Source organism: Nicotiana sylvestris, chromosome 10 (assembly GCF_000393655.2).
Source record: "Nicotiana sylvestris chromosome 10, ASM39365v2, whole genome shotgun sequence".
In the NCBI taxonomy this organism is placed as follows: domain Eukaryota; kingdom Viridiplantae; phylum Streptophyta; class Magnoliopsida; order Solanales; family Solanaceae; genus Nicotiana; species Nicotiana sylvestris.
The window spans coordinates 8,047,864-8,119,952 of record NC_091066.1 but is presented as its reverse complement, the minus strand read 5'-3'; the positions used below and the strand labels follow the sequence as shown (position 1 = coordinate 8,119,952).

Here is a 72,089-nt window from a genome sequence, read left to right as displayed (position 1 = left end):
TGTAATTTTCGAAATTATATAAAGTACAAAAATAAAGTGCAATTTTTTTTGTATTTTTCAAGTTTATGAGAAATACATAAACTAAAATTTATATATATATTTTTTGAAATCTTCTTTTTGCAACGAAATAAAGTAAAATAGTTAAAATAGCTATACTAGACCCAATTTCACATATTCACGCTAAAAATGTAAAAATTCTCGGGGAGGGTAAAAAATCACGTGCTTACACACCCTGGTTAAAGTTTGTTTGGCCTCAAATGGTCAAAGTTGAGTCAGATTTGGGTCAGTTAGGTTTAAACATTTTTCGGTAAGTTTTCTTTTCCTTTTTGTTTTATTCAACTGCTAGTTAAGTTGTTAGCATGTTTCGTTGTGTATGTTTGTTATTTTTTGTTATTTTCCATTCGGATTTCTTCCATCTATGTCAAAGACCTTTTATTTGGTCAGTTGATTTTCTGTGTGTTCTGAATGTATTCTGTGGTATACATGATCGTCAATTAAATTAGTCGTCAAATGAGTTAATTCATATAGGTTCCCAGTGATTGAACAAAGTTGTCTGAAGTCATTCGGGACTCTGTACGTGTTGTTTATATGAACGATTGATTGTTATGTGTTACGATTAATATAGTCGAGTCGATATATGTCGTCAATTAGTTTCAGTCATTAATGGTAACAACTTGATTCGTGTTGTTTATTTCTGCTGTGATCGTATTTGAATCCCATTAGGAACTGAATTGTATTGCCTATTGATTTTGTTCAATTTGAATTAAAGAACATCTAGGGGGAAGGTTATAATGGCAGTTCAGACTTTGATTTTAAATATGATGCCATGTTTATATGGTTCAGACCGTGGGCAGCATGTGTATGGTTAGCTTTAAGGAATTAAAATAATTGGACAGCACATGCTGTCAGATTATATTCCTGCTGCCCATACTTTGGTTAAATAAACAAGAGATTAGGACACTTTAACAACAAAAAGAGAGAGGGGCTGTCAGGGATTTCATGGGAGTTTTGTTATTTAAAATGAGTGAGTGGAAAAACAACAGGGAGGGGGAATTTTGAGTGGTCAAACAGACTGTAAAGTGTTAAGGTTAGGCTATAAAAGAGGCAGACTTTCCATTAGAAGGGGGATTCTTTTGGAGCCTAAAAGAGAAGGTTCTTCTGGAAAAAAAAACCTTAGTCTTGAGAGAGGTCTTGTGAGTTAAAGGAAACTGAAAAAAATATAAGGAAATTTCCAGAAACACTGTAACCAAACACTGTCTGAAAACTACAGAAGAATTCATATTGGTCAAGCTGTCTTGGCCAAGTTCTGTTGTTTGCCCTGATTGAGCTGCTTGTGATTGTTGAACTGCTGGTGTTGCTGCATCGAATACTCTGTTATTTCTGTTGTTTCACTACTCTTTTCTGGGATTACTTGTTTGGTGCTCGACCATCTGTTGGTTTTCTTTGTTCTGGAAACTGTTGCTGGTTGTCTGTGGACTGTGGAAAACACTTGTGGTTGTTGGTTTGTTGCTGTGTTGTTGCTGTGTATCTGCTGTTGCTGTGTTTATTGCATACTGCCCAGCTGATCATTCCTTTCTTCTTTTGTCCTCTATACCAGGTACACAACCAATACACTGTCAAATGTAATTGGAAAATTGAGCATGAATACAAAAAGAAAAGACCTGAAGTTGACTTTCATACATAGATTGTTACATTAGATATCATGTACTGTATAATAATTTTCATTCCTGTGTTGACAATAGAAGTAGCCTGTATGCCCAGTGTATATCAATATAGATTAGCTGAATGATAGTTTATATATGTATGCTGATAGGTGAAAATATTCCCAATGAAATAGGTTGTATCTTAGACTTAGTTTAACTTTGTAGTATGTCCTTTAATGTAGGCCAAGCATGAAAATCGTACTCTACTAGTTAAGTTCTTTCCTTTCTGATAAACTGCTTCATATAACTGGTAAACCATGTTTTAAGACAAAGAACACGGAGTCTACAATCTAAACCTCACAAAGGTCGAGCCCAGGTCGAAACAGACCAAGCAGGCCTGCATCGAACAAACAATGGCCCAGGTCTGGTCCATCACGCATGGGCTGAAATTGGGCCCTTAATTTTGCTCGGCTAACTGTGTACGTGGCCGTGCTTCTGATTTTGTGCAAACACTCGGAATTCTGTATAGATAACTTGCAAGCATGTAATTAACTAGGGCTATCTACTGTTTTCAATTAGTAGAGACAAACGCGACAAGAAACGTAGTTGCTATAGGATATCCTTTTAAAATAAGGACGAGATGAGCCTCGACAAAAAATGAAGAAAAACGCACAAATTGCGGGGCCCTCGTTAAATGTATATATTGAAGCATTCAGTCCCTAAGGTGGGTCGTTTAGCAAATCTCACGACCCTCCCGGAATAATAACGCAATAGCCTCTTTAAGCGCGTATTTAATAATTTTACCTTCTTAAATTCGGGTGCGCATTTATGTGACCCAAATCCAAATCTCGACGGATTCGAGATGTGTTTATAATCACGGGTACATTGATTGTGACGTGGTTCGAGATGCATGTCCATGACGTCGCAAGTTCCTTTTTAAAAGTAAGAATGAGACGAGCCTCGACAAACAAAAATGTGCAAAGCTGCGGGGCCCTCTAAATGTATATATATATTAAAAATACTTAGAATCCGGGACATGCCGTTTAGCAAATTTTACGGCCTTTCCCAAAAATAACAATACGTTAGTTGCTTTAGGTGCGCCTTTAACAATTTATTTTCCTTAATTCGGGTGCACATTTATGTGACCCAAATCCAAATCTCAACGGAGTCAAAGTGTGTCGACGACCACGGGTACATTGATTGTAACGTGGTTCGAGATACATTTTTATAACGTTGCAATTCTTGTAAAAACTTTAATAATAACGATAAAAGCGGTTGAAAGATAAAATTTGCACATAAGTTCATATGCGTATAAAATCAGATAATCAAGCCAAATATAGCAGTTGAGCGACCGTGCTAGAACCACGGAACTCGGGAATGCCTAACACCTTCTCCCGGGTTAACAGAATTCCTTATCCGGATCTCTGGTACGCAGACTATAATACAGAGTCATTCTTTTCCTCGATTCGGGATTAAAATTGGTGACTTGGGACACCCTAAATCTCCCAAGTGGCGACTCTGAAATAATTAAACCAATCTCGTTTCGATTGTCCTTTAATTGGAAAAAACTCCCTTGTACCCCCTCGGGTGCGTAAAAAGGAGGTGTGACAGCTGCTGCGTCGACCAACTCCCCATATCCGTCGGACCTTCCTTTTTCTTCAACATAAAAACCTAACACAAACCTTAACCTTCTTCCTCATGAATCAAACAACAATGGAACAAGTTGAAACCTAACTAATTTACACCATCGCTGCTGTTTTTTCTTCTTCATCCCCGCTGCGTCGACGTCAAGTTCAACCAGTCCGTCGACTCCCTTTCTTCATTTTCGTCTTCTGCGTCGTCCAGTTCGTCACGTCCAAACGACCCCAAGAACCATAGCTACTACTGTTTCGTCGAGCTCGAACTTGAGCTAACATGGCTACCATGGCTAAGCTGCCACTGCTTCATCTTCTTCATCGAGCTTGAGCTCGACGAGCTGTTGCTTCATCCTCCAGTTCCTCCGTAATGCCGCTGCTGCTCACGCAGTTGCTGCTTCTGCTTCACGCTACTTCTGCCTTCTTCGTCAAGCTTTAACCAATGTTGTTGTTGCTTCTTCTTCATCTTCTTTTCCGCCATGAATGCTTCGTCAAAGTCCAGTTTGAATTCATCGAGTTTAAAGGGAATATGGGGTTTTCGCTGTTCGTCAAGATCTGAAATGACGTGGTTGTTTGTTCGAGTTGTCCGTTTCCGTTCGAGTTCATCGTTGCTCATTTCCGGTTAGTTGTAAGTTTCATTTCTGTCCGTTAATTTGTTTGATATTTTTCGGATTTGAAATCAAATATGTTTGATATTAATTTCATGTTCATCGTTTTTTTTTATTTTTCAGTTTGTTTTGTTTCATTTTTCTTATTTATTTTTAATATAGAAATTGTTAGTTTAATTATAATATTGTTAGATTCAAATTGAAGTTTAATTAATTATTTTCAGTTTGTTTCATGTGTTATGTATTTTTTCAGAAATTGTAAATGTTTGTTAGATTCAAGTTTAAATTCATAATTGTTTCTTTTTCGATCTTGTTATTTGTCTAAAAGAATTTAGTTGTAATAGGGAAATATGTTGGTTTAATCATGTGAATTCGTCATATTTTGTTGTTTAAAATGGATTTAATTCATGTTCATCTTGGTTTGAAGTTCATTTTAATCCAGTGATTTAATGTGAGTTTATGTTTTGGTTTTAGATTCGTTGATGAATCATGTATTGTGTTGTTAATATTGTTGTTTCATTGCTCATCCATTTTTGGTCTAAGTTAACGAGGATTGGTTCTCAATATGGTTGATTTATTCACATTAATTTGATGTTGTTCATCTGTGTTCATATGAGTTGTTGTTGAATTTGTTTAGAAATTAGTCATATTGGCTATATTTTGGTTAAGTTTGATTAATTGATTGGTTATAGCTGATGGGGTAGTTTGGTAAATCGCAGTACGTTCAGGGGTAAAATGGTAATTGCAATAAGGTCGGAGGGGTAGTTTGGTAATTGAACATTTTGTAATTCTTTATGTTAAGCATGGGGGACAAAATGTAATGGGGTATGGGTGATATAATTGTTTAATATAAATGGGGGACAAGACATAATGTAGTGGAGGGGAATATGGTAATTGTTTATGTTAGGCATGGGGGACAAGATGTAATGGGGTGGAGTTGATATATTTGTTTAATGTAGTGGGGGATGAGTGGGAAGATAGTGGGTTTGGTAGGAGAAAGTGGTTGTTATTAATTGACTAAAGGGTTTGGAATGTGATATAAATAAGAGAACTTGATCAGATTTTTAAGCACAGATAATAGAGGGAGGACAGAAGACAGATAGAGAGAGAGAAAAAAAAAAGCTGAATATTGAAGAGAGAAAGAAATTCCGAAAAATATTAAAATTTTCAAAAAAAAATACAAATAAAAAAGGAGCTGGAAATTAGAAGAGAGAGTAGTACACACCTGATAAATATTCTGATACACGGGTTTAGAAAAGAAGGGTTAAACATTAATTAGCCTTTCAAAATCTAAAAATTCCCTTGGTTTCTGTCCTTTGTTTGTTGTTGGTGTTTCTGGATTTTATTTTGATTTTCAAATCTGTCACTGGGATTTCTGTTGACTGGATTGCTGGTTATTATTGTTGTTGATGTGTTACGTACTACGTGGCTGACTTTCTTCTTCTTATATTGACAATATCAGGTACACAACTGTAATTTTGGCCTTTTGTAAGCTGAAAATGAAGAATGGAAGTTTAAATTTTTAATTTAGTTTTTTTTTATTAATTGCATTTAGGTTATTTCATGTATTATTATTCTGTAAATCGCCGTTGTTTTGCATAATTAGGCATATTGTAGCGATGTATTAAATAATGCTTTGCTTTAACCTGATTATTAGGTAGTATATATTTAAGCATGTTCATTACTGATTAAACTGTCAAATAATTAAAATAGAAGAAAATAACGTAAAAATGGCTTTATTAAATCAGTTTGGCAAAATTGATTAAGTTCCTTATTCATAAGGGTTTTAGTATCGCCAACGTTAAGTTAATCAGAATCATGTAGCTAAATTCAGTTAAAACATGAATTAATTTTGCGAATCAAGTATTTGGACAGGATTTGAATTAAAACAAGGTTAGTTAAAGTTAAATTATTTAATTTTTAGAAATACGGTTTAGTAATCAAGATTATTTCTAATTTTCAGTATTTGTAAATAATTAATTTCAATAGCTCAAGTCATCTAACAATATGATATTTAATCCGACTATGGGATATTTAGTTTTTTTTTAAAAAAAAAATTATTATTTAACAATTCCATGTTGTATTTATAATTATAATTTTTATTACTTTTCGTTATTATTTGTTTTTCTCTTCTATTTAATATGTTATTTTTAAGTATGTAGAGATTGATTTTATATTTATAGACAAACTTAGTAATAATAAAAATGTAGTCATTAAAGGATATTCATAAAATAAGGAAGGATTTCGCTAAAAATAAATAGATGTAAACAATACAAAAATTTGCAGGATTCTCCAATCTCATTTATTTTTTTTTTTTACTTAGATCCCGGGATGGGCCGTTTAGTAAATTTCACGGTCCTACCTAAAAGTATAATAACGCGTAGTCTTTTGGCGCATATTTAATAAGGTTATTTTCTTAAATATAGGTGTGCATTTATGTAACTCAAATCCCGATCTTGACGGAGTCAAAATGCGTCAACAAATCACGTGTACACTGGTTGTGACGTGGTTCGAGATGCGTTTTCACGACGTTGCAATTCTTGTATAAAATAATAATAAGAATAATGATAAAAGCGGTTAAAAGTTAAATTTTGCACATAGGTTCAACATGTATTAAATCAGATAATCAAGCCAAATATGACAGTTGAGCGACCGTGCTAGAACCACGGAACTCGGGAATGCCTAACACCTTCTCCCGGGTTAACAGAATTCCTTATCCGGATTTCTGGTACGCAGACTGTAATATGGAGTCATTCTTTTCCTCGATTCGGGATTAAAATTGGTGACTTGGGACACCCTAAATCTCCCAAGTGGCGACTCTGAAATAAATAAACAAATCCCGTTTTGATTGTCCTTTAATTGAAAAAAAACTCCTTGTACCCTCGCGTGGCGGAAAAAGGAGGTGTGACAGCTCTGGCGACTCCGCTGGGGATGATACTAACCCAGAACCACTGGTTCAGGGTTAGAAATTCGAGCTTAGATAAATTGTTATATTTGGCTTTATCTGATTTTTACAGTTTGAGCCTAATGTGCTAAATATTGCCTTTACCGCTTTGATATTATGTGAATTGTATATAAACTGTGCCGAAACCCTTCTCTTCTTACCTCCGGGGAGAAGATCGCTGGTCGAGACTCCCTATTCTGTTAGTGTCAATACCTGAAATAAGAAAGAGGCTCGGATAAGTTACAAAGCCGGATGACCCCGCGAGTCCCCGGTACGTAGCCCCCTCCTCGATTCGAGTTGTCCGCTCGGGTAAGCCAGGTCTAGAACAAAGCCCAGTTTGAAACTTAGTAAAACATGACTTCATGCCGGATCCCTAGTAGGAAAATGCGTATTTGCATCACGTTGCATCTGACTTAGGGGACTCAACACAGGGGTTGAGTCCGTCTAGTACTAGCAACCTGAAATGTAAAGACCATCCTGCTGCATCTTGTTTGCTTTATGCATTTATTTGCTTTAGACTTGCATGCTGACCTGCTTTGGAAAATCAGAAATTTTGAAATTAAAAGGGACGAAGTAACAGTGTAGAGAATTAATTGCCTATATTTTTTTTAAAAAAAAAAATAGTTTGTATTACCATGAAAAAAAAAGTTTTATTTTTTTTAAATGATTTTTTTTATTTGTCTACAAAAATGCCAAAAATAAATAATAAGGAGTCAGGCTATGCCATGTTGCAAAAATAGCCGAACATTCCCTAAAGGGGCGCTGAAAGGCTGACTCTGCATAAGCAGCCACCTTTGGGTTTTTTTACCTTTCGGATGGCAAAATCCCTACAGCCTTAAAATCTTCATCCCTGAAGAGTCAAAAGGCCGTATTTAAAGAATCAATTTTTCTTTTCCTCAAAATTAGGAAAAAAATAGGAAAATTAGTTTTTGAGTCAAATAAAGATTTTGCTTTTTGTCTAAATCCCTTAATAAATGTGCAGCATGAGCACGAGTAGGAATTCATCTGAGGTCATTGTAAATGGGATCCCTCTAGGCTTACGCATCTGGTGGAACGACTTAGAAGAATCAGGGCGAGATACAGTCAAGATATACTTAGGAAACTTAGTTGGGCTACTGGACATTATTCCGAGAGGGGACATTATAAGGGCGCTAATCTCATTCTGGGACCCAGCACACAATGTTTCATTTCTCAGACTTTGAGCTCACACCGACACTGGAAGAGCTGGCAGGGTACATCGGGAGTCCCAAAGTCCCTATGAGAGAGCAGTATCTTATTGCACCAAGGACCGTGACCATACACAAATTTTTAGACACCGTGAAGATCCGCAGAGTTATACACAACCCAGAATTATCTGAAGGTTTTTGTAGTTTTTCATTCTTGTACGACAGATACGGTCATTTTAGAGGGTTCAACAATCCCGAGGGAAAGATATGCAGCGGGGAAAACCAGCTGAAATGGGAAGGACATAGGTGTATTGCTTTCATGGTAGCCTTTCTGGGCCTTCTGATATTCCCCAGAAAAGACGTGAAAATTAACATACAAGTCGTTGGGGTCGTCAGCACTTTGCTCAAGCAGAACAACAGCACTCTGGCGCCAATGATTATAGCAGACATCTTCCGCGCTCTCACTGTTTGCAAAACCGGAGGAGGATTCTTTGAGGGTTGCAATATACTACTGCAAATGTGGATGATAGAACACCTATGTCATCGCCCACGGTTCCTGAAATATGAGTCGTCACAAAAGACTTGTATAGAAGAGTTTTCCACAAGGATCAATGCGTTTAGCCTGCCAGAAGGGGTCACCGAGTGGGTCACTTTGTTGCGTTCAGTCTCAACAAACCAGATAGAATGGGCATTTGGGTGGCTACCCATAGATGAAATCATACATATGTCAGCCACCAAATCTCATTTGTTGTTGATGGGCCTCCAAAGTATCCAGCCTTACGCACCATACAAAGTTTTGAGACAGTTCGGGCGATACCAAATAGTCCCAAAGGAAGAGGATCTCAGTGGCCAGGTAATCGAAATCGGGCCTGGTGGGCAGTTCCCTGAAGCAGTCATTCGGAGAATCTGGAATGAATGCCAAACCCTGAAAGTAGATACTCGTGTACAAGACCGGGCCAAAGGTGAAGTATCGCCAAAATACCTCACATGGTACAGAAGAGAGCTTGAGAACCAGAGACCAACTAAGAGAGCTCATGTCCAAGACTTCGCAGAATCATCGCGAGCACAATGGGGTTGGCTAGCAAAAGAGAAGGAATATCGGGACGAGATTGGCCAGTTAAAACAACAAATTGAGGGGCTAAAATACCAAAGCAGCTTGCAAATTGATGTTGATACAGGAGAGAAAAGCAAGTTGATTCAAGAGAACAAGGCCTTCAGAGCCCGAATCCGCCAAAACAGAAAAATGCCGGTGACCAACAGAAAATTCGGTCCAGTGAAAGGTTGATAGCAGAGTTGAGGAGTTAGGTCAACAAAAGTCGTGAAGACTTGGAGAGATCCAAGGCTTGTATAACAAGAATGCGGGTCAGGTGGGCCAAAGTTACAGCAGCACGGAGAGAGCACATATGGCAAGTAAAAAGAGACTACGAAATGAGTGTTGCGACATTGAGAGAGATAAACTCCATTCTCAATAATCGAGTCCTTAAACAAACCCGGGATGCTAGAATAGATAGAGAACACTGCTATGAGTCAATAGCACGGATGGAAGAACAAATGGAGATGTTCCAAGATCAGCTCATTGACAATACTCGAATATTGGGACTAAAGAATCAACGGATAGAATAGCTGTGCATAGAGAGGGATAGAATCAGGGGTAGGATCAATGAGATAGGGCATTATATCACCACGAAGTGCCTAACATGTGAAGAGATGCCCCGTGATATCCTTTTTTCCTCAGTCATGGATTATGTCCACCGGATCATGGAGGAACTAAAAAGCTTGCAAAGAAGCCTGGCCCCCAAGCCCGCGGAAAGGCCGAACGATGCCTCGCGGGCACCAAAATTCAAAGTTTTAATGTATCCCTAGTTCAATCTTGCACTTGTTTGTTTTTCGAGTCTGTTGTCTACCCATATGTTCTTTTCAAACTTTCTCAAAAAAAATATGAAGTCTGTATTTTCGTTTGTTTTTTTGTGATGGCTTGTAATAGCATTATTTTGAGTAATAAAAAAAATATTGGGTCTTTATTTTACTTATGGCACGAACTACGCTTGGTCTGATTCGTGTGGGGTCACGATACGTAGGCAATATCCATAGGATTCGACCGTAATTATGAAAAAAGAAAAAAGAAAAAAAATGGAATAAATATATATATATCTATCAGAACAAAATAAGTCGGGATGATGCATGCGGTCAGAGCAAAAGCATGTTAGAAATGATTAACTGTCTAAGAGCATTGCATCCCCCCACCGTGCAATTACAATATCTGTTAAGACTCTAACACTGACAAGTTTGTTGTTTTTTCAATCAATACCAGTTAGTTGTTAGAGCGTACTGGCACCGTACCATTATCAAACAAGATCGAAAGGTCCTATACTAGAAAGCATGACTGGATCAGACAACAGTGTTGAGTCAGAAAAGACGGCAAATCAGATGCTGAAGGAAGCCATGGAAAAAATGGAAAAAATGAGGCTGGAAATGAATGAAATGTAGCCTTGGCTAGAGCCCAAAAAGGGCAGGAACTACCTGTTACTCCTACTCTCCAACCAGGACACACGTCAGAATATCCCTCTCCCGGTCCTTCAACAAGTTTCCCATGCCACCACTATTATCAGGGAAGAGAGGCTTATGATCCCCAAGCTCTACCACCCACTCAAAACCCTCCTCCACCAAATGTTCCCGTCTTTGTAGCACCTCCCCCAGCCCCATTGAACAGATCATCCAGTGAGCCACTATTTTAGGCTCACGACACACAATATTACCCCCCTGAACTCACATTCAAAGCACCCGAGCCACATACCTATAATCCCCACTTTGAGGTCCCGGCGGAGATTGAAAAGCCGGCTAAGAGCCCAGAGCAGGACGAGGTGATGCAGAAATTTAAAAGCCTGGAGCAGTCCTTCAGGAACATACAACGGGTTAGGCAACCAGGTCAGCGTGGCCTACAAGGATCTATGCCCTTTCCCTGACGTTCAATTACCAGCAGGGTTCAAAATGCCCAAGTTCGATTTGTACGAAGGGCATGGCGATCCTATGGCACATCTACGGGGCTTTTGTAGCAAAATGAGGGGAGCAGGGGGGAAAGATGAGCTACTGATAGCTTACTTTGGCCAGAGTTTGAGCGGGTCGGCACTGGAGTGGTATACAAGACAAGATCCGAGCAGGTGGTACACTTGGGATGACTTGGCACAGGCTTTCGCAGGACACTTCCAATACAATCTTGAGATAGTCCCAGACCGTCTCACATTACTAAAGTTTGAGAAGAAACCCGGAGAGAGCTTCAGGGAATTTGGGTTCCGATGGAGAGAGCAGGCAGCCAGAGTTGATCCTCCAATGAGAGAAGGAGAAATGGTAGATTACTTTCTACAAACTCTAGAGCCGACTTACTTCGGTCACTTGGTGACGTCAGTTGGAAAATCCTTCAATGAAGTGGTGAAAATGGGAAGCATGATAGAAGAGGGACTTAAGTCCAATAAGATCCTGAGTTACTCGGCGATTAAGGCAACAACTCAGGCCATTCAGAGCGGCACGGGAGGTGCGCTCGGAAAGAAAAGGAGAGAGGAGGTCACAACAGTAGAGGTGGGCAATTGGTCCATATCTAAAGGCCCTTCCCTTCATTACCAACCCAAACCCCATCATCTAAACTACCCACACAATCCATACAACCCTCCACAACCCTACTACCCACCACAAGAACAACATTTTTCCATACATCACGCCCAAACTTATACCCAGCCTCCGGTTTATCCGCAATGGCGTGTACCGGCTCCCCAACATACATATCCACCTCCACAAAGCACATATCCACCACCGAGGGCCTACAGGAATCCTTCAGGGCCAGGCTTCCGCGGGAATCAGGCTTTCCGAAACGAAAGGAAACAGAAGCCAAGAACATTCACTCCGTTGGGAGATAGGCCTACTAAGTCCTGTTGAAACCAAATTGCCAAATCCCCTTCCCAGAAATCTGGACCATTCAGTGAGCTATGAATATTATTTGGGTGCTCCCGGGCACAATACTGAGAAATGTTGGAAGCTAAAGACTGCTATACAAGATCTTATTGACACAAATAGGATCGAGGTTCAGGCACCAGGGGCCCCCAACATCAATGAAAATCCGTTACCGGTGCACCATGAAGCCCACATGATCGAGTTAGTGCACGAGGGAGGGAAACCAAAAACACCCTCACAAACGGTAATGATGATTCGCGCCAGTACTAGTGAAGAGTCAACCAGTGGAAAGGCGGTGGTACAGTCGGAAAAAGTATATGACAAGCCCTTTGTGATAGCAGGGAAAGGGCCATCCATTGATGTGAAGAGGCCGGAGTCAGTCAAAGCAGTGTTGCAGGGAGTAGCAAACAAACCAAGGTTGGTAGTAAAAGGGGTCCATTTGGGACCAGTTGTTATCAAGCCGGTCATACAGTTGCCGATAACAAGTGAGAAGGCTGTGTCGTGGAGCTACAGTCAAGTGACGGTAATGCATAAAGGGAAGGAGGTTGTAGAATACGTATGCAAGGCACAAGGGTTAACTCGATCGGGAAGGTGTTTCGCTCCCGCAGAGTTGAGAAGGGTCAATCCTGAAGCAATAAAGAAACCTGTAACAGAGGAGGAAGCAGAGGAATTTTTGAAGAAGATTAAGGCGCAGGATTACTCAATTATAGAGCAATTGAGAAAGACCCCAGCCCAGATTTCGTTGCTATCCTTGTTAATCCATTCAAACGATCACTGTCAGGCCTTAATGAAGATTCTGAACGAGGCTTATGTCCCGGACAAACTCTCAGTAAACAACTTGGAGAAGGTAGCGCACAAGATCTTTGAAGTAAATCGAGTGACATTCTCTGATGATGAGTTACCGGTAGAGGGTACTGAGCACAACAAAGCACTCTATCTAACAGTAAAATGCAAAGAATCGGTGGTCACTCGAGCATTAATTGATAACGGGTCAAGTGCCAATATCTGTCCTCTAGCCACTCTCAACAAGCTAAAGGTTGCTGATGACAGGATCCGCCAGAACAGTGTCTGTGTCCGAGGTTTTGATGGGGGCGGCATTAACACAGTAGGTGATATCGTACTGGAACTAACCATTGGCCCAGTCGAGTTCACCATGGAATTTCAAGTAATAGATGTGGCAGTGTCGTACAATCTTTTGTTGGGGCGACCATGGATCCATGCAGCTAAGGCAGTACCTTCTACACTGCATCAAGTGGTCAAATTTGAATGGGATAGACAAGAAATTGTGATACACGGGGATGATGGCACACATGCCATCAGTGATGCTATTGTGCCCTTCATAGAAACCGACGATGATAAGGGCCCGTGGGTTTATCAAGTTTTTGATGCAGTCTCGGTAGACAAAATTCCTGAGGGCGAGGGCCTCCCACTTCCCAGAATCACAGCTGCAGCCTTCATGATAGCAGCAGAAATGTTGAATAATGGGTTTGTACCAGGGAAAAGTCTGGGGGTTGATTTGCAGGGAATGATCCAACCAGTTTCTTTGCCCAAGAACCTGGAAACTTTTGGGTTAGGATTCAAGCCTACCGCAGCGGATGTGAAGCGAGCTCGCAAATTGAAGAAAAGAGTTTGGGTCCTTCCTAAACCAGTCTCACGCCTGTCCAGATCATTTGTCAGAGCAGGATGCAGAAAGTTGCCAGTCCCGGAAGTTTTTGGACCTCTGATGGGGACAAACGGAGATTTGAATGAATGCTTTGGAAGAGTGTTTGCCGACGTCAACATGATAGAAGTTGGAGAGGGCTCTAGTAAAGCGGACATACAGTTTGTGGGTCCCAAAGTCAAGGTCAACAATTGGACGGCTACTCCTCTTCCTATTTGGAGGGAGTCTTGGTAGTTGATTCTGATTTTCCTTTTCTGTTTTCTGGATTATTCCAGGGTTGTAATCCAAATTTCCTTTTATTATATCAAATACAGTGTGAAACCTTGATTCAATAAAACGAAAAGTTTCTTCTTTATTATTTTCTATTATCTTAATTTTGTTTCTTTCGTTTCTTTTTCTGAACAGTTCTTTTCATACTGGTTCTAATGACATGACATGCACAACGGATCTTCAACCTAGTCTAAAAGATCAATCTGATTCCGAATTAACCATGCAAGAGGTCGATTATGATAATGAATCGGAATACGATGAGGATGAAGCATTCGAGGAGATAAATAGGGAGTTGAGCCAGTTTGACGAAAAATACAAACCCAACTTAAATGATACAGAAGCCATCAATTTAGAGGATGCCGGCGATATCAGAGAAACTAAAATAAGCATCCACATCGCACCAAATATCAGGGAGGAACTGATCAAAACACTTATTGAGTTCAAAGACGTTTTTGCATGGTCATATGATGACATGCCGGGGTTAAGCACAGATTTAGTGGTTCATAAATTGCCCACTGACCCGGCATGCTCTCCTGTCAAGCAAAAATTGAGGAAGTTCAAAACGGATATGAGTGTGAAGATTAAAGAAGAAGTAACCAAGCAGCTGCAAGCAAAAGTTATTCGTGTCACTCGATATCCTGATTGGTTGGCTAATGTGGTGCCGGTACCAAAGAAAGATGGAAAGATCAGGGTGTGTGTCGATTACCGCAATCTGAATAGGGCAAGCCCTAAAGACAACTTTCCTTTACCCAACATCCATATCTTGATCGACAATTGTGCCGGACGTGAGATCGGATCTTTTGTGGATTGCTATACTGGGTATCATCAGATTCTGATGGATGAAGAAGATGCGAAAAAGACAACCTTCATTACGCCGTGGGGAACTTATTGCTACCGGGTAATGCCATTTGGTTTGAAGAATGCTGGGGCAACGTACATGAGAGCAATGACCACTGTGTTTCATGACATGATCCACAAAGAAATTGAAGTGTACGTAGACGATGTAATCATAAAGTCCAAGCATCAGGAAGACCACGTAGCAGACCTAACGAAGTTCTTTCAAAGACTTCGGAGGTATGATATTAAGCTCAACCCGGCCAAATGCGCATTTGGTGTTCCATCTGGGAAGCTTTTGGGATTCATTGTCAGTCGACGAGGTATTGAACTGGATCCATCAAAAATCAAATCTATCCAAGATTTGCCACCGCCTAAGAACAAGACAGAAGTAATGAGTCTGTTGGGAAGATTGAATTACATCAGCAGATTTATTGCTCAACTCACATCAACCTGTGAACCCATTTTTCGGCTGTTAAAGAAGGATGTTGCAATAGGATGGACGGCGGAATGCCAGGAGGCATTCGACCAGATCAAAGAATATTTATCAAATCCACCTGTATTGGTTCCCCTGAGCCGGGAAGACCATTAATTCTTTATCTAACGGTCTTGGAGAATTCTTTTGGTTGCGTGTTGGGGCAACACGACATTACAGGAAGAAAAGAGCAAGCCATCTATTATCTCAGCAAGAAGTTTACAGTATATGAGGTTAAGTACACTCAACTCGAGAAGACAAGTTGTGCCCTAACCTGGGTGGCCCAGAAGTTGAAACATTATTTATCCTCATATACTACTTATCTCATTTCCCGGTTGGATCCGTTAAAGTATATTTTCCAGAAGCCTATACCCACAGGAAGGTTAGCAAAATGGCAAATATTACTCACGGAGTTTGACATCGTCTACATGACGAGGACAGCCATGAAGGCCCAAGCGTTGGCAGATCACTTGGCTGAGAATCTTATTGATGAAGAATACGAGCCATTGAGGATGTATTTTCCTGACGAGGAAGTAATGAATATAGATGAGTTGGACTTACCCGAGGAACCAGGTTGGAAGCTTTTCTTTGATGGAGCCGCAAATGCAAAGGGAGTTGGAATAAGAGCAGTGCTTATTTCTGAAACAGGATATCATTATCCTGTTACAGCTCAACTGCGTTTCTATTGTACCAACAACATGGCTGAGTATGAGGCATGCATTTTGGGTTTGCGATTAGCGGCAGACATGGATGTCCAGGACGTTTTGGTCTTAAGGGACTCGGACCTCCTGGTGCATCAAATTCAAGGTGAATGGGAAACACGGGATTTGAAGCTCATACCATATCGACAATGTTTGCACGATTTGAGCAAGCGATTTCGATCAGTGGAGTTCAGACACATCCCAAGAGTTCACAATGAGGTTGCCGATGCATTGGCCACTTTAGCATCAATGTTGCATCACCCAGACAAAATTCATGTTGACCCGTTGCACATCCAGGTTCGTAATCAGCATGCATATTGCAACATGATAGAGGAAGAAGTGGATGGCGAGCCATGGTTTTATGATGTCAAAGAGTACCTCAGGATGGGGATATACCCTGAGCAGGCCACCGAAGATCAAAAAAGAGCCATTCGGCGATTGTCAAATGGTTTCTTCCTCAGTAGGGGAGTGTTGTACAAAAGAACCCCAAATTTGGGATTGCTGAGATGTATAGATGCCAGTCAAGCCATGACAGTTATAACCGAGGTACATGCTGGATTTTGTGGGCCACATATGAGCGGATATATATTGGCGAAGAAGATTCTTCGAGCAGGGTATTATTGGCTCACTATGGAGCATGATTGTATCAGTTTCGTACGAAAATGCCATCAGTGTCAGATACGCGGAGATCTGATTCATTCTCCACCAACGGAATTGCACACAATATCAGCACCATGGCCATTTGTGGCATGGGGCATGGATGTCATTGGGCCTATTGAGCCGGCAGCTTCGAACGGTCACAGGTTCATTCTGGTGGCCATCGACTATTTTACTAAGTGGGTTGAAGCCAAAACTTTCAAGTCAGTAACCAAGAAGGCATTAGTGGATTTTGTCCATTCCCATATCATCTGTAGATTTGGAATCCCGAAAGTGATAATCACGGACAATGGTGCTAATCTTAACAGCAATTTGATAAGAGAAGTATGTGAACAGTTTAAGATTACACACCGTTTTTTCACCCCTTATCGTCCCAATGTGAATGGAGTTGTTGAAGCGGCCAACAAGAACATCAAGAAGATACTGAGAAAGATGGTAGAAGGATCCAGGCAATGGCATGAAAAATTACCATTTGCATTGTTGGGTTATCGCACTACCGTTCGGACATCAGTAGGTGCAACCCCCTATTTGTTGGTATATGGAACTGAAGTAGTAATACCTGCGGAAGTGGAAATTTCATCCCTTCGGATTGTCGCTGAGGCTGAGATTGATGATGATGAGTGGGTCAAAACCCGTTTGGATCAGTTGAGCTTGATTGATGAAAAGAGATTGGCAGATGTGTGTCATCGCCAGTTATATCAAAGGAGAATGGCAAGAGCCTACAACAAGAGGGTGCGCCCCAGAAAATTTGAAGTGGGGCAACAAGTGTTGAAACGAATCCTGCCACACCAAGCAGAAGCAAAGGGCAAGTTCGCCCCGAATTGGCAAGGACCATTCATTGTAACCAGAGTATTGTCCAATGGCGCCTTATGTTTAACAGATGTCGAAGGAAAATGTGTCGACATGGCTATCAATTCCGACGCAATTAAGAGATATTATGTATGATCTTTTTTGATTGTAATTGTCATTTGTTTGTGGTTGGCATTTATCGGAGAATGAAATGACGGAGGCAATTCTTTATTCTATCCAAACACCTTAACCTTTGCTTACCCTTTTGAGCCTTATTTATTCTTTCATATCCCTCTTTTGGAGTCAGTAATTAAAATAAAAGATAAAAAGAAGGAAAAACAATAATAAATACAAAAGAAAATCACAAGAAAAACAAAAGAAGTGAGAACTACGTTTGACCTGATTCCTCAAAGAAGGATACGTAGGCGCCTCACGGCTCGGTCATAGTGTAACAAAAAATAAGAATCCCCAAGCAAGAAAAACTGGGGCAGAAGTTGTGTTTATAATTTTGGGAAAGAAAGTTTGATTCCAAGAGTTGTAATGTTTTACCCGTCAAAATTATTCTGAGCTTTTTGATAGCCTTTTCTTTTAACCCCACACAAGAATCCCTATTGATATCCAAAAAAGACCTCCCGATAAGTATCCGAGAAGTGCCAAGTTCATGCATGTGGAAGTCGGGAACAACATTCTGATCCCCAGCAGAGAAGAGGATCATAAACTGGAAATGAACTGATAGCCGAAAGAATCCCCAACAAAGAGCGTCATATCGACAAATGCTCCAGTCCCCAACTGGAAAAAAAATGAGAGAGTCTTATTGGTGAAAACCTTCACAGGCACCATGAGGCGACGGGAGTTAAGAGAAATGAGAGAGTCTTATTAGTGAAAACCCCTCGAAGGGCACTATGAGGCGACAAGGCGAAATTGGCGGAGAAGGTCCACCTTTGTCAAAAGTTGAGTATTTATTTATCCCCAGCGAGATGAGGCCATCCAAAAAATTGATTGATATAAATAGACTGGGTTGATCAATCCAGAATGCACGACATGATCGTTGGGATTGATTATATTATTCAGATAAGTTCTATTCTTTTCTTTTTCCCCGGCGTTTATTCAGAAAGACTTCTTTTTCTATCTTTAAAATTATCACTCTTTCATTACTTGGTTTAAAAGATTTTATTTCCCCAGTAGTTTATTTTGAAAAGGATTTTCAGAGTTTACTGCCAATTGCTAAATGGTGCAAGGCAAAATGCGAAAACACCAAGCCAAAGATAAGGCGACAAAGCGAAAAGAAGTTTGTCGCAAGACCAAATGATGAATGAGTCTAGATCTTAAGAGGCCCAAATTTCCAAGGGAAGTTATGGATCAAATTCCAAGATGATCCTCAGCAGATTTGCGAGATACAGGGACAACTCTGACAGATTCTCGACCAAGCTCCACAATGGTCGGACGACACGGAGCGGGGAAGGAAGAGGAACGACAACCATCCCCAGCAGGAATATCAGCCCCAGCAATCAATATTCTCCCTAGCAAGTTTTATAGCAATGAAAGGAAAAGAAAAGGGAAAAAACCATCCTCAGCAGAAGTGGCACGACCACTCGCCTCCATTTTAAACTAATAATTTTTTTTTCTTTGATTTGAAATAGGGAAAAGAAATATTATTGACCGCAGGAAGACAAGGTCACAGAGAAGATCATCAAACTGGGGCAGAAAATTTTCTCTCATTACGAATTTTTTTTTAAATCAGATAGTCATTTGGGAAAGAGAAAAAAATAACACAAGTATTTGAAGGAAGAAAAAATCCCCAGCAGTAAACGAGAAGGGAGATACAAGTTTTAAGAGAAAAACAATCTTGGAAGAAGCAAGATAATCAGTATCATCCCCATCATTGTTAAAAGGAGAAAGATAATTCCCCAGCAGTGTTATTCCCGATAGGTTTCAGGGAAGTGAAAGCACCAGCTTTAAAGGAAATAATCTTTAAGGAAGGAAAATGACACATTGATGAAATAAAATATCGGTGTTATCCCCAGCAATTATCAGAGGAATGAAACACCAATTTTGAAGGAAGCAGTTGAAGAAGTCAGGAGCCCGCGTGGAGAACGGAGGTTGATATATCTTAAGTTGAAGAAGTCAGAAGCCCGCCTGGAGAATGGAGGTGATAAAATTTTGAGAAGTGATTGAAGTCAGGAGCCCGTCTGGAGAATGGAGGTGATAAAATGTAAGAAGTTGAAGAAGTCAGGAGCCCCCCTGGAGAATAGAGGTGATAGAATTTAAGAAGTTGTTGAAGTCAGGAGCCCGCCTGGAAAACGGAGTTTGATATATTGAAGAAGTCAGGAGCCCGCCTGTAGAACGGAGGTTGTTAAATTTTAAGTTGAAGAAGTCAGGAGCCCGCCTGGAGAATGGAGGTGATGAAATTTTTGAGAAAGTTGAAGAAGTCAGGAGCCCGCCTGGAGAACAGAGGTTGTTATATTTTTTTAGTTGAAAAGTCAGGAGCCCGCCTGGAGAATGGAGGTGTTATTTTTAAGGAGTTGTTGAAGTCAGGAGCCCGCCTGGAGAATGGAGGTGATAAAATTTTGAAGAGGTTGAAGAAGTCAGGAGCCCGCCTGGAGAATGGAGGTGATAAAATTTAAGAAGTTATTGAAGTCAGGAGCCCGCCTGGAGAACGGAGGTTGTTATATTTTTAAAAAAAGTTGTTGAAGTCAGGAGCCCGCCTGGAAAATGGAGGTGTTATTTTTAAGGATTGAAGAAGTCAGGAGCCCGCCTGGAGAATGGAGGTGTTATTTTTAAGGATTTGTTGAAGTCAGGAGCCCGCCTGGAGAATGGAGGTGTTACATTTAAGTTGTTGCTGAAGTCAGAATCCTGCCTGCAGAACAGAGGTTGTTATATTGTTGAAGTCAGGATCCCGCCTGGAGAATTGAGGTTGTGTCATCTTTCAAAAGTTAAGATTGAAGTCAGGAGCCCGCCTGCAGAACAGAGGAATACATGTCAAGATCAAGCAGAAGGCAGTAATGAAGAGGGTTACAACAAAAATCCTCAACATAACAAGCTTTAATGCAGAAAGCAGCGTCCCCAGCAGACAAAACGGAATAATAAAACTTATACTCAAAAGGCAAAAAGCCAGTGTCATCCCCAGCAGTTTTCGAAAGAAAGGCACCAGAGGAAACACAAGCCGACAAGAAAGTAAGGAAACAAGAGCAAGGGGAAGACAGATAAGATCTTGTAAGCCGTAGTTTAACCTAACTTCTTGATTTTTCTTTTAAGCATGGTATAATAAGGAGGTCAGCAAACAGTAAAAGTAGCATGCAACAGCAGTAACATTGCAGTCCCATGGTAGTCCCAGCTACCAAAACTTCCCGAACTACATTGATCTGATTCTTGTTCAGCCCAGGATATGTAGGAAACCTTTGAAGCAGAGGTTCGGTCAGATCTTTCAAAAAGTGCTTCACACGGAGTACTCGAACGAGCAAAAATCGCTCGTATCCGCTCACTTTATCTTTGCACAAAAACCTTTCGTCGGACAAAGAGGGGCAGTTGTGAGCACGTGATTTTGCCCTATGAAAGAATTACTCCCAAAAAATTCAAAAATAAAATGATTTTCCTTGGTGTGCAATTTTGTGATATTTTGTGACATTTTTGGATAATTATCTGTATTTGTCTGTGCATGTTTATTTGTTAAATTAATAAAAAAATACAAAAATATGTCGCATTTTTCATGTAGGATTTAATTCCACAATTGTTAGTAATTAAGTTTGTTTTTACAAAAACTAAAAATTACAAAAATAGGCATCTTTTGCATTTTTAGCATTTAATGTCCAATTGTACAATTTTATGCTTAATTATCACTTAATTGTGTGTTAATTGTTATTGGGAGTTAATTTGCGCTTTTATAACTTAATTTAGTTCTTAATAATAATTTAAGTATTTTTATAACTTAGTTTTAGAAAAATTAAAAAAAAAGAGCAAAAATACAAAAAATCGGAATTGGGCCTCTTCTTCAATTTCAAACCACAAGCCCAAATAATTGACCAACCTTCCCCATGACCCGGTCCATTTCAAACCGGATCGACCCGGTCCATAATCCCAACAACCCAACACCCCCTATCTTGCATTTCAAAAACAAAACAAAAAGAAAAAAAAAACCTAAAAAACCCTAAAGAGAGCCCCCCCCCCTCTCATTTTCTTCTCCTTCTCCAAACCAAGCACCCTCCCATGGCTGCCCCTTCCCCTCCACGAAACCCCACAACCTCCCCCTCCTTTGTGGTCCGCCATTGACGAGCAGCAGCGCTGCTGCGTCGACCAACTCCCCATATCCGCCGGACCTTCCTTTTTCTTCAACATAAAAACCAAACACAAACCTTAACCTTCTTCCTCATGAATCAAACAACAATGGAACAAGTTGAAACCTAACTAATTTACACCATCGCTGCTGCTTTTTCTTCTTCATCCCCGCTGCGTCGACGTCAAGTTCAACCAGTCCGTCGACTCCCTTTCTTCATCTTCGTCTTTTGTGTCGTCCAGTTCGTCACGTCCAAACGACCCCAAGAACCATAGCTGCTACTATTTCGTCGAGCTCGAACCTGAGCTAACATGGCTGCCATGGCTAAGCTGCCACTGCTTCATCTTCTTCATCGAGCTTGAGCTCGACGAGCTGTTGTTTCATCCTCCAGTTCCTCCGTGCTGCCGCTGCTGCTCACGCAGTTGCTTCTGCGTTGCTGCTTCAGCTTCACGCTACTTCTGCCTTCTTCGTCGAGCTTTAACCAATGTTGTTGTTGCTTCTTCTTCATCTTCTTTTCCGCCATGAATGCTTCGTCAAAGTCCAGTTTGAATTCGTCGAGTTTAAAGGGAAGATGGGGTTTTCGCTGTTCGTCAAGATCCGGAATGACGTGGTTGTTTGTTCGAGTTGTCCGTTTCCGTTCGAGTTCATCGTTGCTCATTTCCGGTTAATTGTAAGTTTCGTTTCTGTCCGTTAATTTGTTTGATATTTTTCGGATTTGAAATCAAATATGTTTGATATTAATTTCATGTTCATCATTTTTTTTTCCAGTTTGTTTTGTTTCATTTTTCTTATTTATTTTTAATATAGAAATTATTAGTTTAATTATAATATTGTTAGATTCAAATTGAAGTTTAATTAATTATTTTCAGTTTGTTTCATGTGTTATGTATTTTTTCAGAAATTGTTAATGTTTGTTAGATTCAAGTTTAAATTCATAATTGTTTCTTCTTCGATCTTGTTATTTGTCTAAAAGAATTTAGTTGTAATAGGGAAATATGTTGGTTTAATCATGTGAATCCGTCATATTTTGTTGTTTAAAATGGATTTAATTCATGTTCATCTTGGTTTGAAGTTCATTTTAATCCAGTGATTTAATGTGAGTTTATGTTTTGGTTTTTGATTCGTTGATGAATCATGTATTGTGTTGTTAATATTGTTGTTTCATTGCTCATCCATTTTTGGTCTAAGTTAACCAGGATTGGTTCCCAATATGGTTGATTTATTCACATTAATTTGATGTTGTTCATCTGTGTTCATATGAGTTGTTGTTGAATTTGTTTAGAAATTAGTCATATTGGCTATATTTTGGTTAAGTTTGATTAATTGATTGGTTATAGCTGATGGGGTAGTTTGGTAAATCGCAGTACGTTCAGGGGTAAAATGATAATTGCAATAAGGTCGGAGGGGTAGTTTGGTAATTGAACATTTTGTAATTCTTTATGTTAAGCATGAGGGACAAAATGTAATGGGGTGTGGGTGATATAATTGTTTAATATAAATGGGGGACAAGACATAATGCAGTGGAGGAGAATATGGTAATTGTTTATGTTAGGCATGGGGGACAAGATGTAATGGGGTGGAGTTGATATATTTGTTTAATGTAGTGGGGGATGAGTGGGATGATAGTGGGTTTGGTAGGAGAAAGTGGTTGTTATTAATTGACTAAAGAGTTTGGGATGTGATATAAATAAGAGAACTTGATCAGATTTTTAAGCACAGATAATAGAGGGAGGACAGAAGACAGATAGAGAGAGAGAGAAAAAAAATGAGCTGAATATTGAAGAGAGAGAGAAAAAAATGAGCTGAATATTGAAGAGAGAAAGAAATTCCGAAAAATATTAAAACTTTCAAAAAAAAATACAAATAAAAAAGGAGCTGGAAATTAGAAAAGAGAGTAGTACACACCTGATAAATATTCTAATACACGGGTTTAGAAAAGAAGGGTTAAACATTAATTAGCCTTTCAAAATCTAAAAATTCCCTTGGTTTCTGTCCTTTGTTTGTTGTTGGTGTTTCTGGATTTTATTTTGATTTTCAAATCTGTCACTGGGATTTTTGTTGACTGGATTGCTGGTTATTATTGTTGTTGTTGCGTTACGTACTACGTGGCTGACTTTCTTCTTCTTATATTGACAATACCAGGTACACAACTGTAATTTTGGCCTTTTGTAAGCTGAAAATGAAGAATGGAAGTTTAAATTTTTAATTTAGTTTTTTTTATTAATTGCATTTAGGTTATTTCATGTATTATTATTCTGTGAATCGCCGTTGTTTTGCATAATTAGGCATATTGTAGCGATGTATTAAATAATTCTTTGCTTTAACCTGATTATTAGGTAGTATATATTTAAGCATGTTCATTACTGATTAAACTGTCAAATAATTAAAATAGAAGAAAATAACGTAAAAATGGCTTTATTAAATCAGTTTGGCAAAATTGATTAAGTTCCTTATTCATAAGGGTTTTAGTATCGCCAACGTTAAGTTAATCAGAATCATGTAGCTAAATTCAGTTAAAACCTGAATTAATTTTACGAATCAAGTATTTGGACAGGATTTGAATTAAAACAAGGTTAGTTAAGGTTAAATTATTTAATTTTTAGAAATACAGTTTAGTAATCAAGATTATTTCTAATTTTCAGTATTTGTAAATAATTAATTTCAATAGCTCAAGTCATCTAACAATATGATTTTTAATCCGACTATGGGATATTTAGTTTTTTTTTAAAAAAAAATTATTATTTAACAATTCCATGTTGTATTTATAATTATAATTTTTATTACTTTCCGTTAATATTTGTTTTTCTCTTCTATTTAATATGTTATTTTTAAGTATGTAGAGATTGATTATATATTTATAGACAAACTTAGTAATAATAAAAATGTAGTCATTAAAGGATATTCATAAAATAAGGAAGGATTTCGCTAAAAATAAATAGATGTAAACAATACAAAAATTTGCAGGATTCTCCAATCTCATTTATTTATTTTTTTTACTTAGATCCCGGGATGGGCCGTTTAGTAAATTTCACGGTCCTACCTAAAAGTATAATAACGCGTAGTCTTTTGGCGCATATTTAATAAGGTTATTTTCTTAAATATGGGTGTGCATTTATGTAACCCAAATCCCGATCTTGACGGAGTCAAAATGCGTCAACAAATCACGTGTACACTGGTTGTGACGTGGTTCGAGATGCGTTTTCACGACGTTGCAATTCTTGTATAAAATAATAATAAGAATAATGATAAAAGCGGTTAAAAGTTAAATTTTGCACATAGGTTCAACATGTATTAAATCAGATAATCAAGCCAAATATGATAGTTGAGCGACCGTGCTAGAACCACGGAACTCGGGAATACCTAACACCTTCTCCCGGGTTAACAAAATTCCTTATCCGAATTTCTGGTACGCAGACTATAATATGGAGTCATTCTTTTTCTCGATTCGGGATTAAAATTGGTGACTTGGGACACCCTAAATCTCCCAAGTGGCGACTCTGAAATGAATAAACAAATCCCGTTTTGATTGTCCTTTAATTGAAAAAAAACTCCTTGTACCCTCGCGGGACGGAAAAAGGACGTGTGACACATCCTATTGCTTTCTTCGGTCAAAAGCTATTTTTAAGGTTGCAAGTTACAATAGGGAAATGTTCGCCATAACACGGACTGCACAAAAATGGCGGCAGTATTTGCTGGGACATCGATTCATCATTATCACTGATCACCAACCTTTGAAATCATTCACTAGTCAAGTGATTCAAACTCCAGAGCAGCAACGTTGGTTAAGTAAACTCATTGGATATGATTTTGACATCCACTACCATCGAGGAAAACTGAATTTTGCTATAGATGTTTTGTCTCGCATGCCTACCTTTCATGCCTTATCCTTAGCCGTTTCTGAATTGGCTCTAATCGATCAACTACGAGCCTTCAACAAAACTGATGCTGGTATATTGTCCTTGCAGTAGCAATTGGCACAAGACCCTGCCTTGCTACCTCATTTCGCTTTTCAAGAGGGCCTTCTATTGTTTCTCAATCGATTGGTGGTTCCTAAAAATGACCACTTGCGTTCTTTGTTATTGAAAGAGTTCCATTTTTCGAAAATGGGTGGTCATGCTAGAATTTCCCGCATATTTCATCGACTTTACTCTAATTTTTTCTGGGATAACATGCGGGCTGATGTCCAGAAATTTGTTAGTGAATGTCAAATTTGCAAACAAATGAAAGACTCGACTTTAAAGCTTGATGGGTTATTGTCTCCCTTACTAATACCAGATGTCATTTTGAGGACATTTCGATAGATTTTATTACTGGTCTTCCATCCTCTCAAGGGTGCACTATTTTTTTGGTTATCGTGTCTCCAAATATAGCCATTTTGTGGCTTGCCTTCCCATTTCACTAGTCAAAAGGTTGTCGAAGTGTTTGTCCGTGAATGCATTTGTCTACATGGCTTTCCAGTCACAATTATGTCGGATCGAGACCCTCTCTTTCTCTCTGAATTTTGGAATGAGCTTCACATGCTGCAAGGGACTCAATTAGCTATGAGTTCGGCATACCATCCTCAGTCAGATGGTCAAACGGAGGCTCTCAATAAGTGCCTAGAAATGTATCTTCACTGCTTTGCCTCAGACACTCCATTTACTTGGTTTTCGTTGTTGTCATGGGCTCAGTTTTGGTATAACACCCCATACCAACATAGTTCTAAACTTATTTCATTTAAGGTAGTGTATGGTCAACCTCCATCAACTATTTCGAGGTATGTCCGAGATTGTTCGACCAATCCTGTTGTGGCTGCCTCTCTACTACAACGAGATGAAGTATTGACTACATTGAAGGCTAATTTACTCCGGGCCCAAGATCGTATGAAACGCAATGCTGATAAGGGCTGCCAAGAAGTGATTTTAGATATAGGGGATTAGGTGTACGTCCATCTTCGTCCATACCGTAAACTTTCAATTCGCCTCCAGTGGCATACTAAACTGGGTAGACGCTTCTTTGTGCCCTTCCAATTTATGCAGAAGATAGGTCTTGTAGCCTATAAATTAGCACTTTATCCAACATTCACCCTATGTTTCACGTTTCAGTCCTACCCAAATGCTTTGGCAATCCCTCTAACCAGATCACCCCTATTGATCTTTTGGACCAATCCTCTTCCCTGGTTCTTCTACCAGAAGATGTGTTATGCTGCAGAACCATTTACTGAAGTGGCCAACAAATCCATCAATGTCTGATTAAATGATCAGGTCTTCTAGTTTGAGATGCCACATAGGAAGACCCTAGAAATCTCCTTCACAAGTTTACCAATCAGAACCTTGAGAACAAGGTTCGTCTCCACGGGGGCGGCATTGTAACAACTCAGTAGGACACACTACGAGGTCCTAGGTGCAACAACAGAGAGAAAGGCCCATCTAAATACCACGACCACTATGCGGTCCCAGGTCCCAAGAGAATCAATCTCTGCCAAACCGTTAGATAAGATGACAAGGGACAACCCTACACTAAATGATATAAATAGGAGAGGAATCAATTCAAAAAAACCATGGTTAAAGTTGCTTATTTTTTTGTTTCATAGAATTATAGATCTGGAACCTCCCTTTTCTCAATTTTCCTTTCTTTTTGCCTTTAGAATTTCAAGAAAGTAGAGAAACAAACCCCTCTTTTGTGGTATGTAAATCCCTTCAGCCTTAATGTAATTTCTATCGTTACAGGTTCCATGATATTTTAAGAGACTGTTAGGTATTCGTGTCTTTTATTTAAATATGACAATTGATAAGTTGAAAAAGAAATATAATAAGAATAAGAAAAAAGCAGTCATGCTAATCTCAAAATAGTATCTTTACAAGAATTAATTTCGTTACATCAATAGGTAATAATAGTACATTTAACGAGTCATTAAAATAAGTAGCAAAGAAATTGCCTATCAATACTTTAACATATCTATATTTATAGGCACTATTGAAATGTCATTCGCATTTTTTACCCTTTAAAAATAAAATTTACATTAGATATAATTGTAATTGTATCAAATAAGTAATATTTTTTGGGAAAAAACAAAAACTAACGTATATTACCATTTTCTTTGTTTATGATTCTTTACATGTTTAGGATTTCTCCCCAAGAATTGCGGTATATTACATTTTTTTTTTATAGGATTCTAGATTTAGAATTTTTTTATACCAATGTTACTTATAGTGTGTCGTGTCTTGCCATTAGCCATTACTACAAAGTTTCAAAAGCTTGAGTTTTACCGCAAGATAAATTTAATAATATTTTTAACTTCTTTAGAGTTGTCACGACTCGAATTTTCCACCTTCGGGAGTTATGATGACGCCTACTCGTGAAAGCTAGGCAAGCCGAGCGCTATAGATCTTATTACCCTCTTTCCTTAACCTTTTTACAATTTCAAATTAACATGCGATCAATAATGGAATCATAATAATAATAATAAAAGAAATGTGGAAGACGAAATCTGATAATTTAACCAATGCTAGTGCGAAAATCCAAAATACAACTCTACCCAAAACTGGTGTCACAATATCACGGACCATCTACGATTGCTACAAACAGTGGTCTGAATAGAAAGATACAAGTCTGTCTTTGAAGTAAATAAAACATAATAGAAAAGATAGAAGGGGACGCCAAGGCCTGCGGACGTCTGCAGGACTACCTCGGGTCTCCGCTGGACTGAAGGCAGCAACCTCGCTATGGTCCAAAAGCTCCAGTACCGGAATCTACATACAGTGCAGAGTGTAGTATCGGCACAACCGATCTCATGTGTTAGTAAATGTCGAGCCTAACCTCGGCAAAGTAGTGACAAGGCTAGGACAAGACTACCAAATAAACCTATGCATTTAAAGCATATACGGCAAATAATAATAATGGAAGCTAGCAGTTAAAGATGGGAATGGGGAACATGCTACGAGGAATATCAAGTACTAATGGAATTTCAATAGAGGAGCATAAAGAACATCGTAATCTCATATCAACAAGAATAAGGAAAACAGTAACGAATCAATATTCACTTTTATTCTTTATTGTTGTGGCGTGCAACCCGATCACAATCATATAATACCGTTGCGGCATGCAAACCGATCTAATATAATACTGTTGCGGCATGCAACCCGGTCCAAATCATATGATACTGTTGCGGCGTGCAACCTGACCTCACATGTCCTCCCTTATTACTCCTTGTTGCGGCGTGCAACCCAATCCCATATAATATTATTGCAGCGTGCAATCCGATCCCAATATACAAATCAACATAAAATCACAAAGAATCACGGTAAGGGAACAACAATATAACAATAATATCCCGGCAAGGGAAACAATATCACAAGAATTAACATACCGGCAAGGGAATCAATATCATAAACACTAACTTCCCGTCAAAGGAATCAACTATAACCAATCCAGTTTCAACAATTAATTCACAAGAGAAACCTCAACCTGAGCCAATACTTGCAAACTGCCAATTTCTAAGAATTCATCATGAATCTTGTGCCACGGTTACTAACCATCCAACTAAGCATGATCAATACTTAATAAGATCACAACAAATCCAATTATAAGACTCACGGGCATGCTTGACACCAACGTATAGATACTCGTCACCTCACCTATACGTCATACTAGACACTAACACATAGCAAATAAGACTCAACACCTATTCCCTCAAGCTAAGGTTAGGTCAAATACTTACCTCGAACTTCCACGGCCAACTCAAGCCTCAAACACCGCTTTTCCTTTAGAATTAGCCTCCAAGTTACTTGTATCTAGACCAAATTAATTTAACAACATCAATAAATGCTAAAGAATTCATACCTAATGCTTAATTTATAGGTTTTCTATCATTTTTTTCCAAAAAGTCAAAAATCGACCCCCGGACCCGCTTGGTCAAAACTCAAGGTTCGGACCAAAACCCAATCACCCATTCACCCACGAGCCCAAATATGCAATTAGTTTCAAAATCCAACCCCAAAACGAGGTCTAAATTCCAATTATTCAAAAAGCCCTAACTCTACACAAATTCCCAATTTCTACCATAAAAGTTCTTAATTTTTGATTAAAAAGTGATGAAAAACGTTGGGTAATTGAAAGAGTAGAGTTTAGAATTGATTACCAACACTTTGGGTATGAATTTGTGTGAAGAAAATCGCCTCTAGGTCTTGGGAGTTCGAAAATATGGAGAAAATGGGTTCTGCCCGTTTTGAAATCTGTTTTAAAAAGACTGGGCAGGCCTTCATCGCGTTCGCGATGGGCCTGCCGCGTTCGCGATGGGTCAGGCCCAAAAGACCTTCGCGCTCGTAGAGCTTTAGCTCCTCAGGCCTTCGCTTCGCAGTCAAAGGGCCGTGTTCGCATAGAACAAATCGAGCTCCCTCCCCCAGGCCCACTAACCCTATATGTTAATGTGGGCCAAAACGCATTCGCGAAGGGTAAACCCCCCAAAGCTTCGCGTTCGCGTCCTGAGCTCCGCATTCGCGAAGAACAAAATGACACCTGGGGGAATTTTTCTTACGCATTCGCGAGTGGATCCACGCGACCGCGAAGAACAAAATCACTGTGCACCTGCAACAACTATGACAGCAGAAATTCTAAGTCCAAAACATCCTGAACCCTATCCGAAACTCACCCGAGCCCTCGGGGCTCCAAACCAAACATATACACTAACCTAAAAATATCATACGGACTTATTCGTGCAATAAAATCTCCAAAATAACACCTACAACTTCAAGTTTAGCATCAAAATCAAAGAAAAATCTCAAGAACTCTTAAGTTACAAATTTCAACCGAGGGTCCGATTCACGTCATATGAAGTCCGTTTCATACCAAATTTTACATGCACAACTTAAATACCATATAAAACCTGTACCGAATTTCGGAACCAAAATACGGTCCCGATACCTTCAAATTCAAACACAATTAAATTTCCAAAAACTCTTAAAATTTCAGTTAAATAATTTTCTTCAAAAATTCATTTCTCGGGCCTGGGACCTCGAAATTATATTCCGGGCATACGCCTAAGTCCCATATTTTTTTATGGACCCTCCGGGACCGTCAAATCACGGGTCCAGGTCCATTTACCTAGAATGTTGATCGAAGTCACCTTATTTTAAAGGCTAAATTATCATTTTTATCAAATTTTCACATAAAAGCGTTCTAGATATACGCTCTGATCATGCACGCAAATCGAGGTAAGATAAAAGGAGGCTTTTAGGGCCTCAAAACACAGAATTAACTTGTAAATAAGGACATTCTCCACCTCTAAAACAATCGTTCGTCCTCGAACGAACATAGAAAGGAAGTACCTGAGTCGAAGAAAAGATGAGGATATCGGCTCCGTATATCAGACTCATACTCCCAGGTCACTGCCTCAACAGGCTGACCCCTCCACTGAACACGAACCGAAGGAAAACTCTTCGATCTCAACTGACGAACCTGCCGGTCTAGAATAGCTACCGGCTCCTCCTTATAGGTCAAGTCCTTGTCCAACTGGACAGTGCTGAAGTCTAATACATGGGATGGATCGTCGTGGTACTTCCGAAGCATGAACACATGAAACACTAGATGCAAGACTGATAAACTCGGCGGCAACGCAAGTCTGTAAGCCACCTCTCCCACTCGATCAAGAATCTCAAAAGGACCAATGAATCTAGGGTTTAGCTTGCCCTTCTTTCCAAATCTCATCACGCCCTTCATAGGCAATACTCGAAGTAACACCCGCTCGCCGACTATGAATGTCACATCACGAACCTTACGGTCGGCATAACTATTTTGCCTATACTGAGCTGTACGAAGCCTATCTTGAATGATATTAACCTTGTCCAAGACATCCTATACTAGATTCGTACCCAACAACCGAGCCTCTCCCGGCTCAAACCATCTAACCGGTGACCGACACAGTCTACCATATAATACCTCATAGGAAGCCATCTGGATGCTCGACTGATAGTTGTTGTTGTAGGCAAACTCTGCCAATGGCAAGAACTGATCCCACGAGCCTCCAAAGTCAATAACACAAGATCGGAACATATCCTCCAAAATCTGAATAGTACGCTCGGACTGCCCGTCCATCTGGGGATGAAATGCATTGCTCAACTCGACCTGTGTGCCCAACTCACGCTGTACTGACCTCCAGAAATGTGAGATAAACTACGTACCTCGGTCAGAAATGATAGACACGGGCACACCATGAAGACGAACAATCTCCTGGATATAGATCTCAGCCAACCGCTACGAGGAATAGGAAACCTCCACAGGAATGAAATTCACTGACTTGGTCAACCTATCAACAATAACCCATACCGCATAGAACTTCCTCTGAGTCTGTGGGAGTCCAACAATGAAATCCATAGTGATCCGCTCCCACTTCCACTCAGGAATCTCAATCTTCTGAAACAAACCCCCAAGTTTCTAATGCTCGTACTTTACCTACTGACAATTCAAACACCGAGCTACATAGGCAACAATGTCATTCTTCATTCTCCTCCACCAATAATGTTGTCACAAGTCGTGATACATCTTAGTGGCGCTCGGATGAATAGAGTACCGGGAACTATGGGCCTCCTCTAGAATCAACTCACGAAGTCCATCCATATTAGGCACACAAATATGACCTTGCATCCTCAAAACTCCATCATCTCCAACTGTAACCTGCTTGGCACCTCTGTGTCGTACTGTGTCTTTAAGGACAAGCAAATGAGGATCATCATACTGCCGATCTCGGATACGCTTAAATAATGAAGAACGAGCGACGGTGCAAGCTAGCATACGGCTAGGCTCAGAAACATCCAACCTCACGAACTGATTTGCCAAAGCTTGAACATCCAAAGCAAGCGATCTCTCAACGACTGGAATATACGCAAGGCTGCCCATACTGGCTGACTTTCTACTCAATGCATCGGCCACTACATTGGCCTTTCTTGAATGATACAAGATGGTGATATCATAGTCTTTCAATAGCTCCAACCACCTTCTCTACCTCAGATTTAGCTCTTTCTGCTTGAACAAGTATTGCAAACTCTTGTGATCTATGAACACCTCACACAACACACCATATAAATAATGCTTCCAAATCTTCAGCGCGTGAACAATGGCTACTAGCTCCAAATCATGAACTAGATAATTCTCCTCATGAATCTTCAACCGCCGCGAAGCATATGCAATAACCTTGCCATTCTGCATCAACACCATACCAAGTCCAATACGAGATGCATCACAATATACTGTATATGGCCCTGAACCTGTGGGAAAAACCAACATTGGCACCGTAGTCAAAGCTATCTTGAGCTTCTGAAAGCTCGTCTCACACTCGTACGACCACCTGAACTGGGCACCCTTCTAGGTCAACCTGGTCATCGAGGTTGTAATCAATGAAAACCCATCCACAAACTGACGGTAATAACCTGCCAAACCCAAGAAACTACGGATCTCTGTAGTTGATGTGGGTCTAGGCAAGTCCTTGACTACCGCAATCTTCTTAGGATCCACCTGAATACCCTCTACTGAATGCAACTGAACTCAACCAAAACTCATACTTTGAAAACTTAGCATACAACTGACTATCCCTCAGAGCCTGAAGAACGACTCGAAGATGCTGCTCATGCTCCTCCCGGCTGCGGGAATAGATCAAAATATCATCAATGAAGATAATCACGAAGGAATCCAAATAAGTCTTGAACACTCGGTTCATCAACTCCATGAAAGTTGCTGGGGCATTTGTCAACCCGAATGACATCACTAAGAAGTCATAATGCCCGTACCGAGTGCGAAAAGTTATCTTAGGGACATCGGACGCCCTAATCCTCAACTGATGGTAGCCAGTTCTCAAGTCAATCTTTGAGAATACCTTTGCGCCCTGAAGTTGATCAAACAAATCATCAATCATCGGCAATGGATACTTGTTCTTGGTGGTGACTTTGTTCAACTGCCGATAATCTATACACATCATCATCGATCTGTCCTTCTTCTTAACAAACAACACTAGCGCACCCCAAGGCGATAAACTAGGTCTAATGAAGCACTTATCAAGCAAGTTTTGCAATTGTTCTTTCAATTCTTTCAACTCTGGCAGGACCATACTATATGGCGAAATAAAAATGGGTTGAGTGCCCGGATCCAAATCAATGCGAAAGTCAATATCCCTGTCGGGCAGCATAACTAGCAGGTCTGTAGGAAATACCTTTGGAAACTTACGAACAACAGGCACAGAATCCATAGAAGGAACCTCGGCACTAAAATCACGAACATACACCAAATAGGCCAAACATCCCTTCTCAACCATACGTCGAGCCTTCATATATGAGATAACCCTATGGGTGGAATAACCAAGAGTCCCCCTACACTTTAAATGAGGTAAAACCAGTAAGTATAAGGTCATCGTCTTAGCATGACAGTCCAAGATAGCGTGGTAAGATGATAACAAGTCCATCCCCAATATGACATCGAAATCTACCATATCCAAAAGTAACAAATCTACTCGGGTCTCAAAACCCCCCAATCACAACTATACATGAATGATGGACATGATCAACTACAATACAATCACCCACCGGAGTAGACACATATACAGAGGCACTCAAAGAATCACTAGGCATGGTCAAATACGGGGCAAAATAAGATGAAACATAGGAGTATGTAGACCCTGGGTCAAATAGAACTGAAACATCTCTACTACAGACCAAAACAATACATGTGATAACTGCAACGGAGGACTCAGCCTCGGGCCTGGCTGGAAGAACATAACATCGGGGTTGTGCCCACCACTTTGAGCTACATCCCTGGGACGGCCTTCTGCTGGCTGGACTCCATCTCTAGCGGCCTGACCTCCACCTCTAATACCTCTATCTCCACCTCTAGCACCTCTACTCCCACCCCTAGCTGGCTGAACGGACAGTGGAACACCCGGCGACTGAACTATGGCATGGGAACCTTGCTGCTGCAATTGAACACCCACTAATCTCAGACAAGCCCTACAGATATGACCATACTCACCGCACTTAAAGCATCCACCTGAGTGCTGCGACTGAGGAAACTGAGACAAGCCCTCCGGATATGACCATACTCACCGCACTCAAAGCATCCACCTGAGTGTTGTGGCTGAGGAAACTGAGACTGACCCTAGCGGGCCGGTTGACCATGAGAATAGCTTTGAAGAGGAGGTGCTCTCATGGGAGCTGATAGAGCACGGTAGGACTACTGATCAGAATACTGCACATGAGAATCATAGCCACCTGGAGCACCATGAGAAGTCTGAAGTGCTTAATGAAATGGCCTGGGAGGATGACCTCTACCAAAAGAATCCCTGCCTCCAGATAAGGCACCGTTAAACCTGCCTGAATGACGAGGCCTCTTGTTAGACCCCTGACCACTCCCCTGTGATAGAACCATCTCAACTCTCCTGGCCACATTGGCCGCATCCTGAAAAGAAATCTCGCTCCCAGTCTCCTTAGTTATCTGCAATCGAATCGGTTGAGCGAGTCCCTTAATGAACCTCCTCACCCTCTCTCTCTCTCTCGGTGAGAATTATAATAAGAGTATGACGGGCCAAAGCAATGAATCTGATCTCGTACTGAGTGACGGTCATAGAACCCTATTGGAGACGCTCAAACTGCCTCCGATAGTCCTCCCTCTAAGTGATAGGAAGAAACTTCTCCACAAATAGCTGAGAGAACTGATCCCAAGTCAAGGCAAGCGACCCAGCTGGCCTAGCCAAACAATAATCCCTCCACCAAGTCTTGGCAGAACCTGACAGACGTAAAGAAGCAAAGTCGACCCCATTGGTCTCTACTATCCCCATGTTTCGAAGAACCTCATGATAGCTGTCTAAATAATCATGGGGATCCTCTAAAGATGTACCACCATAAGTAGTAGTGTACAACTTGGTGAACCTGTCCAATCTCCACAAAGCATCGACAGACACAGTTGCTCCATCACCCGTCTGAGTTGCTGGAGTCTGAAACTGGGGAGCCATTTGCTCTGGAGTGCGGGAAGCGGAAGTCTGTGCTTCTCCCCCGGCCTGAGAGACGACGGGTGCTACAGAAAGTAAGCCTGCCCGGATGACACTCTCTATAAGGCTCACTAGAGGGACCAGAGTATCCTGGAGTACTGGGTAGCAATGAACCCCTCTGGGACCTAAGCTAGGCCCACCAGAAGTGTCTGGGCCGGAACCTCATCATCAAACTCTACCTGAGGCTCCGCCGTTGGTGCTGCTGCTCTGGGCTCAATTCTGCCCCTACCTCGGCCCCTAGCACGACCTCGTCTTTTGGCCCTCGTGGGAACTATTGCTAGAGGCTCGGGCTGCTGGTCAGCGGATGAAGAAGCATGTGTTCTCTCCATCTGTGAAAAAACAGAGTAGAAATTCAATTAGCATTAAGAAACCAAACCGCACGACAGAGATGAATAGAAGTGATAGCCTCTAGGGGTAAGTACAGACGTCTCTGTATCGATCCCTCAGACTCTACCAAGCTTGCCCATGAATTGTGAGACCTAAGCAACCTAGAGCTCTGATACCAACTTGTCACGACCTGGATTTCCCACCCTCGGGAGTCATGATGGCGCCTACTCGTGAAAGCTAGGCAAGTCAAGTGCTATAGATCTTATTACCCTCTTTCCTTAACCTTTTTACAATTTCAAATTAAAATGCGATCAACAGCGGAATCATAATAATAATAATAATAATAATAATAATAATAATAATAATAATAATAATAATAATAATAATAATAATAATAATAATAATAATAATAATAATAAAATAAATACGGAAGACGAAATCTGATAATTTAACCAATGCTAGTGCGAAAATCTAAAATACAACTCTACCCAGAACTGGTGTCACAATATCACGGACCATCTACGAATGCTACAAACAGTGGTCTGAATAGAAAGATACAAGTTTGTCTCTGAAGTAAATAAAACAGAATAGAAAAGATAGAAGGGGATGCCAAGGCCTGCGGACGTCTGCAGAACTACTTCGGGTCTCCGCTGGACTGAAGGCAGCAACCTCGCTATGGTCCAAAAGCTCCAGTATCGGGATCTGCACACAGTGCAGAGTGTAGTATCAGCGCAACCGACCCCATATACTGGTAAGTGTCGAGCCTAACCTCGGCGAAGTAGTGATAAATCTAGGACAAGACTACCAAACAAACTTGTATAGTTAAAGCATATACGACAAATAATAATAACGGAAGCTAGCAGTTAAAGATGGGAAGGGGAAACATGCTGCGGAGAATATCAAGTACTAACAGAATTTCAATAGAGGAGCATAAAGAACACCGTAATCTCATATCAACAAGAATAAGGAAAACAGTAACGAATCAATATTCACTTTTATTCTTTATTGTTACGGCGTGCAACCCGATCGCAATCATACAATACCATTGCGGCGTGCAACCCGATCCAATATAATACTGTTGTGGCGTGCAACCCGATCTAAATCATATGATACTGTTCCGACGTGCAACCCGACCCCACACGTCCTCTCTTATTACCCCTTGTTGCGGCGTGCAACCCAATCCCATATAATATTGTTGCGTGCACCACGATCCCAATATACAAATCAACACCAAATCACAAAGAATTCCGGCAATGGAAGAACAATATAACAATAATATCCCGACAAGGGAAATAATATCACAAGAATTGACATCCCGGCAAAGGAATCAACTATAACCAACCCAGTTTCAACAATTAATTCACAAGAGAAACCTCAACCTGAGCCAATACTTGGCAACTACCAATTTCTAAGAATTCATCATGAATCTTGTGCCACGGTTACTAACCATCCAACTAAGCATGATCAATACATAATAAGATCACAACAAATCCAATTGTAAGACTCACGGGCATGCTTGACACCAACGTATAGATACTCGACACCTCACATATACATCGTACTCGACACTAACACATAGCAAATAAGACTCAACACCTATTTCCTCAAGCTAAGGTTATGCCAAACACTTACCTCGAACTTCCACGGCCAAATCAAGCCTCAAACACCGCTTTTCCTTTAGAATTCGCTTACAACTTACTTGTATCTAGCCCAAATTAATTTAACAACATCAATAAACGCTAAAGAATTCATACCCAATGCTTAATTTATAGGTTTTCTATCATTTTTCCCAAAAAAATCAAAACTCGACCCTGGGCCCGCTTGGTCAAAACTCGAGGTTCGGACCAAAACCCGATCACCCATTTACCCACGAGCCCAAATATGCAATTAATTTCGAAATTCAATCCCAAAACGAGGTCTAAATTCCAATTATTCAAAAGCCCTAACTCTACCCAAATTCCCAATTTCTACCATGAAAGTTTTTGATTTTTGATTAAAAAGTGATGAAAAACGTTGAGTAATTGAAAGAGTAGAGTTTAGAATTGATTACCAACACTTTGGAGATGAATTTGTGTGAAGAAAATTGCCTCTAGGTCTTGGGAGTTCGAAAATATGGAGAAAATGGGATCTGGCAGTTTTGAAATCTGTTTCAAAAAGAATGGGCAAGCCTTCATCGCGTTCGCGATGGGTCAGGCCCAAATGGCCTTCGCGTTCGCAGAGCTTTAGCTCCTCAGGCCTTCGCGTTGGCGGTCAAAGGGTCGCGTTCGCGTAGAACAAATCGAGCTCCTTCCCCAGGCCCACTAACCCTATGCGTACGCGTGGGCCAAAACACGTTCGCGAAGGGTAAACCCCCCTAAAGCTTCGCGTTCGCGTCCTGAGCTTCGCGTTCGCGAGGAACAAAATGACACCTGAGGGAATTTGCCTTATGCGTTCGCGAGTGGATCCACACGAACGCGAAGAACAAAATCATTGTGCATCTGCAATAGCTATGACAACAGAAATTCTAAGTCCAAAACATTTCGAACCCCATCCGAAATTCACCCGAGCCCTCGGGGCTCCAAAACAAACATGCACACTAACCTAAAAATATCATACAGACTTATTCGTGTGACCAAATCGCAAAAATAACACCTAGAACTTCAAGTTTAGCATCAAAATCAAAGAAAAATCTCAAGAACTCCTAAGTTTCAAATTTCACAACCGAGGGTCCGATTCACGTCATATGAAGTCCGTTTCTTACCAAATTTTATAGGCATAACTTAAATACCATATTAGACCTGTACCGGACTCCGGAATTAAAATACGGGTCCGAAACCTTCAAATTCAAACACATTTAAATTTTCAAAAACTCTTAAAATTTCAGTTAAACAATTTTCTTCAAAAATTCATTTCTCGAGCTTGAGACCTCAGAATTCAATTTCGGGCATATGCCTAAGTCCCATATTTTTCTACGGACCCTCTGGGACCGTCAAATCATGGGTCCAGGTCCTTTTACCCAAAATGTTGACCGAAGTCAACTTAATTCAATTTTGAAGGCCAAATTAGCATTTTTATCAAATTTTCACATAAAAGCGTTCCGGATATACGCCGGGATTGTACACGCAAATCGAGGTGAGATAAAAGGAGGCTTTTAAGGTCTCGGAACACAGAATTAACTTGTAAATCAAGTGATGACCTTTTGGGTCATCACAAGAGTGTATTCAATGAAAATTATCTTTTGATTCTATTGCATTATTTAAATATATTTTTATTAATTATGGGTGTATTGCAAGAAAGATTAACAATTGCCGATTCTTTGAGTTGATTCCTCGAACAGATTTGAGCATAGGAAATCATACTTTCCAGCTTTGGCTATTGTCAAGAGAGTTGAATGATTATGACTTGAAGGACAAGGATCTTTCATCTTTAGATACTGAGAATGCAAATATGGTTATCCGATTGAATGACTAGATTATGACTACAGTTATGACATTTAATTCGGTGAATATTTTTTAAGAAGCTTGATTGATAACTTTTTAGATATTCTTGAAATTTGGTTAGTTAGGTAATTATTTTTGAAGTATTTTTTCGACAAATAGTATCTATTATAGGTTACAAATAGTAGTTATTTGAAGTCCTTATTTGACGAGATTCGTCATTGTCAACAAAACTTATATAACGTTCTGCTTTTGTATTCCTACAATTTTACGTCAAGATTATATTTATATATGTGTGTTCTTTTTTTTCCTTTTATCTTTCAATTTAATTAATATTCATTGACAATGTAAAGAATTTTGATACATATTTACTCGAGGAACATGTGTTTGTTCGTGATTGTTAGAATTTCTAACAAGTGTGAACATAGGTTCATTTTATTAATGTACATTTATTTTGTAATTTTGAAAAGGGTTATTTTTGCGATTTAAATTTATAACCTTCTCGATAGCCACACAACAACAATTGTTATTGTTACGGTAATTCTTACCATGATATAAACATGTTTTTCCAAAGTATTGGGGTTTGAAATTGCAGTAAACATACTTGATTAACTGTTGTTGCTAATGTACCAGTGTATGGTACGAGCATATTATTAGTTTATCTGCTATATTTATATCTATATCTTCTATTATATTAAAAGTACAAAGGCCCTATTAAAATGCCGTTTAACTTTTTTAACCTTTAAAAATTGAGTTGGAAAGAATTATAATTTTTTATTTTTAATATTCAGAACTTTTAGATCAACCAAAAATTTTGCTTATTAATTTTTTCCTTATTTGAATTAGAATTATTTGTCTTAATTATACTTGAACTGCTTTTCTTTTGGGTAAAAACTATGTACAACAACAATTTAAGATATGCTTGTAGAAATTATTAGAAGAATCCAAAATTAAACGAGTCACGACTTTGGTTAAAAGTAAGAATGTCCTTAACGAAATGTCATTTGTCTTTTTTATCTTTTGAAAATAGAGTACACATTAGAAAAAATAGTCATTTATTTTAATTTTCTAATATCTAGGAATGGTCATTAAATAAAAAATTTAATATTTAAAAATAGTCATCTAATTATTTTTCTAATATTTAGGGTTTTGATTTTAACTAAATTTTTTCCCTTGTTTGATCTAGATAAGGAGTTCTAATATTTAGAAATTCAAAATCATATATTTTCACTTATAAATACGATATTATATATTTTGTATCCAATAGTCATAGTACATAATTGGGTATGAACAATCTATACGTGCACTTTTAGGTATATATTTTGATAGTCAAAGTTTGTTATTAAACTACGAAAAAATAAGTAATTACTTATCAAGTTTCAATTCAAACTAGGATATGATAGTTAACAAAATTATCAATTTGTTTGATATTGAACATCATTTATCAGTAAATCTTTATTTAAAAGATTTAAAGTGAAACATCAAATCAAGTTTTTTATCATTTCAAAATAAATTCTTAATGAGTAAATAATTTTTAATACTCTATGAGTTATATTTTTGCCATTTTTAAAAATTTAATTCTCACGGATGAGGTATACGTGCAACGCGCGTACCTTAAGACCAGTCATATAAAATAGAAGCAGATTGTATATTAAAATACATCATATTACATTCTTATCATGTTTTAGCGGAGGTCCGTAATTGCTTATCCACCGGACAAATCGCACAAGTAATTGATTTTAAGGGCATCATTTAAAACGTAACCAATTTTAAAACCTTTTTTGAGGTTCAGTCTCCTCAAAATCAAACATAACCAAGGTTGAAGTTTGAGCTGAATTCAAATTTCAAACTTCTAACTTGAAATAGTTTGAAAATTCTGGATACATTTTAAATAGGGTGCTACAAGTGGCTACCTCGTGTCATTTCTATTAGTCACGCCCCTTGTAAAGAAACATTTATTTAAGGGATTTTTACCTATCTATACCATATATCAAACCTTATTACCCTCAATGTTTAAGGTTTGTGTTTATTACATTTAAGCATACCAAATTACCATTTCTATACCATAATTCAAATTAGGGATATAATTAAGGGTTCATTTATATTAGGCATAATTATAGGACTATCTTCCCACTTTCTCTTTCCTTTCATCTCAACTGTTCACAACACACACACAACACATTTATACTAATTGTATATCCATTTGTTCCCATATAATAAATGTTGTTAGAGCTATAAGGTCCCCCAAATTCTCAAAGAAGTGTATCAAATTTAGCTCATACAGATATAATTCGCTTGATCAGATAAAGTTTTGACAAAACTGAGTTGAACATATATTTATTGGCAGATCAATTTAAGCATAACTCAAGTTAGCTCGTAAAAAAGACTATCAGAACATATTTGAAAAATAAATCTTTCAAGTTTAGTTTGTCAAATATAGTCCTAATAATTTTTTAAAAAAAAATATTTTCGTTATTTCGAATTAGTAGTTAAACAAATTTTAAAAGAACAAACAAACAAATGAAAATATATTATGAGTTTGGTTTGGGTTATGACCCATTAGCAAAAATTTATCAGCTCATCTTGACCTAAAAATAGGGCAAAATATGATCCAACCAGCTAATTAATTCAAATTGTTTAGATTAAATACAACTCGCCTATTTGACCCTCTAAGCTTAAAAGATGACATTTCAATCAAATGAATTTAAAAAACATAAGCTTTAGGGATTTCACCCAAAATCATGACGGATAAAAAGATCCATATATAAAAGTAGTCAAGACATGCGTAATGAGGTGTAGCTGTATCGTTGGGGGGGCAAAGTCACAAAGAAAGAGCACAAACAAAAAATAGCTTCTGGTATTAAGAAAACGTCTTAATTTGCTCGGCTCAACAATTGGTGATTGGAGGGGTCCCCCCCCCACACCATCTATTAAAGCAGTTTGGCATACGTAGCCTTCAGAATCTTTCCAAAATAAACGACATGTGTGGTGTGGTCATTCTTGCAAAACATATCGATTGCTGCTTCTTTAATTTGTTATCCACACTAACCTTATACTAATTGTATATCCATTTGATTAAGGGATTTTTACCTATCTATAACACAGTCGATTGAAATTCGAAGAAGAAGAAGAAGACATATTTCCAGAATTTGTAGATATTTTGTAGTCAAATTGTAGTCAAATTAGAAATATTGTAGATAAATTGTAGACTGTTTTTTGCAGAAGATTTTGTAGAAGATTTAGTCGTTTTGGATTTGTGAAAACAGAAAATAATGCATCTACAATCAGAATACAAATAATCTACAATTTATCTACAAGATATCTACAAAATAGATACATTGAATTTTAATATCCAAATTCTCATTTCAATTGTAGCATAATTGGCATTTTCGACATAATTGTAGAAGATTTGTAGAAGTTTTAGTCTTCCCAATCTACAATTTATCTACAATATATCTACAATTCTACAATTTAACTACAATTTATCTACAATTTCTGGAAATACGTCTTCTTCTTCTTCTTCTTCTTCTTCTTCTTCTTCTTCTTCTTCTTCTTCTTCTTCTTCTTCTTCTTCTTCTTCTTCTTCTTCTTCTTCTTCTTCTTCTTCGAGTTTCAATCTAAAATTCAGTCAAAACCAAGTCTAATCTTCACCAAAACCCCTCAAAATTGAGATATAAACTCCTAAACATATTCCGAATTATTTACAACAACACCCAATCCAAACAAATAATGATTTTTGAAAACCCAAATTTGAATTCAAAGCTTTCAAGCTTTTTAATGGCTATCAATGGTGGAAAATATATGGAAGAACAGATGAAGATGAAGATGAAGAACAGAAATCTCCTTTTCGTTTGATTACTGGAGCTTCAGTAGCTTGCGTTTTTTGAGAATTGTAGTTGAGTGAGAGAAGAGAGATCTCTTTCCATTGAGGAAGGAGAGAATCACGCAACAATTCTAATTTGATGTTGACAGAATCACACGCAGATCTGGTGCCTTCATTTTAGCGCATTTTTATGGCAAAATCTACCTATTTTTGGATTGGTATATAATTTGTAGTAAAAGTGTGGACTACACGGGTAAATAACAAATTATGAACATTTTTGGTAATAAAGTTTGATATATGGTATAGATAGGTAAAAATCACTTTATTTAAGAAGAATTAACCTAGATAACAGTCCATTTAATTAGTTAAATTAAAATTAGCCGGCGAATATATAATATATGTACTAGTTTTAGTATACGCGCGTTGCGCGTGTCCCTCGTGTTAATGAAAAATAAAATTTTATAAATAAAATAAATAATATTCAAAAATATGTTATGTTATTATATAAAATTAAGAGTAGTTCTTCCTTAGGAGTTTGATCTACTCTAATAGTTCTTCCTTCAGTTGTTTCTCTTGCTTGCTTTATTGTACAAAAAAAGATATAGGAGTAGCGTTTGATTGAAAGGTAAAAAAATCATTCAATTTTACTTGAGGACTTGGGTACGTACATTGCATGTATATTTCATGTTACTTATTCAAAAATTTATGTAAGATAGTTTACCAACAATTAATTTTTTTTATCTTTACTCATTTTACGGTACTGCTAAAGCTGTAACCTTATTCTATTGATAACTTAATAATCATATAGGCATCCGAACTCGATTATTATTAACAATTTTTATATTATTTTTTTTGCTCAATTATTATCTTATTTTACCTATAATTTCTTTCTAAAGTACTTTTACTCGTGACCAATTACATATATATATATATATATATTCTTTTTCTATTCCAATTTTTGTGTACAAAATATATATTGATCAACTTATTCTACCATTTAAAATAATGTCACATTTAAAAACGATTATCATTTGATTATTTCTTAATATTTAGACAATAAAAATGGACAAAACTTGTAGGTATATTTCAAATTCTACGTCCTTATTGTTAAAAGAAAATAGAATATCACAATTGCTTTTTAAAGTCTAAATTCATGCCACCTTAATATGAATTATCATTAATGTTTTCATTTTTTTTAAATCAAAACTATGACTTAAATGCACTATTTCTTACGTGCCTTTTTAAAATATTAGGCATAAAATTGATGGATCAGTTATTTACTTTACTTTTATTTAAACCACACGTTATTTACTTTTTTTCACAGAATATATATCCATGAAAGCAACATGTAAGAATTATAATTATGTGACATATATAATTCAAATAAGGAAAATATTTAAGTTAGGTAAAGTTTTAATTGACTTTAAAGTCCTAAATTTTAGGGTTTCCTACCTAGTTCAATGGAAAATAATTTAATAACAAAAATTTTAGTCAATTTCAAAGAACTAAATATTAGGAGAATAATTAAATGACTATTTTGTCTAGTGTGAACTCCAATTTTAAAGGGTAAAAAAGGTGAATGACATTTCGCTAAGGGCCTTCATGCTTTTAATATAGTATAGATAATCATGTATAATTAGTATATATAATTTATGTACACCGACTAAAAAATGTACACAGTAAAAGTGACCGACTATTTATGTAAGATCCTTTATTAAACAATCTGGCCCAATATATGTTCTTCCTCAGGCCCAATATTTATAGGGCCATACGGGCCAGCCCAAAATGAAAATCCTCACATCTCAAATCTCTCCACCATCATCAGCACAAACCCCTCGAGCAATTTCGATCGCTTTCAGCACAGTGATATATTTCAATCTGTTTCACAATGTCAAACGGTATGTAAAATTCTTTCACTTTGCATCTATAATGGGTATTTTGTACAGAATCAGTTTGGCAATTGACCTTTTCGTGTGGTTAATGCAGCAATACCGAGGTCATTTTTGCAAGTTGCAGCTAAAGAAGAAGAAGCTGCACCGCCGCTGAGAGTTGTTCAGATTGAAGGACTGGTACTTTCTATGTTTCTGTCCACTTTACATTTTATACACTTGAATTTGATTGATTTTAACCGGTATAGATTCTAAAGCGGCATTGTACCGTGGATTAGGATTGTTAAATAGGTGTCCTTTTAGCTAAAAGTAGAAACTTCGATCGAACCAAAGGGAAGTGCGAGGAGAACCATGAGGTCTTAGGTTCAAATCGCACCGGAAGCGGAAAAAAAAAACTAGGCGATTTCTTTCCATCCGATCAAGCCTTAGATAGACAGAGTTACCCGCTAGTGGGAGGTAGCAGGTACCTAATGGAATAGTCGAGGGGTGCACAAGCTTACCGGACACCACCATCATTAAAAAACTCATGATTTTTGTACAGTTATGTAATGATAGACTTGTAAGACTTGATACTTGTTAATTAATTGGTTCCTCACCATCTCTAATTTGACCGAGACAACGATGTATCGGTACTCATCTTATAAGCTATTTCCCTTATTGCGAGATAATGTATTCGTAATGAAGGTTTCAAAATCTCAAGTATTGATCATGATTATTTATTTAAGTTGCTTATTACAAATAACACTTAGAATACTTCGGGCTTAGCGAAGAACATAACACATTGGAAGTAAATAATCCATATAGGTAATACCAACTAGTTGGGATAAGACAAAATCTTGTTGCTACCATTATATTACGTACCAGTGCTTGTACACTTACATTAGTCGGGATTGATTCATCTAAAAAGACAAATTATCAAGTATTGAAATGGTTGACCCCAACTGGCTTTGGATTGAGGTGAAGTTTTTATTGCCATTGGATTTTTCACACTTTTATTGTTGCAAAACTGAGTAATTTTCTGATGCGCGCCAGCTTACCTTCTTTTCATTTTGGACTGGGGATTGCCATCTTTTCCTTTTTCCTTTGATCTAAAGTTAATATTAATCAGTTCTTTACCTTTTCATAAAGAAAAGTTAATATTAATAGATTCTGTTAATCTAGGAATGCAGTATGGTTTCTGACTTACAACTGAGTTGAACTCAATTAATTTATTCCATGACACTCCACTGAATGACTTCTAGGAGGAACTAAAATATGTTGGAGAGTTACAAACTTGTTAATTATGTGATTGAAGCACTCAAAGGACTAACGGCGATGGGTCATCTCATCCTTCTAGTTAAGAAAACAATGTAAGAAACACATTGGCTACTATATTCAACCGGGTCTCTTATATAGATGGTGACTTTAATGAGTTCGTTGGAATGAATCATTTATCTTTAATATACTCCCTCATCCTAAATTATTGTCCTGTTTCTGCTTCGAGAGGGTTGCCCATGATGCATTGTATCGCACAGTTAGATACCAGATGGTTCTGGAAAGATTGGACGCGATAGTAGAATTATCGTATTCTAATGGTTTAAGTATGTGTGCAACAGGTCATTCTGAAGATAATAAAGCATTGTAAGGAGTTTTCCCCAGCTTTGGTCACTGGACAACTTCTTGGATTGGATGTTGGAAGTGTTCTAGAAGTCACTAACTGTTTTCCATTTCCGGTATGTTGGATTCTAGCATTTCTTGCTTATTATTTATGCATAAATTTGTTGTGTCAGATTCATTAATGAGTAGATGTCTTCTTAACATATATTTTGTTCAGGTTCGTGAAGAAGATGAGGAGCTCGAGGCTGAAGGTGCTAATTATCAGCTTGAAATGATGAGATGCCTGAGGGAGGTTAATATTGACAATAACACCGTTGGTTGGTACGACTACTTTCTTGTTTGACTACATTAGAGAGAATTATGGAAGAATGAGTGAAATGATAGTTCAAATCTTGGAAGTGGTTGTTGTTTCATGCAAAGTTCATACATCTTTCTTGAAGTACCAAAGTCATTTCCTGAAGTTACAAGCAAACAAAATTCTTGAAGTTACAAGCAGGGATTCTTGCTGCAATTTGGCTTCAAGGGAAAATAATCTAGTTATAGAAGAAAATCTAGTTCTTTTATGCGTAATAAGGGATTTTATTATCTGTAGCACCCAGGGGCTGCTTATGATGTGCATTTACAAAAAACTATGTTCAATTCATTTACTGCTTACCACAACCAGCTAGTTCTGACTTACTCATCGTAATCGAATCCTTATAAAAAAAGTTCATTTACTGCAAATGAAATGAACTAAGGAAATCTATCATTCCCTCAGCTTCTCTTACATTTTCGATCTTAAGCCAAAAAGCTAGAAAGGGATATACATCTATGTTTTGAATTCTAGCCCTCAAAGTAGCTTTGATTTGTTTCCTTCCAGACTATCGACCAAACAATTTGCTAGTACAGTGTTTCAAAGCATCCTAGCAGCTACTTGAAGTCCTATCCTTTTTCAATTCAGCAGCAGTTCATTTGGAGTTTCTGACACACACCATTTTACTTCAAATAAATTCGAAAACATATACTGCATCTCAGCTATAAGCGTGGAGTATTTTCATTACCTTCCTCACAGAGGATACACCTGGTGCAGATTATCATTCCTATTGCCACGTCTATCCTTGTCATATGATTATTGGTAATATGCCCGACTACGAATTTTTCTTTGGTATTTATATTCTAGGTATCAATCAACTTTATTTGGCTCTTTTCAAACTGTGGAATTGATAGAGACTTTCATGAATTACCAGGTACATTTCTCATTTATGATTCTGTCCGTCTCCATCTCTCTTTTTGGATTCTGAAATTGCGTGTATTGGTAATGGAGTTACACTTGTTCTGGTTCATGTGCTGATAATACTGGGAGGTGTGTGTGTGTGTGTGTGATTTACAAGAAAAAACAAAAATAACTTCATATTTGCTCGGGTCTCCTCTCATGCAATGTTTATGTTTCTTCTGCTTAGTCAAGAAGTTTGTGGAAGTGCTGTAGATTGATGCATCATTCAAGAGTCTGCAAAAAAGAAAATGAATTTCAGGACATAAATGTGTGACTATAGTGCTTACTCTAATCTCCTTCTGGTTCTCTTGCCTTTTTCTCTCCTTGTTATGTATTGAGGGATTTAAGTAGCATAGGAAAGTGCCATGCCACCATGGAAATATATTGATATCAAGTTTCTTGATAGGCTTTCCGCATATCATCATCTGAACCCAAGATGTGCAACACGAAATCTTTTACCTGCTTAAGAGCTTGAGTTAATTCGCTACCGAAAGCCAATTCCTAGCAACAACTTGACCAGAACACCCATGGAATGTTTCAAACTAAATAACAGAAGGTGTTTTAATTTCTTCCGAGCTTTCTTATGTTTTGTATTTGCTCTATGGGAAAAGATACTTAAATTTTCTCATCTTGATGCCTGATGAATGGGATATTCATTTCTGTTAAGAAATAAGTTTTCTTGTAGAATTTTCTTATGTTCTTACTCGATCAGTTGCTCTTTAATTGTTTCTGTCCCAATTGTTTATGTGAATATCCCTGTACTTGGACTTGATGGCCTTTTGTTTTTCAGGAGAATATTAAACGTTGTGTTTGCATTGTCTATGATCCATCAAGATCCGACCAAGGCGTCTTAGCATTGAAGGCCTTGAAGCTTTCCGATTCTTTCATGGAACTCTACAAGAGTAACACCTTTACTGGAGAGAAGTATGTTCATTGTTGCATTCTTCTTTTCCCCCAGGATAAATTTTCTGGACATAGCAAACTTAATCTATTGCTGATATTGGTTTATTTCTAGGTTGAGGGAAAAGAATCTTTCATGGGTCGACATCTTTGAAGAGATACCGGTATGCTTCTTATCCACTTTACTTTTTCTCATACTTACACTCTCATGTGTAACTATTATCCTTGTATGAGCAGATTTTTCAACAGTGCGACATGAGTTGCTTCTCGATTACCATTTGCGCTTGTATTAGTTCGAAAGACTGTCTCGTTATTAGCCCTTTTTGCCCCGCAAGAGGATTCTTCACTTTTTTGATCGGTGTCCTGTTTTAAAGTTAAACTCAATATCTGACGTGTATTTCTTCTCCACACTCATTGATGAGATAAATTTAAGATTCTTTGAGTAATACCATGAAGTGGTACTACCATCTTGGTTTTAGTCTGTAAACATGGAAACTTCTGATGAGTTATGTTCGTAGTTTCTAGTGAGAGAAAAGTTACAGGAAGAAAACATGCTTCAGTTTTCTAACACATTTCAATTTTGCCATCTCTTTTGGACAGATTAAAGTTTCAAACTCAGCTCTCATAAGCGCCTTCATGACTGAACTGGAACCTGATACACCTGTAACTCAGGTAGCTTTGTTTTTATCTTGGCAGAATTCTCAAATGATCAGATATAGCTTGACAAATCGTTACTGAAGGTTTCTTTTTCCTTGCGTGTCAGTGTGATTATGAGCGCCTACAGTTGTCAACCAATCCATATTTGGAAAGGAACGTGGAATTTTTGGTTGAGTGCATGGATGACTTGTCAATGGAACAGCAAAAGGTTAGTCCTTCTCTTCCTGGGTCAATTTTTCCCTTTCTGTGGAGTGTGTCATATGTTTGGATGTTGCTAACACTACTACCCGTTTACAGTTCCAATTTTATTATCGGAACCTTTCCCGTCAACAAGCTCAGCAGCAAGCTTGGCTTCAAAAGAGAAGGTATCCTTCTTTTTCCTTTGGGGACATTTTCAATCACCTTCTTTACAGGAAACATAATAGCAGATATGATAAGCTTACAGATGATAATAGATCTCGTAAAAGTGAAGCCGAAACATCTCATATATATCTTAAAAATTGGAGAGGATGTCCTTTCATTGCTCTACTTTTCATTTCTTACTAGGAGCACGGGTAAAGGGTTTTACATTGTAATTGGAAATTGCATCATTGAGATCCTCTCTGGAACTGCTCAACTTTTGGGGGGATTAAGTTACTTTATAAGATATTTAGTACGTCATGGTGGAAGCCGTTATATATGTAGCATTGACAGTGAGACAAATGACAGGCACAATTTGTAGCTGGATATATCCAATACATATGTCACTGCCATATCCGAAGCATATTCAATACTCCCTCTGTTTCAATTTATGTTAACCCATTTAGCTGGGCACGGTGTTTAAGACAAGAGAGAAGACTTTTGAACATGTGGTATAAAATGAGGCTACATATATTTTGTGTGGCTATAAATCATTGCATAAAGATAAATTATTTCCAAATAGGGAAAGAGGTCATTCTTTTTGGCACGAAACTAAAAAGGAAATATGTTCACATAAATTGAAACAGAGTATATCGCAAAGAGAATATCTTATGATTTAGGAAATCTTGTGGATTTCCATATCAACTCAAAAGCCAAGTCTGGAAAGACCTGTAGCCCCTTGCACGTGTTCAGCATCTCAAGTATCAGGGTTGCTGTATCAACTCAAAGGCCAAGTCTGAAAATCCTTTTCCCTGTACGCTTTTGTAAATTTTTGTCTTTTACAATTAGATTTCCTAAAGGCGCCCTTGAAGTACAGAGTGTAGGAGATTGATGAATGCGCTTCCACATGCCAGCTTATATATAAAAAGACTACTTTTACATCATAGCACCTTTTATCCTAACCTGAATCATGGTTTGCTTTGACTATCTGGAACTTGGTTTAAAAAGATAAGGAGGTAGATACTGATATTTCTACAATAGGATGTTTCAGCAATTGCAGAAATAGTATGGCAGATCTTCTGGATGCTGAAAATATTTTTTATTCATTAACTTGGTGGTGGGGAGGGGGAAGCCATTACCAGTTGTGACAGCTTGATAGTCGAATTTGCTAATTAGAAGTTTCAGCTTTTGGATGTCTTGGCTGTGGTATGATATATACCTGGTGAAGTCAGCAATTATTTGTTTTTTTTTCAAGAGGTCCTTTCTAATTGATATCTATTCTGGATTTTGTTCTCTGCAGGGCTGAGAACATGTCACGCAAAGCTGCTGGAGAAGAGCCGCTACCGGAGGAAGATCCTTCTAATCCCGTCTTTAAGCCAATCCCAGAACCCTCACGATTGGAAAGCTTTCTCATAACTAATCAAATAGCAAACTATTGCAACCAGATTAATGGGTGAGTTACAATCTAAAGTGATAATCATTACATGCATGTTTGCAAGCATTGCTGATAGGGACAGTTCAACTGAGGAAAACACAGCCTTCACTTCTGAGCGTTGCCAATTTACCAACCCCTTAGATACCCTAGTATTTTAGCTTGGTCAACTTTTATAATTTCAAAAAGGATTTGAAATGCTTCTACTATCATCCTGAGTGAAGTATTCAGGAAGTTCCCCATCAAATAGAAAATCTAAATATCTCAATATCCTTTTCTGTATCAATAAAAAAAATATGGTGACATAGATTTTCTATTTGATTTCATTTGTTCTAGCATTTTCTTCGGGACATGGTTTTAACCTTAATTATTCAGTAAGGCCTCTTAAGGAACCGGACCTATTAGGTGTGAGTATTTATTTTGAGTTTTGAGTAGTATCCGCAAACAGCCTCCCTATCTTTATAAGGTAGGGGTAAGGTCTGCGTACACACTGCCCTCCCCAGACCCCAGGGAATACACTGGGTTCGTTGTTGTTGAGTAGTATCCGCAAAAGGAGAATCATGATTAGTTTGTAGGGAAGGCACATCCAAGGGTGTCGCTTAACAGTCAATAATGTAGGTTAAAACTGCTGAAAACAAAGTTTAAATTCAGATCACCTTTTCATGTGCCTAAGCTTGGTGGACAGAAGTTACTCGATGGAATGGTTGAGTTCGCGTAAGCTGGCTCAGATACCATCATTAATAACCCCCTTCCCCCCCCCCCCCCAAACAAAACCAAAACTCTCTCTCTCTCACACACACACAAAAAGATTGGTCTGTGTGCTGAACTTGTTTGTGAATTGCTTGCAGTATTGCTGGACAGAGCTTCAGTAGACTATATCTCATGAAGGCTCTTCACGAGAACTGAGGAAATCTATGTAGTAGGCCAATTTTGTACTCATTTTTTGTCGTTATTTAAACATTTTGTGTTGATATATGAGAATGATGAATTCCTCTGTGTGTGTCTCATTCTTTTTTTTCTTTCTCCTGCATCTGCTTATAACCTTCTCTCGCTAGCTACTTAACTGTAGCCTACATGCTGGAGGAAATAAAAATAGGTACTATTATAAGATTATCATATTCTAGTCCTGAATCATTAAACCTAGTGCATTTCTAGTTTCTGAATATTTAAGCATTTAAATTTGAGATGAACTAGATCTAGTCTGTTTTATTTCTGAAAAATCAATCAATCACCCTCGTTAAGCGAAAAGTGCTATAGAAATTAGACAACAACAAAAAATTAAAAAGAACTTATAATATGCATATATTGCCGAAAATGTAGTAAATCATTTTCTTGGCATTCACATATTTTTTTAAATGTAAATGTAAAGAACAATTAATGCTCCATCATATATATTTACTATAGTAGTAATTTTCTTACAATTGATTGAATATTTACACCGTTACTGCGTAAGACTTAAATTTCAAATGTGTGCAATATTTCTTTTAACCAATCTACAGTTCTACACAATGGATGAACTCAATTGGAACCTTCCCACCAACGTAACTTTGCCCATATTCGAAGGACTCTTTACGTTAAGTTTAAAATATTAAGGATGCCAATTAAACTAATCAAGAAAACCGGTGAGGTCTAAAGCACTATAAAGGATTATTGAGATTTTTTAACTAATAAACTAGTATTAGTACCTTGCGCGGACACAAATATGTGATTTGAGTTATTTGATTTATGTACTTTAAAATATTAATCTTTTAGGTAAAAGTTATATATAATCATTAAATAAATGTTAATAAAAAAGCAAAAATTTCTCAGATCTCTTAAAATTATCCATAATTTCTTGTCCATATTGTATTACTCATAACTTAAAATTATCATATTCTTGTCCGTTACTTCTATTATAATATTATAAATAAAAAATATGTTTTTTTTCTTGTAGTAAAATTTTTATTTACTTTTATTCTATTGTTCATATTAATGTTTAAATTTATCATATTTTTTATAATACCTATATTCTTATCTTTATAATTAATTAAGATAGAGGCGTTGTTTTTATCTTTCAATTTATTTATTTTTAAATTTTATTAATTAAGATAGGGTAGATAATATCTTTACAAAAATGTTCACTGCTTTTTATTCAGATTCAAAAAAAAAAAAATTAAATTAAGTATTAATATTAATATTATCCTAAATTGCTAAGTGGTTTTATAGTAGTTTGTCACTTGGCTTAACCACAATGCAAATTTTATTCGTTATTATATAAAACTTTCTCATCTCAAAAATCAAATAAGTCTTATCCTTCCAAATATTTCTACATTAAATTTATATATATATATATATATATATATATATATATATATATTCTCTTTTTCTTTTAATTTTTTAATTCTATTTATCATATTAATGTTTAAATTTATCATATTTTTTTATAATACCTATATTTTTATCTTTATAATTAATTAAGATAGAGGTGTTGTTTTTATCTTTCAATGTAATTTTTTTTTTAAAATCTTATTAGTTAAGATATGACAAACAATATCTTTACAAAAATATTCATTTTCTTTTCATTCAGATTTGAAAAAAATATATTTTAATTTAAATTAAGTATTAGTATTATCCTAAATTGCCAAGTGGCTTTATAATAGTTTGTCACTTGGCTTAATCACAATGCACAAGCGCAAGCGCAAGCGCACACACACACACACACACACACATATATATATATATATATATATATATATATATATATATATATGCGCACACACATATTCTCTTGGAATTTGGTTTATAAATTTTTCGATTTTCCGAGAAGTTAACAATACTATAAAAACTCAATGTCAAATTAGGAAAAAGCACATAGGCTTAAAAAAAATTCTTTTGATGTTACCCTTTCGAATATATATATTTCTTACAAATAACCCTTTTAAATGTCTAAAATTAAAGCGGCAAAGTAATTTTAAATAGGATTTACAATATCCCATAACTTTAGGCATTTATTAGTCCAATTAAAAATGAAATTTTTTCAAATCTTCGAATGTGATACAAAAGTAATACATTATATTTTCTTCTTATCCTTTTAACTTTATCCTAAGTCTTTCCTAAATTCTTATTTATTTTGTCTTACTTTGCTATGTGTCTTATTCTTAAGACGCCACTTTATTTTATATTTTAACTCACTCCAAAGTATAAATAGTCATATGTTATCTCAATTTACGCTTTTTTATATTTTTTTTTTGTTTCTATTATAGATTTTTAATTAATTTTTCACCTCCATATTTCTAGTTAATATATAAAAAAATCTACGAGTGGATAAATATATAGATATAAAATATAAATATAGATGTAGATACCAATATACATATAAATATAAATTATAAATATATAGAATAGATTTGTCTAAGATCTATTTGAATTATGTATAAGATTAATTCAACTGTTTCCATGAATTATGTTTCATTTATAATTTCTAATTATTAATGTTGTTTAAAAATTGTCAGGTGACTTCATTTTAGCTTGTCACTTGGCTTAACCACGATGCATACTACCCTCCTTTTAATATAAATATAATAATATAGATTAACAATTTAATGGATTTCTATTAGAAATTTGCACTCTTAGTCCTTCAAACATGGCCAAATTATAATTTTGCTCCTTGTGTAATCTAATAAGCATATCTGACCTCCAATTAATTGAATGTACACTTTTGATCCTTTTATTTGTGAATATTCAGAAATTTTATGAGTTATATATCATTTGATCATACTACAACAATTTAGTATAATTTCATAAGTTTGAGAAGACTAACGTGTATTATGTTAAGTTTGAGAATAATATAATTCTAAAAACAGTCTAACTATAGCATAAAAACGGACCAAAACACATATTTTAGTAAATTGAGGATTAAATATACTTTAATCATATATATGACAAGAACTAGAATTTACAAACGGCCAAAGGTGATATTATCTCTTACTATTATTCTGAAAAATAAAAAGAAATTAAAAAGTAGGAAGTGTGGGTCCTTAATCTTGAAATTTGCGCGCGTGGGTCCCTTAATCTTGATATTTGCGCGCGTGGGTCTGTACCTCCTTATACTAACAATCTTTTACAATCATACCAAAGGTATGGCACAAACCTTCTTGGCCGACATACCATGATTTATAAGAGCATACATCGCTATCATATAACTGCAGATATATACATTGGAAGTGAAAAAAGATCATTTTTTCTTGATTTATAATCATCTGGATTTTTTTTAGAGACAGCTACGGTTTGTTTCACTGACCCAGAGAAGCAAATTCTTTAGGTACATTTCTTTGAAACTCTCTTTTTGCTACTTTTTTTATGTTTATAATCAGTCTTTAAATGCAATCCCAGATTTGATTTTAGCTGAATTTTGCCTAATTGGTGACTTGTATTGGATTTTAGCTTAATTTGCAAGAAAAATGTCATTTTTTTTCTTTTGATTCGTTCTCTTTTGTTGGGATTTTGAAGTAATTCGCAAGTTAGCAATTTTTATAGTGTTTAAATGGGACCCTAGATTCATAGAATTCAATTTCCCTCTGTTGCGTTTTTCGGTGTGTGCCTGGTTTATTGGATTATAGCTGAATTTTGCATAAATTTGTCTTTTTTTTTTCTTTGATTTGTTTTTATTTCTTGTTTTTTTTTTGGGGGGGGGGGGGGGGGGAGAGGTTGGATTTTCTAGTAATTTCCAAGTTAGCAACTTACATATAGTCTCTAAATGCAACTCCAGATTCATAGAATTCAATTTCTTCTTGTTGGGATTTGGGTGTGTGTGTGTTTTTTTTTTTGGGATTTTAGCTGAATTTTGCGTTAAAATGTCATCTTTCTTTTCCTTCTATTTGTTTTTTATTTTTTGGTCTGGGAGGGCTTGGGGGTGGGGTGGGGGGGATTTTGGAGTGATTTCCAATTTAGCAATTTGGGTTCTTCACCTAGAGATATGAGAATGCTGACATTTTGGTCTTTTTCTGCTCCTTTTATGTCTGTTTTAATTTGGGGCTTTTAATTTTTGTCTCTCTATATCTAAGAAAACACTGTGTTTGGTTTTGCTGGACTTTTCTTGGACTCAGGGTTGAAGGGTTTTGTGGGAAATCATGGCTTACCAAAGGGTTGACCGATTGGATTACATGAGTCTTGACGAAGAGATGGCAGATTCAATGGATGAATTTGAAGAGGTATTCTACCGCGACGATACAAATCTTGATGACTTTGAGCTGGTTAGTACATATACACTTTTACTTATCCTATCTCTGGTTTTGTATTGAATTTTGCTTTAACGTGGTTGCATTGAGTGACCACATCAACGGAATGCTTAACCTGTTAGAAAGAATTCGTTTATATAGTTATAGTAGGTTGGCGTGGCTTCAAATTTCGAGGATATGGCCCTTGATAGGAAGCTGTCGAGGTCGAGCATTAGGGTTGTAGGTTAGGAGGTAGTTGAGTTTTTTTCTACTTCGTACCAATGTGAGACTAGTCTGATAGGATTTTTGTCTTAGACTGCTAGTGGTTAATGTTGTGTTCTCGCTACTCTTTCGTTTTTCATAGTGCTGGTCTATTTACTGGTTATTGCTTTTGCTTTTCATCTATTTTCTGGTTTTAGGATGCTGTTATTATTTCTATAGTTTCTGTTGATGGTACTGATATATTGTCTCTTTTCGTCTTCTTGAGCCGAGGGTCTTTCGGAAACATCCTCTCCTCTCTCGGGGTAGAGGTAAAGTCTGGGTACACACTACCCTTCCCAGACCCCACTAGTGAGATTTTACTGGATCATCGTTGTTGTTGTTGATGATGATATGTCCTATGTTCAGGACTGACTCATTCTTCTTTGGCCCAAGTACATGGAAATTCCTTTTGATAATGCGTGTCAGTGAGAATTGAACCAAGAGCCTTTGTCTGGTATGATGCCATGTTAACTATTGATCACCTCATCTAAAGCTTAATCCATTAGAGAGAACATGTTTATCTAGTATTAGGTCTGTAACACGCTTCCCTTCTCTTCTCCTTTTTGTTTTGGTGTTGACGTGGTGTTGAAAAGTATTGTCTTTCAGATGGTCTAGCAGTTTAGCAAATAATTGTTTCCGCGTATATTGGATTCTGCACTCTTGTTTTGCTTATTGGTTTTGTAATTTTTGGCAGCAAAACATGTACCTCCTAAAGATGTTCTTCGTTTGAAAGTTCTATTGATAAACAGCCAAGCACCTATTGAATTTGACCTAGTCATGTTACCTTTCTTTTTGGGTTTCATTGTCCTATTTGTTTGACGGAGTAATCACATGGAGTACCTTTTTTCAAATGAGTCCCTTTTCATCAGGTGCTGAAGTACCGAGATGAGTTTTTGGTATTTCTTCTGTTTTTTAGTTACCGTGAAATTTTGAAATGACTACACATCAAGTGAAAGCATGAATATTTGGTTACTTCGGTGTTGTATATCAACGGTGTACTCATTTACTTTTTTTAAATTTGTGAAACTGGGTAGGTAACAGAAGGGACTGATACATCTGCTGCACAAGCAAGGAAAGGGAAAGATATACAAGGTATTCCATGGGATAGATTGAATATAACCAGGCAAAGCTACAGATTGACAAGGCTCGAACAATACAGAAATTATGAAAACATACCTTTGTCGGGAGAAGCTGTAGATAAGGTCTGTATCTTCCGTGCTCTATTCTTTTAGGGACATAAAATTAGGACTTTAATTCTGTATTGCCAAAGTAGAATTTAAAAATTTTATGATCTTCTATGTGATTGCTTTTTCAGGAATGTAAGCAGGTTAAAAAGGGTGGCAACTACTATGAATTCTTTTACAATACAAGATTGGTGAAGCCTACCATACTTCATTTTCAGGTATGCATTTACTGCAGGTTACGCAAATACCATAATCACATTGGGTAATTTTTGGTTTGCAGTAAATATTTCTCTCAAGTGATTTTATCGGATGTTTCATTTTCCTCTATGCTTCCCCAATTAGCCATGTTTACGTTTTCACTTGGATGCAACAGTACTTTAACCTAAACAGCATAATGCAAACTTATTGTCTTTTTATTCTTCGAATGCCTTCTTAAAGCTAATTTCATCCATACCAAAAAAAGAAGGAATTTTTGTTTTTTCCATAGCAATGTCAATGGTATTCTTGTGGTAGAACATAGGCATGTGATGAGTACAAACCCATATGTAAACAAAAAAAAAATACAAGATTTACGTGGTTCGGCAATTTGCCTATTCACGGCTACACAAAAAATAACTTTATTATACTGAGAGAAAGAAAAATTGCGAGAATGGTTTACAAATTAGGAGCAGAGGCCTTTTTATAGGCAGAGGGTCAGCTGAAAAATTTCAGTGAAGATGTGATTACGCAGAAATAAATTTTGTGCTAATTTCCTTCTTTCCGACTCTACAACCTATCTATTTTGACCCTCTTTTTCTTTTTGCCGTTTTCTTTCTTATCTTTTTTTCTTTTTCCTCGTCTTTTTCTTTCTTTATATTTGTTTACATATGGATTTGTTTCCATCAATCTCCCCCTCATATCTGTATACATCGAGAAAGAAAAAAAAAGGTTTGTTAGCCTCTAGTGTGGGGCCTTGATTTTGAAATGAAAGACTTAGGATCAGCTAACCAAATGCTTGGGATGAAGATTAGGAGAAACAGGTCCGAAGGAACCTTAAATCTGTCTCAAGTAAAATACATACAAAAGGTACTAAGAAGGTTTAGTCTTTCATGATGCAAAGACCAGAAGCAATCACTAGGAAGCCACCTCAATCTGCCTGAAGTGCAATTGCCAAAGACAGATGAACAAAGGAAGTACATGTTGAATGTACCATGTGCTTCAACAGTAGAAAGTTTGATGTATGCTATGATTTGTGCTAGGCCTGACATAGCTATACAGTTGGAGTTGTCAGTACATACATGTTAGATCCAGGAAAGGAGCATTGGAAGATGTAAAGATGAATTTTGCGATACCTCAAAGGTACCTCACGTATGGCACTTTGCTTTAAACAACAACACAGCAGCAACCTAGTAATATCCCACGTGTGAAGTCTGGGGAGGGTGGTGTGTACGCAGACTTTACCCTTACCTTGGGGGTAGAGAGGCTGTTTCCAAAAGATCCTCGGCATAAGGAGATGAAAAGGCACTTTGGTTTAAAAGGAGTAAATATTATCTTACAAGGTTTCTCTGATGCAAACTTAGGATAGTTGGAAAAGTACCACAGTCTGGGTTTACTTTGGGTGGTATTGTTGTTAGTTGGATGTCTAGACTTCATAAGAGTATTACTTGTTTACCACCGAAGCACATGCAATCTTAGAAACTGGATAAGAGATGATTTGGCTCAAGAATTTTTTGAAAGAGCGGGGTAAAGAGCAAGACAATTGTAAACTTTTCAGTAATAGCCAAAGTGCAATGCATCTTTCCAAAAATCTAGTGTTTCATACTAGATCAAAGTACGTGGTATTATCATATTCGAAAGTTGAGAAGTGAAGGAACTCTTTCCCCAAAGAAGATACCAGGATCGAAGAACCCTATAGATATGTTAACCAAAGTTGTCGGTGTTTACAAATTGAGGTTGTGCGTTGCCTCAATTGGCCTTCAAGACTAATAATGTAAAGGCGACATGCTAAAAATAGCAAAAAAAATCTTCCTTTTTGATGTATATGGATTTGAGTGGGAGATCACACCCATATGTAAACAAATATGAAACGACAGGGAAAAAAAAAGACGAGAAAAAAGAAAGAAAGATAAGAACGAAAAAGACAAAAAGAAAGAAAGGAACAGAATAGGTAGGTTGTAGGGTTTGAAAGAAAGAAATAGACACACAATTGCAATGTTGTCCTGTCGCGCAGAAATAATTTTATTCACATCTTCACTGAAATTTTTTCAGCTTACCGTCTAACCATAAAAATACCTCTGCTCCTAATTTGTAAACCATCCTCACAATACTTCTCTCTTCAGTAATAATAGAGTTATTCTCTGTGTGGCAGTGGAGTAGGCAAATTGCTGCACCACGTAAATCGTCTCTTGTGTAATTATTGCTTTTATCTTTAATTATTTTTCCCCTTCTATTAGCCTGACACGCTTCCCAATTACATGTACACATTCTTTCGGTGCATGTACCAAGTAGTGCGAGCATACTCAATAACTGTCTCAAACATTACCAGGGCGAGGAATCGATAGAGTGCTCAGGACACCTACTGATTTAATATCAAGGGCAAAGGCATAAGTACCTCCTGACCTATAGCCGAATTTCCAACTACACACTTAAACTTGCAGCGGTCCTATTGCCTCCCTGTACTATTTTAAAATGGTATAAATTTACCCTTAAAATGTCACAACCACATCTATGTTGTGTGGTGGAGTACACGCGCCTCGATCTTTTCTGCCACTAAAATTAATTATTTCTTTCTTATCAATCTTCTCCTTTTTTTCTTTCTCCTCCATTATCAACAACCCCAAAAATCACCATTATCATACCTGTTTCACTCGACACCATCTCTTTACCACTTCTAAAAGAAAATTTTGAGTTCTACCATTTTTATTTTCACTTATTATTTCATTCGCCACCTCCATTTTCCTCACCATAACCATAGAACTTTATTACATTAATATAAACATATTTCCATCTAACGCTGATCAATTAGAGTACAACAAAAAAGAAATGCAGATCTTTTAATCCTCGAGAACTTCTCAGAGGATAGTACAAAAATTAAAAAATGTAGAATCATTGTCGTCGCCGGTGATTTTGATACTTTCAAGTTCTGGAATTCTGCCAAACCATCATTATCTTCATATTTTAATTCAATAGTTGGAAGTTTTTACTGGGTTTTTGTTGTTGCTGCAAAGGGGGAGGTACGGGTAAAAATAGAAGTGGAGGAAGATGAAAATGGTGAGCTGGACTCCATTTTTTCCGGCGAGGCGAGAAGTTTGCTAGAGTTCTTGTGGGAATCCCTTACAGCGTCTTGAAAAAATTAAATGGGTTAGAGATTGTTTTATTAATAAAATGTAACTAATTGTAAAGTATCCAATTATAAAATGACACATGTAGACATTAATAAATGCTCTCACACGCCTCCAAGAAAGTGATCACACTTTTTGTGTCACGTCGTCTCTCAAGGGGATATTTTTCTTCACTTTAAAATAGTTCTTGGGGGAGGGGGGGGTTAATAGGATCCCCACAAAGTTTAATTTTATTAGCCTGTCACGCTTCCCAATAACATGTACACATTCTTTCGGTGCATGTACCAAGTAGTGCGAGCATACTCAATAACTATGTCTCAAACATTATCAGGGCGAGGAATCGATAGAGTGCTCAGGGCACCTACTGATTTAAAATCAAGGGCAAAGGCATAAGTACCTCCTGACCTATAGCCGAATTTCCAACTACACACTTAAACTTGCGGCGGTCCTATTGCCTCCCTGAACTATTTTAAAATGGTATAAATTTACCCTTAAAATGTCACAACCACATCTATGTTGTGTGGTGGAGTACACGCGCCTCGATCTTTTCTGCCACTAAAATTAATTATTTCTTTCTTTTCAATCTTCTCCTTTTTTTTCTCTCGCCTCCATTATCAACAACCCCAAAAATCACCATTATCATACCCGTTTCACTCGACACCATCTCTTTACCACTTCCAAAAGAAAATTTTGAGTTCTAGCATTTTTATTTTCACTTATTATTTCATTCGCCACCTCCATTTTCCCCACCATAACCATAGAACTTTATTACATTAATACAAACATATTTCCATCTAACGTTGATCAATTAGAGTACAACAAAAAAGAAATGCAGATCTTTTAATCCTCGAGAACTTCTCAGAGGATAGTACAAAAATTAAAAAATGTAGAATCGTTGTCGTCGCCGGAGACAAAACCATCGCCGGTGGTTTTGATACTTTCAAGTTCTGGAATTCTGCCAAACCATCATTATCTTCATATTTTAACTCAATAGTTGGAAGTTTTAACTGGGTTTTTGTTGTTGCTGCAAAAGGGGGAGGTACGGTAAAAATAGAAGTGGAGGAAGATGAAAATGGTGAGCTGGACACCATTTTTTCCGGCGAGGCGAGGAGTTTGCTAGAGTTCTTGTGGGAATCCCTTACAACATCTTGAAAAAATTAAATGGGTTAGAGATTGTTTTATTAATAAAATGTAACTAATGGTAAAGTATCCAATTATAAAATGACACATGTAGACATTAATAAATGCTCTCACACGCCTCCAAGAAAGTGAACACACTTTTTGTGTCACGTCGTCTCTCAAGGGGATATTTTTCTTGACTTTAAAATAGTTCTTTGGGGGGGGGGGTTAATAGGATCCCCACAAAGTTTAATTTTATTAGCCTACCCCCCCCCCCCCCTCCCCCTCAATAAATAAGCTATAGGTCAGGGGGTACTTGTGCATTTTCCCAAAAAAAGAGCACTTGGGAGTTTTATTTAAGTAATGGTTGGTAGCTAATTTTCAGAAGGGGTCTCAATGATTGAAGATAGAGGGCTTTGTTCAGTTGATGCAACTCCTTAACATTGGAAGAAAATAGGAGAGATTCACTGATTTGGCAGCATGTAAAGATGGAAAGTTCACCATCAGAGGATGCTTCAGTTTATTACTGAAACAACAAGGATTATATGAAATAGAATGGCCATGGAAAGCTATAAGGCACCTGTTAAAGTTGCTTTTTTTGGATGGGTTGCAGCAAAGAGAGCATGTCTTACTCAGGAGAATCTACAAAAAAGAGGATTTTCTCTAAGCAACAGATTTTATTATATGTGTGAAGAAGAAATAGAGACAGTCCGTCATCTCTTTATTCATTTTCAGATAGGCAAAACAGTGTTGGGAGCCCTTTTTAAACATGTACGGCATTAAGTGTGTAATGCCTAAACAGCGTTACGAGCTTGTTGGAACAATGGCATCATCAGAAAATGGCAAAAAGGAAACAAACAGTGTGAAGGACAATTTCTTTGTGTGTTTTATGGACAATATGGGTGGAAAGAAATAGTGTTTGTTTTGAAGGGAGAAGACAACATGTTTTCAGAATTATAAATAGCTGTCTTTTGAACTTGTATTTTTGGTGTAATAGGAGTACTGTTGAAAATATGGAGCAATACTTGAACTTTTTAGAAGAGAGAGGAGATTTGTAGTTGCCATGTTAGTGGCAGATGTTGAACTGATGTAACTTGTACCATCTTGGTACCCTTTTAATAAAATATTACCTTATAAAAAAAAAAGAACACTTAGGAGACCAGATTATAGTATATGCAGAGGAAACTACACAAGAAAGACAGAGAACATATCCTGCTAATTTTATAGGTTTTAGCATTACCAGCAATAAATTCAACCAATTCACTTTGAAAATGACAGGAAAGGTTAAGTAAGCATCCAGTAGACTGTACCTGAGTCTAGTAGGAAAGTCTCCTCTTTTCCTCTTCAATAGTAGGGATTAGTCGAAATTGAAGGAGATGAGATTTTCTTTTTTAAAATTTGGTTATACGTGGTTGTGTGGAGAATTAGTCTCCTCTCTTTATTCTCTTGAGATGTTAAATGTGTGGAAAGTAACTTATCGATATTTGGAATTAGAGAAAATACCCCCTTGTGGTCCTTGGATTCAAATATGATTATACGAACATTTGACCGTCAATTATGTATGACTGTGGAATATTTTGCGATATCTCTTCACTGCTTACATATTAGTCAACACAGATATAAACCCCATATCAGCAGGTATTAGACACCCACCCGCAAACAATTATATGAGCATTTACCATCAGTAACTCAATCATAATTCTTTTTGAACTGGAACTTAATCACAATTTTAAAGTCAACATACAAACATTTTTAACAGCAATATCACAACCAGTTGTCGAAGTTAACAGTTCATAAGCGAAATTTGGGTGAACTTATTATGTCCTAGCTTTGGCTATCTGTTTGCTTTAGGTGTCCAGCCACTATATACTTTGTTCATCTATTTTTCTGGAAAGAACTCGTCAACCAACAAAAACTCAAAATGCTACGAAGTCTCAGTTGTTTGGAGGGCAGCGAGTAGTTTTCTGAACCCAGATGAAGATGGGAGTAAAAAGGGTTTGAAAGATCTTTCAATTGAAAAGGGTCTAAAATAATGGGGTAGTTGTATTACAGAGTAGCTGCATTGAGAAGGATCTAAAATAATTGGCACATGAAATTATGAAATTTTAGGGATATAGTGCATAAGAACCAAATTATAGTGTATGAATGGGAAACCTCAAAATCTCTGTCTAAAAAAAAGAGACACTATTAGTTTCATCAATTTGAACACTACAATCAATAAACTCAAGCAGTTGAATATGACAAGAAACCTGAGTAAGCATGCAGAAAACTATGCCTAAATTTAGCTGGGAAGTATCCTCTTCCTCTTCAATTAGGGGTTGGTCAAAAATAAAGAAATTGGGATGTGTTTTTGAATCTTGACTATGCTAAGACAAAAAAATTATCGCTAGAGGATCTCCATCTCATTTCCATTGCTCTTGTGATAACTTCTTGACTGCAGTTACTTATCAAAACAGAATTTGTGAACTACGTATTTCTTCGAAGAAATTCGGTTTATTCTATGGTCTGTTCCTCTTAAATAATGCTTCTTTTTTTGCTGAGAGGATGATTTTAATGAACTCTTTATGCCACTTCTTTTGCAGCTAAGAAACTTGGTGTGGGCTACATCAAAACATGACGTGTATCTTATTTCGAACTACTCACTTATGCACTGGTCATCCATTTCCCAAAACCTATCAGAAGTCCTCGATTTCTCTGGACACATAGCGCCGTCAGAGGTAATGGTACACTTAATAGTGATGTTTCCTTTTCCATTTTAGTTTCTGGGATGCCTGTAGTTCTTCTCCTTTATGTTGGTGTCATGTTTCCAAGAAGAGGACTTTTATTTTTCTGTGTCTGGTCAATTTGTTCTTTTGTTTGCGTTTCGGCGGGGTTTGAAGGAGTACCCATCGCCCCATCCCCCGGTCGTCTAGCAAACAGACTTTTGGAAGTCTTTCTTGAGTTTTGTTTTTCAAAATTTTTTCTTTGATTCCCAATTGGATGTCAATGTTAGTTGCTGTTTCTTCTCTTATTGCTTCTGTCTTACCTACTCTTTGTTACTTTGGCCTCTAGAAACATGCAGGAAGTTTGTTAGAAGGTCTAACACAAACCCAGATCAGCACAATGGCAGTGAAGAATCGGTTTATGGTTGCTGGGGGCTTCCAAGGAGAACTCATTTGTAAGGTCAGTTGGAATTTTTTGTATTTGTTCTTAGTTCCTCAACCTTCTTCCTTGGGTTTGTTTTGAACGTCAGGTAAATATGAGACAATAAGGTTTCCCGGAAGATTCATGAAATGAAAGAGGGGAAGTGGAAATTGACTTTCTTACAAATGTTTATTTGACTTCTTTTAACTGCCTAACTATATACGGACATAAAATCAATATGGATTTATGATTGTTATAATTGTGATAAGTAATATTGTGATATAGAGTTGTTTAGTTTATCATATTAAGAAGAGTAGATCATTTTTGAAATGAAAATGTCAGAACTTTCTGATATGATGTTGTTACATACTTACATCGGAAGTGCTCTATAATCTAGATAACAAAGAGGAAGTGGCAACAGTGAAATGAAGATGTATTGGCAATTTGAGCTTTTGCTAACTTTTTGGACTGAGTTCTAGGAGTGGTTTGTGGAAAACAATTTCTGGAACGAAATAATGCAAGGCATGGGATCACTTTTCGTGTTAATCAAATGCAAACAGATTTTACTAGAAAGTTATTTTCTTGTACTTTCTTGCTGCTTCCACGATAATCAAATATGGATAGGTGGATTAAGTTAGAGATCCAAGGATAGGGTCATGTTGGCTTATGGGCAAGCTCCTTCAAGTTTTTCTCTATTATCATTCATGAGCATTTCTTTTTAATACTTTCTTGCTTCTCTATTAACTATTGATAGCGGAAGAGTAGCTGGTTTTGAAATATAAATAGGAGGGGTGAAAGGTGCGGACAACTGGTATTTGGTTGCTCTGTTTCTGTAGGAGAAAAGAGTATCCATTTCTAAATCAGCACGAGCTGAGATTATTAAATTTGAATGAAATAAGAACAGAAGCTTTATCCTACATGCGGCTTTGTTATCCTTGCTTGACTTAGCTTCAAATAATGCAGTGTTTGGATAAGCCAGGTATAAGCTTCTGTGCAAGGACTACTTATGAGGAGAATGCTATCACAAACGCTGTTGAGATATACGAAAGCACGAGGTAAGAGTGAATATAAGATCAGTTGTTGGGCTAGTTTGAAATTTAACTGATTGAAAGTATATCTAAAATTGTTTTGCAGTGGTGGGCTTCATTTTTTGGCAGCCAATAATGATTCTGGTGTGAGAGAGTATGACATGGAAAAATTTCAGCTTATGAACCACTTCCAGTTCCCGTGGCCAGTGAATGTCAGTTTCTTATCTACCTTTTACTGCTCTTTTTATTCTTCCTGTTTACCTTTTGTGTTCTGTGGAGGGGAAGGCAAAGCGTTGTAATTGACATCCCATTGTAGACTTTGTGAACACTTTCTTTTAAAATTTTTTTTGTTATTGTTCATGAAATAAGTTTGTCTATCCAAAGGAGGATATCCTCCGTCATCTGATTTTCTGCTGGACTAAATAATGTTACTATACATGCTTGATGTCATATGATTTTGTTTGGGATGCATGTGTCTTTGGTACTTTTCACTCTCATGCATTTGTAATTTCATTGGTTATTTATGCAGCATACTTCAATGAGCCCAGATAGCAAGATTCTTACTGTTGTCGGGGATGATCTCAATGGTTTACTTGTTGACTCCTGCAACGGAAAGGTATCAAATACTTACCTTCAAATCAGATGAAATGAAAAGTTCTTCATCATGTGCTTACCTTGTATCAGTTCTTAGCTTAGAAAGTAGATTCTGAAGTATGTTGGTCATTTCTCTACTGCATTTGTAATGAGATTCTTATTTGGCAAGAATCTATTAACTAACTGCGAAGAGTTCCACTTCTATTTGTTTCTTGTATTTTTCCATGCACAGCCATCATGAGCTGATAAGAATTTGTCGAAGCTTATTCTGTCCACAGAATGACTTTTAGATTCTTATTTATTTTAAAGGTGTCCCTTGGTCCCTTTGTTTGGATTTTCATGGTGAGTCCTCCATTTTCCGATCCCTTAAGTCCGTTCTAATAGAATTTCTTTTACTGTATCAGACGATTGGTTCAATTGTTGGTCATCTAGACTACTCTTTTGCTTCTGCATGGCACCCAGATGGCCGTACCTTTGCCACTGGGAATCAAGATAAAACTTGCCGAATTTGGGACTTGAGAAACCTGTCCTCGCCTACAGCAGTGCTGAAGGGAAACATGGGTGCTGTCCGATCTCTTCGTTACTCATCAGATGGGCGGTTCTTGGTGGTGGCTGAACCTGCAGATTTTGTCCATATTTATAATACTGACGCGGATTACCAGAAACGTCAAGAAATTGACATGTTTGGTGAGATATCTGGGGTATCTCTGAGTCCAGATGATGAGTCTCTTTACATCGGAATCTGGGATCGAACATATGCAAGCTTGCTACAATACAACAGAAGGCATTCTTCTGAATATGTTGATTTGTTCACATAAATACCCTGATGGTTTGTTTCTTCACAGCGGGCCGATATACTGGAGAAATAGGGGTTCCTCAGAGGTGATGAAATGATTAATTCTGGTTTTATTCAATGTTGAACTCTAGGAACTTGGCTCAGTTTTAAATCTTGGTTATACCATGTACAGTGTCCTTAAGAAAAACCTTATACAGACTGAGACAGCCTTATTTCTTCTTATATACAGCCTTTCTCATGTGCTTCTTTTGAAAATGACATGGTGCCTATTTTTTTCTTCAACAAAGATTATTGCTAAAAAAAAAGGGTGCAGCCCTGTGCACATGGTATTTTGCGTTCATGCAGGGTCCAAGAAAGGGCCGCATCCCAAGGGGTGTGATGTAGACAATCTATCCTAATGCAAACATTAGTGGTTGCTCCATGGCTCGACCCCGCAGATTATAGGTCACAGGGACAATTTTATCGTTGCTCCAAGATTATTGCTAATGAGCAAAAAATCTGCTGAAGAATATTAGATTAAGAGTGTACTAACCCGATATTATAAGAGTGAACTTTTTTAAGCGAGTAACTATAGAATATATTTTTGGAATATTACTTACATACATGATACATATAAATTATGACTTTAATAATTTTCTGAACTTCAGTAAATAATTCGCTTTGTTCCTATGAATGCCTCTTTTCATGTGAGATTTTTATTCAAACCTTTAATGTTTCGATCAATTGATTTTCATACTCGCTTCATATTATTCATAGATAATTGGGAATGATTATTTCTTTATTAATTATGCAGCACATCATTTTTTTAATATAAAAATAAATAAATAAATAAAATGTTAACGAATTAATTGGGTATTACTAATTGGCATTAGGTATAGTAATTGGTATCTTTCAAGAATAATAATTTTATTAATTATATAATTAAACTTTTGGAATTTTACTGTATTGAACAAGAAGCAAGATCAGTTAATCCGATCTACGGAGGGGCTAACACTAATATTTGAGAATTAATTGTCACGTAGTTTATAGTTTAGAAAAGAGCAAGGTTTGAGATATAATAGACTTTAAGCTTTATATGAAATGTAATTGAGGAGGACACTAACTCACTATGTGATGCCTTTGTAATCTTTATGTAACATAATAATAGCTTGGTTGAAGCCTAGTTATGTGAACCTAGTTTTACTACAAATACAGGACAGACAAGGAAGTAAATACTTGTTAATTCAATCTCTTGTAATGGGTAATTCAATAGCGATAAAGCTATGATTGCTCTGCTGAATCAATAGTGAAGAATATGATTTTGGTGAATTCATTCAAAGTAAGGCCTGAACCATGTTATTGGAACAGTGACGAAAAAGATAGGAGCTCCCCACACCGTCGAAGCCAGTAATGTTTTTAAGGGTATTCAAACTTGAAAGAAGTAGAAAAAAATTCCGACAAAGGGTGTTTAATATAGGTTTTATATATCTAAAATCAATATTTTACTTATATACACAGTGTAATTTTTTCATAATTTTTTTCGGCGAAGGGTGGTCAGTTGACCACCCTGCTCAAGGTAGCTTCGCCCATGGCTCCCAACAACATTTTTCGGTATCTTGAGATGCGGTTGGACTTATTGCGGATCGAGAATTCATTCTCTTTGGTTGGAGTGAGATCATTGGAGGTCGTTTGGTTGGTGTTTTAGACGATACGAGATTGGAAAATTCGGCATTAACGAAGTAAGTGAGACTTTAAGCTTTGCTTTTCTAAAACCTATTTTGAAAGTGTGTTTTCTCTGTCTGGTCCATGTGTTGGGACAAGTGTGCGCTTGGCAGAATCGATGGTCTTAGATTAGCCGCAAATATATTATTTTATGAAAATACATTAAAAAAAATTATTTTATAAGTTGTTTGATAGTTTGATACGGCTGTGCGCCATGATGTTGAGTCGGCTGTGAGTCATGGTGTTGAGTTGGATACGGCTGTGCGCCATGATATTGAGTTTGATACGGTTGTGCGCCATAATGTTGAGTTTGATACGGCTGTGCGCCATGATGTTGAGTTTGATACGGCTGTGCGCCATGATGTTGAGTTTGATACGGCTGTGCGCCATGATGTTGAGTTTGATACGGCTGTGCACCATAATGTTGAGTTTGATACGGCTGTGCGTCATGATGTTGGGGCATTGTGTATGCCTTTGTACATCACCCGAGCATTGTGTATGCTTCTTGAGATATTTGGGGCATTGTGTATGCTTCAGTGAGCATTGTGTATGCTCTATTACATATTTGAGGCATTGTGGTGTCGTTGTGGACTCGTAGGTGTGTTGGTAAAATTCTTTCACTGCAATTATGATAAGTTCTTAGTGGGTATTCTTGTTGGTTAATTCTTAATAACTCTGTTGATACACATATATTAAGTTATTATGTAATTATCATAGTTACTATATCATTCGTGTTGTAGTGTGTTTGTATTTTCTAACACTTGTTCCAGAGGTATTTAAAGTGGCGGGTCGAGGATCTTACTGAGTTATATTTACATATAACTCACTCCTTACCTGCATGTCTATGCAGATACTATTGGTGAAGATAGAGATAATAGCTGACGAGTTCGCTAGAATTGATTCAGTTATTGAAGTGAGTCGCTGCATTGTTCGTGAAGGCTGCCAAGAGAGTCTTTATCATTTATTTATTGATTTCTTTTGTTATTTTCTTATATGCTTTATGGTCTAGTGTAAAATTTGGGCTAGAGTTTTAATTTAATATTTTGAGATACTAGTTGTTCATAATTAATTATCAAATGATTTTGGTACTCATAATTAATCAAATATTGCAAATTAATGGTTAAGGTATGAAAGTATGGTTTGCCTGGCAGGTGGTGTTAGCTGGGCGCCACTCACGTCTAGGAGGTAATTTGGGACGTGACAAAGAGCCCGTTTGGACATAAGAATTTTTCAATTTTTTTTTACTTTTTTTTGAAATTAATGTTTGGCAATAAAATTTTCAATTTTCACTTGAAGATGAATTTTAGAATTTTTTAAAATTTTAAAAACTCCAAACAGCTATTGTTTTAAAATTTTCACTTAGATCATTCACAAAACTTTAAAAATAACCCAAAATTTTATTCATATTCAAACACAACTTTAATTTTCAAATATTATTTTCAGTTGACTTTTTTTTTCACTTTTTTTGTTGTTGGAATTTTACCATTCTTATGTCCAAACACCCACTAATTCACTTCTTGATCTTCAAACAGGAAACGTCATTTCTCTCTTGACTTTAATAGCCTTGGAATTGAAAAACAACCCGTATATAAGTCCTTTTTAGAAGTGATTTTATCTTTTGGAAACTAGTAGAGTTATAGTACTGTTACTCTTTTGCCACCATAAATCATTTTTTTTTTTAATGAAGAAATTAGTGGTAACACAATACATCAATATTTTTATTCACTGAATATTTTCTTTTCATTAGAGGAGCTTTGGGAAAAGGAGAATCAGCAAAAAAAATTGCATGCACACAGTGTTTACATCAAATTAAATAATTTAATCTTAAGTGTCATTTTGGTAACATACAAGTTATAGAGAGATCGTAAAGTAGGGTAGGGATTATTTCGGTAGATATTTGGTCCATTAAATTAAAACTTATATATATATATATATATATATATATATATATATATATAACTTAGAATAAAATATGGGTTCTAAAAGGATAGAAGGGTGTCTTTGTTCTTTTTGGCGTTTAATCGGGAGAAATTTAAAAAATAGCCAGATTTACAACTGGTCGTTCAGAAATAGCTTTCAAAAGTAATCGAAATTTAGCCATTTTTCATTTAAGGATAAATCTGAGCAAAAACACTGTTCAAAACCCGAAAAATACGCCAGTATATTATACTGGAGTTCCAGCATAAGTATCCTTGAAATCCAGCATATTATACTGGAGTTCCAGGATAAGTATGCTGAAACTCCAGCATAATATGATTAAGTTCCAGCATAAGTACACTAGAACTCCAGCATAATATACTCGAGTTCCAGCAAGTATAATTGTCCAGTATAATATACTGGGGTTTGGAGTACCGGTGCTCCAGTCTCCAGTATATTATACTGGAGTCAGCAAAGTATACCGGTCCGACATAATATGCTGGAGTTCATACACAGGTGCACCGAACTCCAGTATATTATGCTGGACCGGTCTCTGTTGCAGCAAAATAATGGCTATTTTTCATTGACTTCGTAAATGTTGGTTATTTTTGAATGACCAGTC

General features: G+C 37.2%; 2 protein-coding genes across 2 annotated transcripts; both read left to right on the top strand.

The window, feature by feature from the left end:
- Window positions 1-44,965: 44,965 nt before the first annotated feature.
- Window positions 44,966-52,225, top strand: LOC104238886 (eukaryotic translation initiation factor 3 subunit H). Its single transcript, XM_009793384.2, has 12 exons — window positions 44,966-45,062; window positions 45,151-45,233; window positions 46,649-46,765; window positions 46,867-46,970; window positions 47,809-47,875; window positions 48,692-48,825; window positions 48,917-48,965; window positions 49,402-49,473; window positions 49,565-49,666; window positions 49,756-49,823; window positions 51,098-51,250; window positions 52,078-52,225. Exons 1-12 carry the CDS (start codon window positions 45,053-45,055, stop codon window positions 52,133-52,135), a joined length of 1,017 nt encoding a protein of 338 aa, XP_009791686.1. The 5' UTR covers window positions 44,966-45,052; the 3' UTR covers window positions 52,136-52,225.
- A 3,116-nt stretch (window positions 52,226-55,341) lies between these two features.
- On the top strand, window positions 55,342-68,104 carry LOC104238887 (uncharacterized WD repeat-containing protein C2A9.03-like). Its single transcript, XM_009793385.2, has 10 exons — window positions 55,342-55,529; window positions 56,314-56,460; window positions 57,720-57,887; window positions 58,001-58,087; window positions 64,891-65,025; window positions 65,360-65,470; window positions 66,395-66,486; window positions 66,566-66,671; window positions 66,989-67,075; window positions 67,458-68,104. The coding sequence occupies exons 2-10, from the start codon at window positions 56,338-56,340 to the stop codon at window positions 67,869-67,871; spliced, it is 1,323 nt and encodes a 440-aa protein (XP_009791687.1). The 5' UTR covers window positions 55,342-55,529; window positions 56,314-56,337; the 3' UTR covers window positions 67,872-68,104.
- The last annotated feature ends 3,985 nt before the right edge of the window (window positions 68,105-72,089 follow it).

Coding starts and splice junctions, on each gene's coding strand:
- LOC104238886 (XM_009793384.2), top strand. Junction 47,876..48,691: donor AGACTTTCATGAATTACCAG/GTACATTTCTCA, acceptor TTTGTTTTTCAG/GAGAATATTAAACGTTGTGT. Junction 49,667..49,755: donor TGTCAATGGAACAGCAAAAG/GTTAGTCCTTCT, acceptor ACCCGTTTACAG/TTCCAATTTTATTATCGGAA.
- LOC104238887 (XM_009793385.2), top strand. CDS start 56,338: ATGGCTTACCAAAGGGTTGACCGATTGGATTACATGAGTCTTGACGAA. Junction 56,461..57,719: donor ATCTTGATGACTTTGAGCTG/GTTAGTACATAT, acceptor GAAACTGGGTAG/GTAACAGAAGGGACTGATAC. Junction 65,471..66,394: donor AAGGAGAACTCATTTGTAAG/GTCAGTTGGAAT, acceptor CAAATAATGCAG/TGTTTGGATAAGCCAGGTAT.